The sequence below is a fragment of the Lissotriton helveticus genome, chromosome 4_2 (assembly GCF_964261635.1).
Source record: "Lissotriton helveticus chromosome 4_2, aLisHel1.1, whole genome shotgun sequence".
Taxonomy (NCBI): domain Eukaryota; kingdom Metazoa; phylum Chordata; class Amphibia; order Caudata; family Salamandridae; genus Lissotriton; species Lissotriton helveticus.
The window spans coordinates 26350269-26422357 of record NC_136064.1 but is presented as its reverse complement, the minus strand read 5'-3'; the positions used below and the strand labels follow the sequence as shown (position 1 = coordinate 26422357).

At 47.0% G+C, this 72089-nt stretch overlaps 1 protein-coding gene across 1 annotated transcript; it reads right to left on the bottom strand.

Annotated features, from left to right (window-relative positions):
• Positions 1-14797: 14797 nt before the first annotated feature.
• On the bottom strand, positions 14798-47840 carry LOC144752164 (uncharacterized). Its single transcript, XM_078640091.1, has 3 exons — positions 47709-47840; positions 16102-16450; positions 14798-15826 (listed from the first exon to the last, which is right to left on the bottom strand). The coding sequence occupies exons 1-3, from the start codon at positions 47838-47840 to the stop codon at positions 14841-14843; spliced, it is 1467 nt and encodes a 488-aa protein (XP_078496217.1). The 3' UTR covers positions 14798-14840.
• Positions 47841-72089: the final 24249 nt, after the last annotated feature.

The following is a 72089-nucleotide window of genomic DNA, read 5'->3' as shown; positions in this document are numbered from 1 at the left end:
AGGCCTCGGACTTCTACGCATGCGCCTTGGAACAGGTGGACCTCTGGAGACCTCGGACCTTGCTCTCTCACGGGCTGGGCTCTGGGTTGAGACGATCCGCGTTCCTCACCGCCTCACATGGATGCCTGGTCGCAGTCCGTCCTCCTCCTGGGCCTGAGGGAGTAGCGGGTAATCCCAATGGCGTGTACACTTTAAAGTCCGTCACGGCTGTGGAAGGGAGCAAAGACTAGACCTACAAACTCCGGCGAGTGGGGAAAGGGACATGTCCCTGTTCAAGGGCGCCAATTAATGTGGTAAATAAAATATTACCCTGGCAGAATTTCTAGGCATTAACAAAGTATCATGCATCAAATGAGAGACAGGATCCGTGGTGTCCAAGTTAAAATGGGCTTTATTCCAATAACTCGAGTCAAAGGGAGAATATGTTCCATCACCACTGAGGTTCAGGAAGAGTAATCTAACATTTAATAACAATGAACAGAATATATACATTTTACTCCTTGTACATAGGGAGGAGCGCTCCAGGCAGAGCAAGAAAGAAAGAGATAAGAGCATGTGGGCGTACACTTGATGAGTCATAGGTAGATGATAGGTAGATGTCATAGGTGGGTGGGTACGTAGGGGAGGAGTTTGCATGACCAGATGGAACTCTGCCCTAATTGTGCAACTTGAGCATGGCGTGCAATTGACGTGTAACTGGGAGGAGAGCTGACTTTCGGCCTAGCAGAGACATCTCTTGTGTCAGGGCGAAAAGCACATCTTGTACAATCTGATATGATAGGGGATGTATTGTCTGAAGCAAAAGGTTGTTCACCACTAAGAATCAGAAAAGCATATATTTCTCCGTTCATTGCATGGGGGCTGAGACAGAGAGCTAGGCCTTATCTGTCGTGGACGGGTTCTGTTTACATTTCCTCACCGGGCAGGGATGCCACTCTGTACAGCAAAACAGATAACTGTTATTCATAACACTGTCTTGGCAGGCTTCTTGCTGACGTGACTGCAGTTTTCAATGACAATGTTTCAGTAAGTGGTTTCAGGCTCCAACCACAAAAAAAGGGCTCAGTACGATTTTTATTTAAAAGTGCACAATGCAAAATGCAAAATACATTGGCCTTTATTTTAGCTTAACGTTTGGGAGACTTTGATGACTTGACTTGCAGGACATGTTTGCAGAGGCCTAGTGATTCAGGCCACTACGAGAAATATGCATGGGTGACATGCACATGAATGTAACATAGGGTGTATGTAGTCGACATTTTTTGGTCAGGCAAAATATCATTTTCCTCAAGGTCTTGGGTCTGTTGTAGGCTCAGTGGGAGGGTGCTCCATGTCTTGGCTGCGAGGTGGGAGAAGGATCTCCCACTGGTGGTTGTTCTTCGGATGCGCGGGACGGTGGCGAGTGAGATGACGGCAGAGCGTAACTGGCGGTTGGGGATGTAGAAGGAGAGCCGTCTGTTGAGGTAGGCTGGGCCAGTCTTGTGGAGTGACTTGTGTGCATGTGTGAGGAGCCTGAAGGATATCCTCTTGTTGACGGGGAGCCAGTGCAGGTTTCTCAGGTGGGGGAGATGTGGCCGTGGCATGGTACGTCGAGGATCAGTCGAGCTGAGGCGTTTTGGATGCGTTGTAGTCGTTTGATGAGCTTGGTCGGGGCTCTTGCGTAGAGGGTGTTTCCATAGTCGAGTCTGCTGCTGACGAGTGCCTGGGTGACTGTCTTTCTTGTATCTGTCGGGATCCATCTTTAGATCTTGCGGAGCATGCGGAGGGTGTTGAAGCAGTAGGAGGATACGGCGTTAACTTGCTTGGTCATTGAGAGCGTTTAGTTGAGGATGACTCCCAGGTTCCGTGCTTGGTCGGTGGGTGTAGGGGCTGCCTCCAGTGCCGTCGGCCACCAGGAGTCGTCCAAAGCTGAAGGGTTAGAGCCGAGGATGAGGACCTCCGTCTTGTCCGAGTTCAGCTTCAGACGGCTGGTCTTCATTCAGTCGACGATGGCCTTCATTTCTTCGTGGAGGTTGGCTTTGGCGGTGATGAGGTCCTTGGTGAGGGAGAGGATCAGCTGAGTGTTGTTGGCGTAGGAGATTATGTTGAGGTTGTGCTGTCGGGCTCGTGTGTCGGGCTGAGGGAGGAGCCCTGGGGTACGCCACAGATGATCTCGGAGGCTTTGGAACACAATGGGGGAAGGCGGACACTCTGGGTTCTGCCGGAGAGGGAGGAGGTAGTCCAATCCAGAGCCTTGTCTCGGATCCCTGCAGCGTGGAGGCATGCGCGTAGTGTGTGGTGGCAGACGGTGTTGAAGGTGGCAGAGAGGTCTAGGAGGATGAGTGCTGCGGTCTCGCCGTTGTCCAGTAGGGTCCTCATGTCGTCGGTGGCGGCAATGAGGACAGTCTCGGTGCTGTGGAACCCTGATTGGGAAGGGTCTAGGATTCTGTTTTCTTCGAGGTATCGGGTAAGCTGTCTGTTGACGGTTTTCTCGATGACCTTGGCCGGGAAGGGGAGCAGAGAGATGGTACGGACGTTCTTGAGGTCTCTTGGGTCTGCCTTAGGTTTTTTGAGTAGGGCGTTGATCTCGGCGAGTTTCCAGATCTCTTGGAAGGTCAAGGCCTCGAGGGAGAGATTGATGACGTTGCGCAGGTGGGGTGTGATGGAGCTGTTTGCTCTGTTGAAGACGTGGTGCGGGAATGGGTCTGACGGAGAGCCGGAGTGGATTGTGCACATGGTCTTCGAGTTTTAACTGATGGTAATCTTTATTTAAATCAAGGTGCTAAAATTCCTTTGCATCATTTAGTTGCTTTATTATGTCAGCAATATGTGAACCCTGATTTCGTTCTCATTCAATTGCGTTTGTTTGCTTGGCGCATATCAACGCATATGCATATAGCTCCTTCAGTGTCCTTTTTGGGCACTAGCTCTATGGGAGAAACCCATGGCATCAGACCAGTTTAACCCTCATTAATGTTGTGCTTAAGTAATGATCAAAGTTCTTTTTCAACAGCTTCTTGTAAATAAAAAGCAACTCATCTATGTCTCTGAGACAGGACAGACATTCTCATGAATATCTAATATTACTTTCATAGTCTTTAGCTTTCACAAACCATGAAATAATAAAGGAAATTGACTTATCATTCTGTGGTGAGTATTCAGGTTGTAATTCGCAGAAATCAGTCCCATATCAGCTGCGGTACTGAAACTGAGCAGACAGGCACTTGCTGCTGTACCTAGAAGACCATAGATGGATGCTTGCACCTTCGTTTTCCTATGTTTCAATGTCACTATAAATGAACCTTGACTTTTTATGGGCATCGAAGCAGCCCAAGTATACACTTTGGTTTTCGGTGGCGTTATGTCGAGACCGTGGAGATAATTCATGGCATTTCTCTTCAGGCATTATTTTTATCGATGGGCCACTGTCAATGATGAAAGGTATCGAGCAGTCATTTATTTTTAACTTAATTTTCAGACAATGTTTGTATGACTTTGGTGCTTTGGGATATTGACTTTTCTTTGACATTTTTGCTTTCATCGAGCCAGTCTGACATGCGCGCGTTTCTCCTAGGTAAACATTGGCATGGTGCAATCTCCTTCCTCACTTTCAGTGGATACTGAGGTGGACAACCTATTTGATAATTTAGATGACAATTGACTTAGTGCAGTGTCAATTTGACTCAAGTTGATGTTGCTTGGCCTTGTAAGGGTGCATCGGATGCTGCCTCTAGAACGTTGTGGCGGCTATTTTGTCTTCACGCCATGACACACCTACTTTTTCTTCGCTTTACAAACCTTGCGAAAATGGTTCTCTTTCCCATAGTCTTTGCATATCTGTCCAATGGTGGGACATTACCTGCATGTGGAAACGAAAATCCACATCCAAAGCATACCTTGTTGTTTACTTGTAAACAGCACCTTTGTGTCCTCCAGTCATTTGCTTTGCCTTACTTTTTGTAATCATGACTGATTTACTTTGGGGGCCTCCAGCCTCCATGTCAGCGGTTTGTCTTTTAGTACACTTCTCAGCTCTTGCAAACATCAACACTCTTTCCAGACTTAGGGTTCCTCTCAGCATTCGTTGTCTGAATGAATCTAACAAGCATTCATTAATAACTTTAAGTTGTGTAGCTTCCTCATCATTAATTTCTTTGAACTTAGGGTTTGATGAGCGTAGCAAGTATCTCCACGAATTCATCAATGGTTTCACAAACTATTTGGTGTTTTTGATTGAAAATGTATCTTTCGTAATTAATGTTTGGTACCAAATTGAACTTTAGATTTAGCTTTCCTTTAATTTGACAATATGTAATTTCTACATCAGTTATTGGAATTTTCTTTATGACTTCATTCACACCATCACCAGCAAGATGTTTGCGATACTTAAAAATCTTTCTATCATCTGTCACTTCAGGGGCACCAATGAAATCATCAAATGTCTCTATCAACGCAGACCATCTGTTGCCAATATTTAGTGTTTTGGCGGAATCGAAAGGTGGTGGTGGTTTCAGGAACAAAGCAGCTTGCAGACCGGTGTGGAACTTACTGACATAGCTGGTGGTTCCTTGTAAATTGCTGTTTGCAATTCGTCTGTGAGACCTTGCGACGTGCTGCACTCCAACTCATCTTTAATGAGAGCTGTAAACATGGCTTTCTTTGCAGCCATCTGAAGAATTTCACTATTCCAAATGTTATTGTTGTTCTGAGCCCCACTCAGCAAATTTATGAATGACCCATTTCAGGTATGGACTGCTCCGCACACCCAATCCTGAGCACTTTTCCTTGAGCTACCTTTACAAGTGCTGTGATACGATGACTCTCTATTGTACTCATTAAGGGCCCGATGTAGGTCGGTCGGTAACGGCCGAAAATCGGTATTTTCGGCCGTTACCGACCGGTATAACAGAAATGGGATGTAGGGGCATGTGTAACTGATTCGGTAAAATTACCGATCGGTAAATTTACAGATCGGTATTTCTACCGAATCGGTAATTATGAGATGTAGGTGGGACTCTTCTGAGTCCCACAAGCCTTACAGAATCGGTATTTTAACATCAAATTCAATTTGATGTTAAAATACCGATTCCGGTGTGCATGCACATGTGTGCATGCACACCTATGCCATATGACAGGCAGACCTGCCCTTAGGGCAGGTATGCCTGCCACATGGCACCCGAGCCTCTTTTGGGGGTGCCAGAGGGTGTCAAAGTGACACCCCCTGCACCCTTGTGTAATTCGGTATTTACCGATTCGGTAAATACCGAATCGGTAATGCCCATTCATTCCTATGGGCTTCAAAGCCCATAGGAATGAATGGGCATTACCGGTCGGTATTTACCGAATCAGTAAATACAGATTTTTACCGATTCGGTAAAAGAAACATCTGGATGCTCCTACATTTCCCCCCTTCTTATTTACCGATTCTTAATTACCGAATCGGTAAAATTCGGTAATTAAGAATCGGTAAATAAGTCCTACCTACATCGGGCCCTTAGTCATTTATTTCTTTTCTAATAGTTCATTTTGCATTTTCCAACACCTGGTTGATCTCCGCCTTGCAGCACTTCTGTTCGTCGCATTACTGTTATAATATAGAACTTTATCTTGCATGGCCTTTGGACTGAGCAGCAGGTTCTCGACCATTAGCATGTACATTCTTTGCAACGCTTCAGTTGTGATCATTTGCTTTGCAGCGGCTGGAGTTGCACTTTGACTCCATGTGCATGAAGCATGCATTCAGTTCTTTGCCTCTAACAATTGTTGCACACCCCAGCAGTTTGCTTTGACCATGTCAATCTCTCTGAAAGAGCACGGTGCTCCTCGGGTTACTTATTCCCTACCCCTAACGTCACCATTTGTAGTGTCAGCCCAGCTTGGGTATTCGCCAAAGACCATGTTGCACACTGAGGTTAGTATTACACATCTTTTTTCTGCTGCTTTTAACTGTAAGCTCAACATTCTACAACAAGCTTTCATGGCGTTGTGCACTTATACCTACATTACAGCTCTACGTAGTTCGTTAGGTAACAAAAAGATTTCTTCATAAAATATCACATGACCCTACAAAGCATACCATGTTGATATGACTCTCTCAAGAGGTCTGAAGCTGTGCCATGCTGGTTATTCTCATGCGAGTACACATGTTGCTTTGCTTAACCTAGTGAGTCAACTCGAACAAATAAAACGCAAGAAAGAAATGCTTAATGAGGGTGAAATACTGCTCGAAGGTCATTATTAAAGAAACTACATAACTTTACACACCCATCTGCCATGAACTAGGTCTATGTTAAGCGGGCGCGGGCAGCGGGCGCGCCGGCGGCGCGCCAAAGGCAAGCCCATCTGCGCCCGTCCGCGCCAGTCCTGCGCCTCTCGCCAGAGATGCTGGTGGAAATCTGCAAGGTAGGCGAGTCTATTCTAGTAATGAGCTGCTTAGCTTGCGCCCTCCTAAATGTCAGAGCAGCCTGGCCCCCTTTGATCCCATGAGTGGCCCGGTTACGTGCTTTTGTGATCATTTTAGTCTTCCGGTTCCTACTGCTATAGGAGCTTTTATTACTTCTTCTGTGCAGCACCAATTAAAAGTGCTCCAGTTAAATGTAAGATCTTTACCGAAGCGCCATGCGGAAATATTGGATCACATAGTGGATGAATCCCCAGATATCCTTTTCATTACTGAAACTTGGATGAGTGATGATCTAATGACTATTCCTAATCTAGCACTTCCGCCAGGATATTCGATCACTCTGATAAACAGGGCGTCTAGAGGGGGTGGCATTGCTGTGATTACTAGAACAATCTACTCCTGCTCTTTTGAGAAGATTAACTTAAAAGGGGGTGAATGTGGACATTTTAACATCTCTGTTAACACTCATTTTACCTTTTCGGGGTTATTAATATACAGACCCCCTGGACCTATGTGCGGGTTTAATACATCTCTTCTGGAGATTGTGGAAGCCTTTGCCATGGGATCAGCTAACTTCAGTATCTTGGGCGACCTTAATCTCCATTTTGAGCTGGAGCATGAACCGATGATCTGCACTCTGATTGCTGATCTAGCAGCCTTCCAGATCTTCCAATTGGTTAAAGGTCCCACACATAATGGAGGTCATACGCTGGATCCAATCTTTACTAATATTGAATCACCCAGCTCCCCTGCTCCTATACCCATTGCCTGGTCGGACCATTCTATGGTTGAACTGACATTTTGTATCTCTACCCATGACATATGTAGAACTCAAAGAGCCGTACGCAAAAGGCCCTGGCGTAAACTCCGCTTAGCGGACTTTCACGCTCTCTTGGAAACTGATTCTTTGGACCCCTTTTCTGACGTTGAATCTGGTTACGACTCATTCTGCACCTGGTTAACCCGGGCACTGGATAGACTCATCCCGGTAACCTGGGGTACAGGACGCACGCAGCACGCCAATCCCTGGTATGACGATACTTTGGCGGACCTTAAAAAGATTTGTAAGAGATATGAGCGCGACTGGAGAAAAGACTATTCCACCGAGAAAAAGGTCTGCTATCTAAAACAACTTAAAATATATCACAAAGCCATCTGTATGACTAGGGCAGCACATTATGCCACTGAAATAAAAATCAGCCCCAATCCGGCTAAGGTGATCTTTAAAATTCTTAAGGAATTTAACACAAAGAAACCTGCAGCCAATATTGTTACCTCGGCGGCTCAGTGTGAAGAGATAGCCTCCTTCTTTGTGGAGAAGATCCGCGGCATCTATCTAGCCTTTACTCCTGAGACTCAGCCCTGCTGTGGCTTAGACATGAGACTTAGTTCCGTCTCTAGGTTATCAGCTATCCCCGAAATCTCGGAGGAAAGGTTCGATCAGCTAACTAAGCTTATTAAATCGGGTTCCCCAGTGGACCCCCTTAAGCCTGCCCAATTCAGAGACTCTTCTCGGTACTGTTTGGCCCCATTGCATAGCCTTATCAATGCCTCCTTTCCAGCCGCAACTGTGCCAGCTAAGTGGAAACAGGCTTGGGTCTCTCCTATATTAAAAAAGCCCACCTTAGACCCTCGGAACCCCGAAAATTTTAGACCTATATCATTGCTTCCCTGGGCCACCAAGATTGCTGAGGCCCATGTAAATTCCATCCTTACTAAGGTTTTAAATTCCAATAACACTCTGGATGAAACTCAGCACGGGTTTCGTGCCGGTCATAGCACGGAGACGGCACTCCTGGCTATGACGGAGCATATTCGGGCCTCTCTTGACCAGGGCCAAATGGCGGCACTGATCCTACTGGATCTCAGTGCCGCGTTTGACACTGTCTCCCACCAGATCCTGCTTGAAGAGGCAGGGATCACAGATATGGCTCTTGCGTGGTTTAGGTCTTTCCTGACCAACAGATCATTTCGTGTTTCCACTCCTCCCTTCCTCTCTAGGGCATACTCCATTGAGCAGGGGGTTCCTCAGGGCTCGGCATTAAGCCCCACCCTGTTCAATTTGTACGTTCAGCCGTTGGCTGCGGTTGCTAAAGCGTGGGACCTTAACATCGTGTCGTACGCTGACGACACGCAGCTAGTGGTCGCCCTATCGGAAGGTACTGCTACGGATCATCTTAAATTTAAAGCAGGCCTGGCTGCTGTAGCAGAGTGGATGACAGCCAACTGTCTCCAACTTAATGCCGCTAAGACGGAGGTGGTAGTGGTGGGTAGAAACCCAGAACTATGGGGAGACCACTGGTGGCCTTCTACTCTGGGGAAAGCTCCCACACCTAAACCGGAGGTAAAGAATTTGGGAGTATGGTTAGAGTCAGCATTAAGTTTTAGCACCCATACAAAAAAAGTTGCCGCTACTTGCTTCGGCATTCTACGTAGCTTGAAAGCAGTTTTGAAATTTTTTGATCCTGCTACCAGACAACTAATTGTTCAATCCACGGTGCTATCCAGATTGGACTATGCCTCCTCTCTGCTTCTTGGTGCCAATAAAGTGGAAATTGCCCGCCTGCAACGCAATCAAAATGCGGCTGCTAGAGCCTTAACCACTTGGATGCTAAGGGGTGTGCTAGGAGGTCCATGTAATTTCCATTGAAATCAATGGAAACTCCATGACGAGTTGAGCTCGTCATGAGCGTCGAAGGGGTTAATAGGCCTGCCTCGTTTCAGTTCTACCTCCAAAACCATTCGGAAACTTCACTGGCTTCCAGTAGCCCAGCGGATACAGTTTAAGGTCTTGTGTACCTCATTTAAAATCCTAAAACAATCAACCCCTAAAATGCTAATGCCTTTGTTGAAGATGTATGTGCCTACGCGGGCCCTACGTTCAGCTGGCCAGAATCTGGTTGAGATCCCCCGGTTCAGGCGAAGTAGTGCCGGTGGACATTCCTTCTGCTTTTTAGCAGCAAAGTTATGGAACACTCTACCAGTCCATATTCGAGAAATAAATGAGCTGTATCAATTTAGGAAAGCCATTAAGACCCATCTATTCCCTTAAAATAACTGTGTCCTTTCTGTTCTCAGTTGTGTTCTGTTCAGGATTAGCGCCGGGACGCCCCTTTGCTGGGGCAGCTGTGCGCTTTACAAATTTTATAACAGAACATAAGCTGTTAAGGTCAGCTCGGCCATATAAAGTCCAGGGGCCTAAAAAGCCTTTAAGTTTGTTTTAGTCTGAAGGGTTTTACCTGGAAAGAGAAGTGATGGATGATCCGATATACTTAGATAGGCATGAGATTAGGAGGTAAGAGAGGTGAACTTCACTGAGTAACTTCTTCCTTCTTCAATATTTCTCTGAAACATTTTACAAAAGGTTTCAACATTTGCGTATTGCATTTGGATCTTTTAATAAAGGTTAAAATAATGTCCTCCCTTCCTTAGGCTAGAGGGAAGTGCAGTGAGTCAGATATGTAATGCATTAATGTATCCTTGACCCAAGACACTGGCAGGGTGCGGTTGTGCAGGACACATCGATGTCACAATGCTAAAAAAGGCTTTCCATTGGTAGTCAACATGCACATAGATGAAAAAGTCCCTTATGATAGCAGAATGAAGCAGATACATGGAAGATGCTTGTCTGAAGCATTTGTGTTACACAGACGAAACAGACCCCACTTGTAGAGTAAATGTAAGTGATTTGATTTTGACGCAATTCGCTATGTGCTTTTTAAAATATTCTAAACAATGCCCATTTTACAACCTCTAATTGATAAAAAATAGAGCCAGACCAGCAATACTTAAATATGAGTCACAATTAAACCTTATTTCCTGAGCTACCTTACCGGGAAGAGGGTTTGTTTCAACTTCCTTTTGCAGTGTATTAAGGAATATTAATTTTTTGGTCGCATGTGCTGCTGAATTCCCTTTATGGGTTTACAGCCTGCCTGCAGCTTCTGATTGCCTTTTGTTATTGTCACTGTGCCAGAAAATACTCCGCCGACAGGTTTGAACTCATTTTATGATAAGGGCAGTCAGCCCCCACTGTTCTGCGCTCCCTATGACTGTGTGCCTGGAATTGTCATGTTAAGGACTGATGTCACGTCCAAATGTAGCTGACGCACTGCAGGGTATGCCCAGATGTGGGTTCCTTGCTCACTTTGCCACTGGATTCAAGCTAGCTGGCTGATGACGGCTGATTAGCCAGAAACTGGTCCCAGGATGCTTGTTTACAGTCCAGGGAAGACATGGCTTGGCAGTTCGGGCTGGACTGTTCCCATGAGGCACAGGGTCAAACTGATTTGCATACGGCCATGTCTGAACTCGGGTTGCGGAATGAGATAAAGAATGATGATGGATTAAACCCAGATCAGTTGACTGGGGGTGAGTGCTTACAATGTTTAACATTCCGCCCATCATCCCCTTTGGTTTTGCTGTATTTTGGACTGGTGTCGCGTCCAAATGTAGCTGATGCACTGCAGTCCTTGTATTGTCACCCCCCTTCCCTGCTGTGCTTGCCTGTGTGTGCTTTTCTTGTTTCTGTTGCTTGGCTCTTCTAAAAAGGTAAAAAAAGTAAAAAATAAAAAATAATAAGTGCCGCAATTGGATTGGGAGGGGTGTGAAAGTGGTAGGAAATTTAAAGGGAGAACAACAATGTAGGGGTAAGTGGTAAATAAATAGTGAATGCCGCTGAGCACTGGCCGCCAATGGAAGGGCATCAGGGGCAAGGGGAGAAGTGCAGTTCCTCGCCTGAGGGCGGATCCTGCTTCTAAGTTACTTTTGATTTACTGTCACACAAAGGTTGTTCCGCTGTTCATGTGAGCCGCCCTGTAACAGCATCGCCCACGGCACCCATAGATATGCCTCAGTGCCTTGCATTGTCAATAGGATGGCATAAGTGCCATACTGACGGTCACATTATATCATATGTCCTCTTCTGTTTCTCCTACAGGTTATTTCATTCCTTCTCCGTCCATTGTCCTTTCTTCTCTCCTTCTGACCCCTCTTTACCCTTTTCCTTCCTCCATTCCTGGAGAGCACTTTAAGGCGTTAAGCACTTTTCCAACATATGATATCACATCATGTAACAGTTCGTGCAGTACAAATGAAGAGCATCTGGCTGCAAACTACAGTGCCAGGCACCCCCTGCTGTACCCTGGCATCTCACAGCACGGGCGCGTCTGAAAGATTGGCTGAAGACTGGAATGCTTTAGTTTGAGTCTGGCTGCTCAGAAAGACCACACACGTCTTACCATCCTGTCTGCTCTACTTAAATACAAGAAATGCCATCTTGAACCTATTGGTGTGATTGTAGAGTCAGGTGACATGGTATCTCATGTGAAGATGCCTCAATTATGTGATTAGCCTTCAATGTCACTAACTAAGGTACCTTTACAGAGACACTTAGAGCAAAAACATATACTCTCAAGCTCTTTGGCGTGGCGGTAGACTCTTTCTACGCATACAGATATCTTTGCTGCTTCTATTGACTGTATGGTGGGGGGTTTACGAGAATGTAGTTATATTTGGTGGAAACGAGTTTATATTGTTATTGACTGCAATCGAAATGTACGTATGTTTTATCTGTACATGTTTTGACTTTATCGTCCTATTTAAAATATGAATCCTTCATATCTGCAGCTGAATCGGGTGGGAGGAATATTTGGGATTTGAGCCTCTAATGAACACATCGGGGCAGATTTACAATAACTGGCGCATCCCTGCATATCAGCAGGGATGCGCCAGTTATTGTGCGCCAAGCCTCCGCCACCATGGATGCGCCGCATTTACAATGCGGCGCACCATGGAGCAAAAACGGCACAGATGCGTCACGCATTTGTGCCGTAAAAGCGGCGCAATGCTGGAGTTGCGTCGCAATCGTGGCGCAGCTCCAGCACTTCTCTGGGGGGCCCTATTGTTAGAATGCTGCGTCAAAGCCTTACGCCTGCTTCAAGCAGGTGCCGGGTTTTGATGCAGAATTTGCTCAAAAGTGACTGAGTGAAATCTTGTAGATTTCACTCAGCCACTTTTAGGAGGCGTTCCTGTGCCAGAACGCCCCCCCCACCCCCCTGCGAGGGAACGCCTCCTTCTGTCGCAGGGCTTTACAACGTGACGCATCTCCCAGATGCGTCACGTTGTAAGTACTCCGCACCATGGCGCATATTTTGCGCCACCGCTGCGTCACAAAAGTGATGCAACTGCGGCATAAAAGTTGCCAAGGGGCTTGTAAATCTGCCCTATCGTTGCCAGTGTTTTTCTGACTTTAACAAAAACACCTCAGGGCTGTCTCTATGTCCTGTCACTGTTTCTGAACTCCGTTTCTACTCATTTACTTTTCCTTCCAGTCCAATGGCCTAGTAGAGCAAGAAAACACATCACAGCAATGTTCAGCATCACATATTTCATTTTTGTAAAAATAAATGGCTAACACGCTACTCTTTCTCTTTTAAAATATTCTTTCCAATTTCCTTTTATAATATGCTTTACAAATTAGCACTTTCAAAGAGTCAAGTAGGGAGAGGCAGGAGGTTGTTTTTCAAGTCATTAGGTTCCCATCTCAGGCAAACACTTGGGGCCCGATGTAGGTAGGCCGTTACCGATCGGTAACGGCCGAAAATACCGAATCTGGGCCCTTACCGATCGGTATACTGGCATCGAGATGTAGGGCACAAAAAAAAGTACAAATGGGAGCGAAAACCGAATCGGAATGATTACCGAATGTAAAAGAATGCGATACGTACATACCGAAAATCGGATACAGTACGAATCGGTAACACACCGAATCGGATGCAAACACCGAATCGGTGCATGTACCGATTCGGTAGTGACACCGAATCGGACATAAGCCGAATCGGTGCATGTACCGATTCGGTAGTGACACCGATTCGGACATAAGCCGAATCGGTGTATGTACCGATTCGGTAGTGACACCGAATCGGACATAAGCCGAATCGGAGAACCTACCAATTCGGTAGATTCACCGATCGGGAAAATCCCCGCTTCGGACAGATGGGGAGATGTAGGGAGACACAGAAACACCGATTTTGGCTCAAAATCGGTAGAATCCACTCGGAAATTACCATGGATTACGATCAGGTGGTAACCAACTCCAACCCATAAAAACAGCCCCAAAATGCATTGCAACTTGCAGGATGGCAGCTTTTTATGTCATAGCGAGGCGGCTACGGCTACAGCAGCAAGGAGAGAGGGAATGGCAAAGAGAGGAGCAGGTATACAGACAACGTATCACCCTGGTCATGCTGACAGATGCAGAGATCCTACAGCGGTACAGGCTGGACTCAGAGACCATCACAGACCTCATTAGGGACCTCCAACCCCTGTTGCAGCACCCCACCCCAAGGGCACACGCAATCCCTGTGCAGGTGCAGGTGCTATGCTGCCTACACCTGCTGGCGTCTGGCAGCTACCAAAGTGTAGTCGCTGTGGCAGGAGGGGTGACCCAGAGCAGCCTGTCAAGGTTCTTCCACAAGTTCCTTGATGCCATGATCCAGAGGATGGCCCACTACATTTCCTTCCCTGCAACCCAGGCAGAACTTGTACAGACCAAAGCAGACTTTTACCAGATGGCAAGATTCCCCCACATCATTGGCTGCATAGACGGCACACACATTCCGATTTGCCCACCATCTGACACAGAATACATCTACCGCAATCGGAAGTCCACTCACACCATCAACGTACAGGTGATCTGCAATGCGAAATGCATCATCACAGACCTGGTAGCAAAATTTCCGGGTAGTACCCACGACTCCTACATTTTCCAACAGAGCGGCATCTATGCACGGCTGATGGCTGGGGAATTTGGAGAAGGATACCTCCTAGGTGAGACACATCATCAGCCCCCCATAACCAAAAACAGCAAAGTGAAATACATGTATGCATGTAAGTAATTTTACCCCTTTTCCTTCTAGGCGACAGTGCATATGCCCTCCGTTCATTCATTCTCACCCCCTACCTCAACCCCTCTACACCCAGCCAAAGGAGGTATAACCGTGCCCACAAAAGCACCAGGAATGTTGTGGAAAGGACATTCGGCATCTGGAAAAGCAGGTTTAGATGCCTGCACAAGAGTGGAGGTGCAAGGCAGTACACCCCCATCACCTGTTGCAAAATCATAGCTGTCTGTGCAATGTTACACAACCTTGCGGTGAAGAAGGGCACTGAGGTGGAGTTGAGTGACTACGAGGACCATGATGACGACGAAGCTGTGCCACTAACACAGCCAGCTGGGGTGTGTACGCCAAGTGATGGGAGACATAGACGTGAGGAGATAACAGCAAACTATTTCTGAGTGAGTAAAAATGCACAGACAGGTGAATGGTTGTGTTGAATAAGCAATTTTTAATACTGTTGCTACACAGTTACTGCACTGATGTGCAACAAAACAAAGGTGTAATGTCAATGAAAACAAAAGTCTAGGGTCCAGGTTGCCTCACCCGCCCTTGCTAGGCTATTTCTTTGAGCGCTTTGCAGCCCCACTGTGGTGTCCCTCACCCCCTTCAGAATGACCAGCGGCATCTGCGGAGCGCCTGGTGCTCCTGCGTGGCTCTGACGCAGCGCTGGCCGGGCTGCTGCGGCTGCTGCTGTCCCCAGCATCCCCCAGGTCCAGGGCAGGATTTGCGGCAGTGTTAGAGATGATCAAGGCCTCCATTGCTGTCGTGATGCGGGCCATTCCCCTTGTCAACTCTGCGGTATTTTGAGCGAGACTAGACTCCATGTTGGCACCACGCTGACAGAGTTGTGCCGTTGCTGCAGCAAGGCGGCTCAAGGAGCGGTTCTGCACCCGGGCATCCCGCCTGCGCACCACCTCTTGCTCCTCCATTCTGCCACATAACTGTGTGATGGCAGTGGTTAGCCTGCCTAAACCTGCTACTGCCTCCTTGTTGGAAGCCACAAAGGCCTGAAATCCTTTCACCATTTCCCCCATCTGCAGGTTGTGCTGCAGGAGCTGGCGTTGGCATGCCATGATGGATTTCGCCTGCTGCCTTTGGATCTTCACCATATTGCCTTCGAGGCCCCGGAACACACTGGCCTCCCGTGCTGGGTCTGCAGTGGTGGGAATGGCACGGCGCCGGGTACTGCTGCTGCCCGCCTGCTGCGTGGGCTGGGGTGCCACTGGTGGGGGTGTGGTGCTGGCCGGGGCCTGAGCCCCTGCTCCCAGGACAGGGTGTACTGGAGCCACAGTGGCAGGAGCTGGTGTAGGTGGAAAGAGCTCCCTTGTCGGGGAGTTCTCTGGGGAGAATTGCAAGGAGGGTGTGCTTTGCATTTGTGGGGAGTGAAGTGCATCAAAGTCAATTTCCAGGTCTCCCTCAATATCCAGGCCTATGGTGTTTTCCTCCTCCTCCTCGGCAGCCTGACTCGTGCTCGGCCCTGCGAGTGCAGTGGTAGATGGTGCTGCTGCCTCCTTTGGCAGTGTTTGTCCGCCTGATGGTGCCCCTAGGTACAAAGAAGCATTTGTAAATAGAGTACCGATGTATTACAGTCAGTACAATTAAAGCATTCCACATGTCCTAGCATCTCCGTAGAATGTGTTCCACTGTTTCATGTCTTGTGATTCTGCACTGCCATATTTTGATACCTACTGCTGACTGGATGTACCATGATGCTTGTCTCTTGTATGTTGGTTGCAGTACTGTGCTGGGGTTTGGCTATGCATTGTGTCTAATGGGGAGGTGTCTGGTAGGGTGTGTCCTGATGCGCATGCCTCTTACCTGTAGCTGTAGCTCTGGCTGAGCTGTCCAGGGTCCCAATTCCGGTCACGCTCTCCCTCTCAATGGTGCTGGAGACCAGTTCCTCCAGCTCGGTGAGGGGTGGCGCCGGGTTCCTGCCACCACCAGTGACTCCAGCCTGCTTCTGGATCTCTGCCATCTTCCGTTTGGTCAGGCTGCGGATGTCGTAGAAGCGCTTCTTCAGCTCATCCAGGGACCTGGGGGTGACACCCACAGCGTTGACCTTCTGACCGATATCGCTCCAGAGCCTCCTCTTGGTGCATTCTGGCACATTGAGGGACAGCCTTCCGAATAGCTGCCGGTGCACCCTCACCACCTCCTCAACCAACACCTGCAGCTCGGTGCTGCTGAACTTAGGCTTCCTCTTCTGGCTGGACTTCTGGCTCTCACTCTGGTTTGCCATCTTGGTCTGAACAGTTCACTACCTCCTACTCCCACTGCTGCTAACTGTGACTGCTCAGCTCAGGCTGGCTCTCCAGAAAGTTCTTAATTGGCTGCACCTGCCAGGGTTGCCACTCCCTGTTTGGGAGGGGGAGGGGGAGCCACCTCATTGGCTGAAGCGGCTTTAACCGATTCGGCTATCTCCGAATCGGATATTACCGATTCGGTAAAATCCGAATCGGTATCATCCGATTCGGAGATAGCCGAATCGGTTTCTTCAATGCATTCCTATGGGCTTTTTGGCCATGGGTGTGTTTTCATACCTCCGATTCGGTAATAGCCGATTCTGATTTTTCCGACTCGGCTAATTCCGATTCGGTGGTAGCCGATTCGGCTAGTTCCGATTCGGTGGTAGCCGATTCGGCTAATTCCGATTCGGTGGTAGGCGATTCGGTACTTTCCGATTCGGTCCGTGCTGATTCGGTACGTACCGATTCACATTACCGATGCCGACCGATTCCTTATTATTTCGCTGTTTGTTTCCTACATCTCGTTTTCCGATTTCAGAATACCGAATCGGCCCGCCTCGGTATTTTGGAATCGGAAATTCCCTTTTACCTACATCGGGCCCTTGGTCTCCTGTGAAGCAAATGGCCAGTAAAAGGCCTTTATTGCTCAGCGAGAGCCCACTGCGGTATTTCCTTCTAATTCACAGCGAACCACCTGCACCTCAGAGCCCCTCGCACACAAGGCCTAAAAAACAGTGGGGGGGTTTATTAATATAGGTAATATGTAATGACATCAAGTCAGTGACTTCCCAGTAACTTATGCCATAGTCTTATCGGTTCCCACCTATAAAGCTTAGAAGTGATTCAAGGGTATAATCTATTTTACTATTAAAGTTGACATATAACATTTGCTTTCCATTATATATGAATGCAAATATATGTTTCCAGTGAGCAGCTGACTGAGAAGGAAAAACAGCTCTTGCAAAATTGTTCCAACCCGTCCTGCTCCCCTCTTACGTTTCCCTCTTTGCATTCACCCATCCTCTGTTTCCTCTCTCTTGTCTCCATGTTCTCTGATCTTTCTGCATCCTCCCTCTCTTTTTAGGTCGAAGCACGTCTGCGCTGTCTGGTTTGCTAACAACATCTTGGGGAGATTCAGAAAGCTTCCCTGGGAATGCATTTTGCCCCATTGGTTCCTTCAAGAACTCTCCCCAATACCCCCCCCCCCCCTCCACTCCTATCGTAATACGATACAAAATGACATTAAAGCTTTGGAATAAGGGTGAAATTGACAACACAAATAGACATCGGGGAGACCTGTTTGGCCACAAGATGACATTCTTAAAACAGTCTGTAAAGGCTCATGGCGGTGCCAGATGACATTCATCTTGTCTCACTAGGAGAGCCTAGGACTGCCAGCCAAGTGCCTGGAGGCGAAACAGTCCTCACTGCAAGATTTAAAGTAGGGTTGGGTTTCTGCAAAATTCTGTTCTCACCATACGTTCACTCACAACCTCGGGCCACACTACTACCGATCTCTCTCTTGTTGTCGTGGATGTAGGAACCGTTTATTGCAAAACCTCTGCTGATTTAAAATTCTTATGTTCATTACAACGAGCTTTCAGTTGCATTTTAAATGAAAGGTGTTAAGATAAGTCCAACTGGGTTGTACTAGCTTTATAGGCCTCGGAAGACAGAAAGGTGATATTGCACTTAAGTTTTAGGGTGACTGCTGTAGGCGCATGAACCCACCAAGATAACCGTCTATCTAACACAGATAGATGCAAGTAAGGATTTCCTTATCATTGATCCATCCTCCGTTCCCATCCAACTCCGACAGACTCCGAGTCCTGACTGAGCAGGACACACACACACACACACACACACACACACACACACACACACACACACACACACACACACACACACACACACACACACACACACACACACCCCCACACACACACACACACACACACACACACACACACACACACACACACACACACACACACACACACACACACACACACACACCCCCCCCCCTCTCCCCCCCCCTTAGGCCTGGATGACGGCCTGCAGCTAAGGCGAGCGGGGTGGGCACACTGACTGGGCAAGGGGCTTGAAGTTTCCACCTGAGACCAGGGGGCTGCCTAGTACTAGTACGTACTACTCTTTAGTACCACGGCGGCCACACCCGTTCTGGTCCGGTTCTTCTTGCTTCTTTGTTCTTCTAAAGCCACGCGCTGCACGCACTACAATGCTGCTGCGCATGAGAAAATTGGCACCCTGGTCACGAAGCGAGCACCCCCAACCCAAAAGACCGCGACACCGCGGCACGCAGACACACCCTGATAGGCAGATACTCAACTGCGCGCCGCCACGGGCCACGGCCACACCCACGAGCACGGACCATTCATTTTTTTAATTTTTACATTATATTGTTGTGAAGACAAAGAGCCGTCCTGCCCAGCGCAGTGCGCCTGCGCCAACTATTTAATTATTTAAAGGCTCAGGCAGGCCGGCAGGGAGTGCGCACGTACGGCACGCACCGCCACCATAGAGTTTAAAAAAAAATAGAGGCATGCACTGTGTCACCGTCGGTGCGTGCACTGTTTGGCCTGGCTTAGCTAACGGAGTTCCTTACTGACAGTGCTGAGAGTGAGGGTGCCCCTGGCTGGAGCGTGGGGGCATCCTTCGCGGGGACTGCCTGTGATACGCCTCTAATGTTTAAATACAGGCAGTCCGGGCTGGCACCGTCCCTCGTGGTGTGCTGGATGGCTGCCGAGAGGAGAGACGTGAGGGCGGGGCCCCTTGGAGCATGTGAGGGGGCCCTTGGAGCGTGCGTGGGGGCCCTGGGCCTGCAGGGGGGGTGGGACTGTGTTAATACAGTCAGAGTGTTTCATTTAACCCGCTACTGTCTGCTAGCACCTAAGCCCAATGCTGCATTGCTTGCAGCCGTCTTCTTCCCTGCTGAGACTAGTGTGGCCAGGGGGGCCCCCTGACCACCCCTGACCCGCGGGGCCCCCCTGCACCGCGGGGCCTGCGGGGGCCTGTGTTACGCCCCTGCCCATTGCTTACCATTGGCTTTGTGGTTTGTAACTAACATTTACTTGCTTTCTATTTTCTGGCTGTTTGTTTTAGGCTTCCCAGCTTGAGTTCTTCTCTTCTCTTGTCCAAACACAGTTTACTGTATTTTTCCACCAGTACTGATATTTCTGTAATCAGGCCTTTAAATCTTGTTCCTATCCTGTCAGATATGCTGTGCATCCAAAGACAGGTCAAATGCCACACATTGTCTTCCAGGGATCTTGATGTTTACTTTTCACTTCGGATTTCTAAGTGAAAGGATTTTTGTGACAACCATGCTGGCTTGTTGTGGTGTGCAGGTCTGTTGGAATATTGTTTCTAGCACAAAACAAAATTTAAATATCTGTAAATAAACTGTACATATATCTCAGAGTATGGGAAGCACAAATGAAGCACATTTGTAGTAATTCTGAAGTGTTCTGGAAACAAATATTTGAAAACGATCAAAACAAATCAAAACACTAGGTGATGACACAGTATTGTTTGTGCGTTGTGTACTTTTATCAGTAAAACTGTATGTTTGTGCAAATGTACTGGTCATTTCATTTAAGAAGTGTTGTCTGTAATGGCACAGTGCTACTCACCTTGCATACTTTACTTTCCCCCATTCCCTTTTACTCTACTCTACTCTGCACCACTCCACTCTACACCACTTCACTGGACCCCTTTCTATTATACGCCACTGTACTCTTTGCCAATGCACTCTACCCAACACTACTATAATATGCACCACCACAGGCTTCACCACTGCATTTTACACCAATCCATTCTAAGTCACTCTAATTTACTCTGCACCAGTGCTTTACTACACTGCGCTCTATGGCACTCTATTCTGTGCCACTGCACTCTATGCCACTTCACTCTACTCTGAAACAATCTATTCTACACCCCTAAACTCTACGCCACTCTGTTCCACTCTTCGCCACTAAACTGTATGCCACTGCAATTTACCCTGCACAACTCCACTCCGCTCAGTTGCACTCTATGCTGCTGCACTCTACCCCACTGCTCTCTACACCACTGCACTCAACACCACTTTACTCAAAACCAATAAACTCCATGCCAATTTCCTCTGCAGCTCTGCACTATACTCAACTTTATTCTACTCTGCAACACTATACCCAATTGCGCTCTACATCACTTTACTCTGCACCACTCTATGCCAATGCACTCTACACTAATGCACTCTATGCCACTCTACTCTACAGCACTGCAATTTACAACACTCTACTCTGCAACACTGCACTCTCTGCCACTGAACTCTATGCTACTCTACTCTTCGCCACTGCACTCTACTCTGCATCACTCTACTCTATGCCATTCTACAGCACATTATGCCAATGCACTCTGTCATCACTACACTCTAGGCCAATCCACTTTACTCCACTCTAATCTGCTATACACCACTGTTCTCTTCGCCACTGCACCACTGTACTCTGTACCACTCTACGCCAATATACTGTAGGCCACTGCTCTCTATGCTACTGCACTCTAGTACACTGCACCCTACTAAACCACTCTCTGAAACTCTACTCTGCAAGACTGCACTCTCCACCACTAAACTCGGCGCAATTCTACTCGTTACCACTGCGCTCTATGCCACTCTACTTTGCATCAATCCAATCTATGCCAATCTAATCTATTCTACACTCTATGCCACTGCACTCAACTCTGCATCACTCAACTCTACACCAATACACTCTACCCCACTCCACTCTATGCCAATCTAATCTATTCTGCACTGCTGTACTCCTCACCACTGCATCTACACAACTCTACGCCACTCTTCCCTACTCTACACCTCTGTACTCTACCCTCTACCCTACATCATTCCACTCTACTCATCTGTACTCTACTCTGAAGCAATCTACTTTATACCCCTGCACTCTACGCCACTCTACTCCACTTTTTAACACTCCACTCAATGCCATTGCTCTCAAGCCACTGCAGTCTAGTCTGCACAATTCTGCTCTAAGTCACTGCACTCTACCAAAAACACTGCACTCAGCGCCAAGCTACTTTGCACCAGTGTACTTTATGCTTCTTCACTCTACTCCACTCAATGACGCTCCACAATACTTCACTTTATGATGCTCTACTCTACTCCACTCTATGAAACTACTCCACTCTACAGCGCTCTACTCATCTCCCTCTATGTCACTCCCTGCCACTTTAGTCCACTCTGTTCTATGACACACTACTCCACTCAACTCTACTCCAGTGCAACACTTGAGCATCACCTCTGCACCAGCACACCACCACCTTAGCTCAAAGTTCAAAATCAGCTTTATGCGATTTTTGTTTTAAAATCATAAAAGCACATATAAAAAACATTCGGATAAAATGTTAAAACCAATTAAAAATTCCCATCACATTCATATTACATAACGTATATTCAGGGAGCATATTATATACCACAACAACAGAATCTCTCCCCCGTTTCGAATATGTTGAGGGATTGATTTGGTACACAGGGTCAAACGAAAAAGTCAGAACATGTTTTAACCATATTCATAAAAGTAACAGATCACAGAGATTTCCTCAAAGCAATGACAATCCTTAAATAATAGGTGAATGATTTCATCACTAAGAGTGATTCTAATGTTTTCAATCTAGAGAAAGCAGCCATGCACCCTCTAATACCCCAGGTCTTTAATATTGGTAACCAAAAGTTTTTCCTGGGGATAACATACAGTTTACAGAAGAAGATACAGTGGATGTTAGTCTGGGATGAAAGTTCATCACAGGGGCATTTCACTAGATGAGGAGACCAGTCATTACATTTGGGAAATGTCACTAAACAAAAGAAAGTGTCCACACACAGCCTTGTCAACAGCATCCTCGAATATGGGCTAGGCTCCAGCAATAAATATGGCTGTATCCCAACATGGGTGGTCAACTGCTGATAGGCCATAACTGATTGCTTATGTTTTTCTTTATGCCACCTTTTCTTAGCCAAGTGATCCATAATAGATCTTTTAAGGGTCTTTTTCGAAATTTTTTCTAGACAGGATGGATTGTCAAAATATTCTTTGTGACCCAACTCAGCTGACATATCCTTAATATAGTTGAGCCATTTAATGTTTGCTACCCCGTCCAGAAATAAACAGTCTCGCACAACATCTCTGTTTAGCGATGTTTCCGTGGTGACCCAAATTTTTTGCCACAGAAAAAGTGGGGATGATTTAATGATGTCTTCTATATAATTTAAGCCCACTTCCCTATGGCAAAAATAGGTGGACATTGAACTTGCGCCACCAATAAATAGCGAACAAATTTGTTTTCAGCATATTGAATCTGATCTGTTTTGGCCAATCTCCATAGACCAGCCCCATATGTACCCTTGGGAACACACTTAGCTTTATAAATCTGTATAAGCTCCCGCACTGGTCTCCCGCCTATTTTTCTAGAAAAATTAATCAAGGCGCCGTTTGCTCTACTAAGGGCCAATCTTCTAGTGCAGACAGCCTCTTTCCAAGAGCCTCTACTATCAAATGTAACTCCTAAATAGGAGAAACAGTAAGTATTGTCAATACTTTTGGTTCCCAGATAGATGGCTCTAGTTGTTTTCTTCCGAGTACTACAGGTCATGGAGTAAATTTTTGCAACGTTTACTATTAGACCGCGGGCACCCATGTATTCGGAAAATTCAGTCACTGCCCTCTGTAAGCCGATGACGGTGCGAGATATTAAAGCAGCGTCATCGGCGTAGAGGAGGATAGGAATGGCTTTCCCCCCCACAGCCGGGTAGTCAAACTGGAACTTCCTAAGGTGAAGGCCCACCGAGTTGATATATGGTGTAAATAAAAAGGGTGCAAGGATGCACCCTTGCCTCACACCTCTTTTGATGTTAAATTTGTCTGAACAGAAACTCCCCGCCCCATAGCGTACTCTGGCACCTGCATCTCTGTACAACTCCCTTATAAATGACAAAATACGCTGATCCACACCCATGCCAAATAGAATGCTCCACATCTCCACATGATCAACACAATCGAACGCAGAACTCAGGTCCACGAATGTTATGTACAGGCTTTCCTTCTTAGCCTCAGTATATTTTGCAGTTAAGAGAGCTAAACTCAAGCCTTGTTCGATTGTGCCCATCCCAGAACGGAAGCCATATTGCAAATCCGTGATAATATCCCCTTCTTCAGCCCATTCATGAAGTCTGTTAAGGATTATCCTTCCCGCTACCTTCATGAGGGCATCCAAAAGGGAGATAGGACAATAACAAGCGGGATTATTTCTATCTCCCTTTTTGAAGATGGGTATTACCACTGCCTCTGACCAAGTTGGAATAAAGCCAACAACATTTGCATGGTTTAAGACATTAGTGATCAGCGGGGACCAGAGAGGTAGCACATATTTATACAAATCAATTGGAACCCCGTCCAGTCTCGGAGCTTTCCCTGCATGGCTTTTCTCAATTGCCTTAAGAACTTCTGTATGTTCAAAAGTAATCTTCAAGGGGAAAATTTCTACTCGATCTGACTCTCTCTGTGACATCGAGGGGTAAGTACTAGAAGTAGTTAAGCCGAGGTTGGTTATTATATAGATTAGAAAAGTGCTCAACCCACACGTCACCAGAAACAGCCATATCAATAGAATCCCTTTCTTTATCCTTTAAAAACGGAGCATTCACCGCTCTCCAGAACGCAATGTTGTCTCTTGCTAAACATGCGTCATGGAGATTTTGCCAAAGTGTCACTTTTAACTCTTTTCTTCTTCTATCGATGGCTACCCGGTAGGCTCTCCTGTGGAATCTTACTCGTTCGTTTGATCTGGGATTTTCCTGTAGGGCGGATTTCAAATTTCGATGTGCCCTACTACAATTTTTATCAAACCATCCCTTATGTTTCTTAGTCTGGCTTTTGTATTGTCTGGACAAATCTTTTTTTATCTCGTTAGTAATCTTACTAAATGCGTCAAGTACTTGCCCGCTCCCCACAGTTGTTGAAAGGCAGATAAGTAGTTGTTCGTACCGTTTTATTATTATTATTATTATTATTATGCGTTCTTATATAGCGCTCGATTACCCGTAGGCATCTCGGCGCTTGCCTTGGGAACCCGTCCTGGCTTCCCCAAGGTGAAAGCCAGGCATCCCGCCGCGGGGGGGGGCCGTAGTGGAGATTAAGCAGGCTAATGCCCAGAGGTGCAGAGTGTGAACCTGTGATTCGAGTAGGCACCGAAACGAGAATTATCGAGTCCATGGATATTTGGCCTCAAGACCCTGCCGCGTCGGGAATTGAACCCTGGTCCTGGGTCTGACCTCTGCTTCAGGGTCTGCCTCCTCTAACCAGTGAGCCACACTTCTCCACTACAACTAGTTTTTGAATAAACAATTTAGGGTCTACCATGGCCCATCTTAGGGTATAACTATTTGTGCTACCTAGTCTAATGGGAGTAGAATATGAGTTTTTTTAGCTGCTTCCCGGCCAACTATATTCAATCGAAAAGAAATAGGATAGTGGTTACTCCTGGCAACATTGAGTGTCTCCCAGGATACCACGAGTGATTGATATCTATACGATAGAAAAGTAAAATCGATTAGCTTATTGGCCCCTCTCCCAAAAAAAGTCGTCTTAAAGCTTTCTTCTGGTGTGCAGCATTCATTTATAAAACGCAGGTCGAACTCATATATTATTGTGTTGAGCAAAACCCCTAACTTAGAGTGGACAAAGTGTGTTAAAGGTTCCTCTCTCTTACCCATCAGAGGGCACATACCTGTAGTGTGTGAAGTACAAAGGGAACAATTAAAGTCACCCATCCATAATAGTACTAAGTCCCCCTCTCTTGAATTTTCTAACTCTCTGAGTGAGTTTCTAAAGTTTGTAATGAGTTCCCCCCAAGTAGAGGGGTGAGCATTGTTATAAAAATTTATTATTGCCCCTTTATACTGGCCTGGCCAACTTACTTCCAGAATCTGGTAGCAATCTGCTGATACAAAGCTATGAACTATTATGTCAGAGGTAGTTGCAATGTAGGTGCATAGGCCCCCTTTATTTCTTCCACGGTAGGTAGCAATGGCCGGAGTATTAAATGTTTGATAGCCCAGTAAGTTAAGCTCTATCACCGACCAAGTTTCTTGAAAACACAAAATTTTATAATTTTTAACCAGGTCTAACCAATCCGGGAGGTCTATTTTGTCCTTTAGCCCTGCTAGGTTCAAGGACAAAAACCGGTATCCTACTTCGGGTTGGTTATTAAAGGTAGAGATCTTCCCTTGCTCACCAGGGCCTCACATACTTCAGCTTCCTCATTTACGGGTAAAGAGATCCCAGATACGGTTTGGGAATGGACCATCTCCACTTCTTTTGTCTCAGTTGGATGTCAATCTACTCCCTCCAGTCCTTCAAGTTGGGCAAACCTGTTAAGAGTGGTGACATTGCAGATGGAACCTTGCATACTCCTGTTAGACTGATAGAGGAGGCCAAAGTTCGTCCCTATCAAGGCACGTGGGTAGAAGTAACTCAAGTCCTTGGTGGATATATCACCCCCGTATCCCTCCGGAAACCAGTCTCTGATGTAGTTTATAGCCTTACGGTCTCTAAAATTAATAATAATACAGTCCCCCTGTATGTCCTTTGGCCTCCTTCCTACCCATCCTAATCTTCTGACAAACAGTATTGTGCCATCGATTTCGGGAGGTAGGGGCCTGTTTTTGCTTAGCCAATGTATTACCTTGTTTTTCAGATCCTGATATACCTCATATATCCCTGATGTCAGTTCCGGAACACCGGTAAGTACAATTACATAAGGTTCTGTCTGCGGTGGTAGGTCAATATGCTGATCAAATCGTAGTGGCCTATGCCCTGTATGAGGTGGATTTGGATTTGGGTTTTTAGTCTGTTCGCAACCTTGGTTACCTTTTAACCCTCTATCGGCCGTTACTGCCTTTTTCGCTGAAGCCCGAGCAGTATTCCCTGGCTGAATAGATGTGATTATATTTCCATTAATTATCAAGCGTTCAGGGTTTTGCTGGGAATACTGTTTGACCATAAGTGGCGTTGGGTCAGCCGGTAAATGTTTCTGATTATGTGCTAGTGTATTAAGCAGCTCTGTATTCACTAAATTTACCTCATGAAGAGACCCCACTTGCTCCGCCAGCCTTTTAACCCTCTCAATAAGAGATATGACCAGGGATTTGATCAGTTTCTCTACGTCACTCATTAGGTCTTGTGTACAGAATGATTTAGTACATGGTTTAGACTGCTTACTTTTACTTTCAGCTGGGGTTTTAATGTAAGTCGGATTCATTACTAATTTATCGGATTTAGCTGGCTTCGTACGTCTGCCCTTTCATCTGGTTCCCCCCGCATTCCTTTCGGTAGGTAGACCTATTACAGAAGTGGTAGTTAGTATATGTGCTTCCCCTGTGTTGTTTGGGTCGATGGCTAGTGTACTTGGCTCTTCAACTGAGGAGATCTCAGATTGTGAACAAGAGCTAAGGTCCACCTGACTGAATGACCTGCTTCGTGTTGATGTTTCTGGCAGATCTTGGAGCTGTAGTGGTATGCCAATATCAGAGGAGCGATATGAAGCCAACACCCCCTCGGGAGGAGTATTTACTAACCGAATATGGCCCAGGGAAGAGCGTTTCTTTTGCAATTCGGAAGGTAGGCGCCGCTCGGTCAGAGCAATTTCGCGCTCTAATACCGACGCCGCCCTTGTGATAAATTGATCTAATGTTCCCTGTACGGACCCACCCACAAGCGATTTCCTGGCCATAATTGGGATAGTGTCCATGATTGATATTATAAAATTAAAACCCAAAAAACAGTATAACAAACTTAATAATTAAAAAAACATGAAATAGGGAACGAGATAATATGATCTTACTAGTATGTCCAGTATGTCCACGGTTTTTTAAAGTGTCAACCAATAGGGATGGCCCAGACCAGCCTCGGCCAGTCCCGGATGGCCACAGACGGCCCGCCCTTTGCCCGGGCTAAGCCTGGCGCGGCCCGCGTGCGTCCCGCGACGCGGAGGCAGCACAGGATTCTTAAGCGCCTCCGGGCGCAGAAATGCGGCGGGTGGGCTTGGCAGTCCCGCTGAGTGTTCTGGGGAATGTAGTCCCCCCGCACTGCGGCCGCTGTGCTGGTGGTTAGCGGCGGCGGGGGGTCAAACAGCCAATAAAGCGCACGTAGCGCGGGACAAATCAGCAGCCCAAGGGTCCTCACAGGCGACAACAGTAATAAAAACTGGTGAGCGTCCCTCTGGTTTGCAAAGGTCTCCCGCTCCCCAGAGGCAGCACAGGATTCTTAAGTGCCTCCGGGCGCGGAAATGCGGCGGGTGGGCGTGGCAGTCCCACTGAGTGTTCTGGGGAATGTATTCCCCCCGCACTGCGGCTGCTGTGCTGGTGGTTAGCGGCGGTGGGGGGGACAAACAGCCAATAATGCGCACGTAGCGCTGGACAAATCAGCAGCCCAAGGGTCCTCACGGGCGACAACAGTAATAAAAACTGGTGAGCATCTCTCCGGTTTGCAAAGGTCTCCCGCTCCCCAGAGGCAGCACAGGATTCTTAAGCGCCTCCCGGCGCGGAAATGTGGCGGGTGGGCGTGGCAGTCCCGCTGAGTGTTCTGGGGAATGTAGTCCCCCTGCACTGCGGCCGCTGTGCTGGTGGTTAGCGGCGGCGGGGGGGACAAACAGCCAATAATGCGCACGTAGCGTGGGACAAATCAGCAGCCCAAGGGTCCTCACGGGCGACAACAGTAATAAAAACTGGTGAGCGTCCCTCCGGTTTGCAAAGGTCTCCCGCTTCCCAGAGGCAGCACAGGATTCTTAAGCGCCTCCGGGCGCGGAAATGCGGCGGGTGGGCGTGGCAGTCCCGCTGAGTGTTCTGGGGAATGTAGTCCCCTCGCACTGCCGCCGCTGTGCTGGTGGCTAGCGGCGGCGGGGGGGACAAACAGCCAATAATGCACACGTAGCGCGGGACAAATCAGCAGCCCAAGGGTCCTCACGGGCGACAACAGTAATAAAAACTGGTGAGCGTCCCTCCGGTTTGCAAAGGTCTCCCGCTCCCCAGAGGCAGCACAGGATTCTTAAGCGCCTCCGGGCGCGGAAATGCGGCGGGTGGGCGTGGCAGTCCCGCTCAGTGTTCTGGGGAATGTAGTCCCCCCGCACTGCGGCCGCTGTGCTGGTGGTTAGCGGCGGCGGGGGGTCAAACAGCCAATAATGCGCACGTAGCGCGGGACAAATCAGCAGCCCAAGGGTCCTCACAGGCGACAACAGTAATAAAAACTGGTGAGCATCCCTCTGGTTTGCAAAGGTCTCCCGCTCCCCAGAGGCAGCACAGGATTCTTAAGTGCCTCCGGGCGCGGAAATGTGGCGGGTGGACGTGGCAATCCCACTGAGTGTTCTGGGGAATGTATTCCCCCCGCACTGCGGCTGCTGTGCTGGTGGTTAGCGGCGGCGGGGGGGACAAACAGCCAATAATGCGCACGTAGCGCGGGACAAATCAGCAGCCCAAGGGTCCTCACGGGCGACAACAGTAATAAAAACTGGTGAGCATCCCTCCGGTTTGCAAAGGTCTCCCGCTTCCCAGAGGCAGCACAGGATTCTTAAGCGCCTCCCGGCGCGGAAATGTGGCGGGTGGGCGTGGCAGTCCCGCTGAGTGTTCTGGGGAATGTAGTCCCCCTGCACTGCGGCCGCTGTGCTGGTGGTTAGCGGCGGCGGGGGGGACAAATAGCCAATAATGCGCACGTAGCGTGGGACAAATCAGCAGCCCAAGGGTCCTCACGGGCGACAACAGTAATAAAAACTGGTGAGCGTCCCTCCGGTTTGCAAAGGTCTCCCGCTCCCCAGAGGCAGCACAGAATTCTTAAGCGCCTCCGGGTGCAGAAATGCGGCGGGTGGGCGTGGCAGTCCCGCTGAGTGTTCTGGGGAATGTAGTCCCCTCGCACTGCGGCCGCTGTGCTGGTGGTTAGCGGCGGCGGGGGGGACAAACAGCCAATAATGCGCACGTAGCGCGGGACAAATCAGCAGCCCAAGGGTCCTCACGGCCGACAACAGTAATAAAAACTGGTGAGCGTCCCTCCGGTTTGAAAAGGTCTCCCGCTCCCCAGAGGCAGCTCAGGATTCTTAAGCGCCTCCGGGCGCGGAAATGCGGCGGGTGGGCGTGGCTGTCCCGCTGAGTGTTCTGGGGAATGTAGTCCCCCTGCACTGCAGCCGCTGATCTGGTGGTTAGCGGCGGCGGGGGGGACAAACAGCCAATAATGCGCACGTAGGGCGGGACAAATCAGCAGCCCAAGGGTCCTCACGGGCGACAACAGTAATAAAAACTGGTGAGCGTCCCTCCGGTTTGCAAAGGTCTCCCGCTCCCCAGAGGCAGCACAGGATTCTTAAGCGCCTCCGGGCGGGGAAATGCGGCGGGTGGGCGTGGCAGTCCCGCTGAGTGTTCTGGGGAATGTAGTCCCCCCGCACTGCGGCCGCTGTCCTGGTGGTTAGCGGGGGCGGGGGGGACAAACAGCCAATAATGCGCACGTAGCGCGGGACAAATCAGCAGCTCAAGGGTCCTCACAGGCGACAACAGTAATAAAAACTGGTGAGCGTCCCTCTGGTTTGCAAAGGTCTCCCGCTCCCCAGAGGCAGCACAGGATTCTTAAGTGCCTCCGGGCGCAGAAATCTGGCGGGTGGGCGTGGCAGTCCCACTGAGTGTTCTGGGGAATGTATTCCCCCCGCACTGCGGCTGCTGTGCTGGTGGTTAGCGGCGGCGGGGGGGACAAACAGCCAATAATGTGCACGTAGCGCGGGAGAAATCAGCAGCCCAAGGATCCTCAAGGGCGACAACAGTAATAAAAACTGGTGAGCATCCCTCCGGTTTGCAAAGGTCTCCCGCTCCCCAGAGGCAGCACAGGATTCTTAAGCGCCTCCCGGCGCGGAAATGTGGCGGGTGGGCGTGGCAGTCCCGCTGAGTGTTCGGGGGAATGTAGTCCCCCTGCACTGCGGCCGCTGTGCTGGTGGTTAGCGGCGGTGGGGGGGACAAACAGCCAATAATGCGCACGTAGCGTGGGACAAATCAGCACCCCAAGGGTCCTCACGGGCGACAACAGTAATAAAAACTGGTGAGCGTCCCTCCGGTTTGCAAAGGTCTCCCGCTCCCCAGAGGCAGCACAGGATTCTTAAGCGCCTGCGGGAGCGGAAATGCGTCGGGTGGGCGTGGCAGTCCCGCTGAGTGTTCTGGGGAATGTAGTCCCCTCGCACTGCGGCCGCTGTGCTGGTGGTTAGCGGCGGCGGGGGGGACAAAGAGCCAATAATGCGCACGTAGCGCGGGACAAATCAGCAGCCCAAGGGTCCTCACGGGCGACAACAGTAATAAAAACTGATGAGCGTCCCTCCGGTTTGAAAAGGTCTCCCGCTCCCCAGAGGCAGCTCAGGATTCTTAAGCGCCTCCGGGCGCGGAAATGCGGCGGGTGGGCGTGGCAGTCCCGCTGAGTGTTCTGGGGAATGTAGTCCCCCTGCACTGCAGCCGCTGATCTGGTGGTTAGCGGCGGCGGGGGGGACAAACAGCCAATAATGCGCACGTAGAGCGGGACAAATCAGCAGCCCAAGGGTCCTCACAGGCGACAATAGTAATAAAAACTGGTGAGCGTCCCTCCGGTTTGCAAAGGTCTCCCGCTCCCCAGAGGCAGCACAGGATTCTTAAGTGCCTCCGGGCGCAGAAATGTGGCGGGTGGGCGTGGCAGTCCCACTGAGTGTTCTGGGGAATGTATTCCCCCCGCACTGCGGCTGCTGTGCTGGTGGTTATCGGCGGCGGGGGGGACAAACAGCCAATAATGCGCACGTAGCTCGGGAGAAATCAGCAGCCCAAGGATCCTCAAGGGCGACAACAGTAATAAAAACTGGTGAGCATCCCTCCGGTTTGCAAAGGTCTCCCGCTCCCCAGAGGCAGCACAGGATTCTTAAGCGCCTCCCGGCGCGGAAATGTGGCGGGTGGGCGTGGCAGTCCCGCTGAGTGTTCTGGGGAATGTAGTCCCCCTGCACTGCGGCCGCTGTGCTGGTGGTTAGCGGCGGCGGGGGGGACAAACAGCCAATAATGCGCATGTAGCGTGGGACAAATCAGCACCCCAAGGGTCCTCACGGGCGACAACAATAATAAAAACTGGTGAGCGTCCCTCCGGTTTGCAAAGGTCTCCCGCTCCCCAGAGGCAGCTCAGGATTCTTAAGCGGCTCCGGGCGCCGAAATGCGGCGGGTGGGCGTGGCAGTCCCGCTGAGTGTTCTGGGGAATGTAGTCCCCCTGCACTGCAGCTGCTGATCTGGTGGTTAGCGGCGGCGGGGGGGACAAACAGCCAATAATGCGCACGTAGGGCGGGACAAATCAGCAGCCCAAGGGTCCTCACGGGCGACAACAGTAATAAAAACTGGTGAGCGTCCCTCCGGTTTGCAAAGGTCTCCCTCTCCCCAGATGCAGCACAGGATTCTTAAGCGCCTCCGGGTGCAGAAATGCGGCGGGTGGGCGTGGCAGTCCCGCTGAGTGTTCTGGGGAATGTAGTCCCCCCGCACTGCAGCCGCTGTGCTGGTGGTTAGCGGTAGCGGGGGGGGACAAACAGCCAATAATGCGCACGTAGCGTGGGACAAATCAGCAGCCCAAGGGTCCTCACGGGCGACAACAGTAATAAAAACTGGTGAGCGTCCCTCCGGTTTGCAAAGGTCTCCCCACCACCTTAGCATCACTCAGCACCACCTCAGACTGCCCTCGGAATCTGGCATCTGTTGATTGTTTCCTAGTGTTCGTTCGCTGTTCATGTTGTAATTCAGGTAGTATTTCCCAACCTCCACCCCCTCCCCATATAACAAAATAAAATAATTGTGGCAAATGAGCATTAGAACAGGCAAGAAGAAGTTGCCAACATTGCTAGGATAAAAAACTAGAAGACATGTTATATTATTTTTTGTTTTAATAGGATCGTTCAGTTGTACATAATGTCTTATTGGTTATATTTCAGGTAACAAAAATGCTAATAACACTTTTTTCTAACTTTTCAATATGGTGCACAGCAGCCGCACTACTCTACAACGTAGCTTAAAAACATAAGAAAATCCAATTGCTTTGGTTAACCCCTTGCATGCTGCCGCGATTCTGTGCCTGTGCGGCAGAATCGCGAGTGGGCGGGTTCATGACGGCCCCCAGCCGTCATCAGCACACGACGGATGGGGCCGTCATAAGCATGCAAGGGGTTAAACACATATAAGGTGCCAAAGACAAGACCTATTGGCTATATCAATGCTTGTTATATGTCGCCTTTATTAGATCTATTGATTGATTGATTGATTGTGGGTTTCTAAAGCGCTAGAATCGACTCCCGAAGGAGTATCTCTGCGCTGTAGACCGCTGGGGAACCCTTCCTGGCTTTCCCTGTGAGATGGTCCCTACTGGGTATCTCCAAGGTGAAACCAGGCATCCCCGGCGTATGTGGGGGGCCGTTGTGGAGATAAGGCAAGCTAATGCCCAGAGTTGCCGAGTGTGATCCCTAGTTAGAGTAGGCCATCAAGGCGAGAATTATCGAGACCGTTGACCCTGGTCCAAGACCCTGCCGCGTCAGGAATTGAACCCTGGTCCGGGGCTGTCCTCTGCTCCCGGGTCTTCCGCCTCTAGCCAGTGAGCCACACCACTCCACAGCTTAAAGTGGACTTCAAGCTCACTTCAGGGGCCTGTGTTAAACCCCTGATGTTGCTTTCCAACCCAGTCCTCCATAATTTCAACCCTCCTGTGTTTTTCCCCCCACTCACTTGCTCTACTGTTTTCTCTTTCTGTTTACCTATCGAACTCCGATCAGTAAACAAAAAGAAAAAAAAGTATTTGCATTGTTTTGTAGGTGCGTGCACCAACCATGACACCATCCCCCCCCATTTGTTGTCATTCTGGGGGGTGTCAGTGATGCTGTGCAACATGGCAAAGGCTATTGTCAAAGCTGATCTGTCCAAAAGGCGAGACCTATTGGCTTGGCCAATGCTTGCTTAAGAGTGCTGTGAATCAGTCACTACTACCATTCCAACACACACTGCAAACTGAAGGAGAGTTGCTTTGCAAGAGGTCTAGGACTTCTCAGTGAGGATGTGTTAGTGTATACTATAAATCAGAGAAGAGATGATTTTGGGTCACTAACAATGTTTAATATAGTAAGGCATGATGCAAGCCATGATCGTGATGTGTTGTTAGAGCATGAGTTGTGCAAGGCCAGACTTTCTTCGTGAGAGCAAGTGGTGAAATCTACCTGAAGTTATTCATTTACTCTAGTTTCAGGGTGGTACAATGACGTTGGCTTGGATGCAGCCAGCCCCACAAAGGAAATACTTCCAAAGATACCCGAGGCACCCTAAATCAGAAGCTTTTGATGCTTTGTTTCTTCTTCCATCCTCTTCGGAGCTGAGTTGTGTGCCTCCCAGCTGCCAGGCTCAGGCAGGAAATGGCTCTGGGGAAGAGGTGGCATTCGACTAATTCTTTTGAATGTTTCCATGGCTGCAGCAATAACATGCTGCTTCCTGATTGTGTTTCCACCATGTTTCGTAGATCATAATCACATTTCGGCCTTCCTCTTTATTGTCTTACTCTGAGGTCTTCTTCAGAAATGTGGCCCTTTTGTTGCCTGTGGCTTCTTGACATGTGTCTGCCTTTGGTTGCTTGAATAGAAAGTAGGGCCAGATTCTGGGTTTCTTGACCAAGTAACTCTATAGGTATTAAGTAATTGCAGTAAATGAACTTGACTCTGGGTCTGTTTTCCATGCAAACCAGAATGTCCTGAAACTTATGAATAATGTAGTAAGCTTAAATTACGTTTTGACAAGCAGCAGAATTTTGTTCTGAGGAGTAGTGGATGCAAGCTTTTGCTAATGATTCTGTTCTTCAAGAAGTTTGCAATTTTATTAGGTCTGGGTGGCCAAGAGAGAAAGTTCTTTCACTTTCTCTTCAACCTTTTTCTAAGGTCGAGGACGAGTTGTCTGTGGAAGATGATATTCTTTTATGCAATGACAAATTAATTCCTCCACAAGTGTTTAGAAAAGGTATTATAATCAGGGCTCATGAGGGACATTTAGGGTGTTCATTTACTAAACGTCGCATTTGTGATACTTTTTGGTGGCCAGGTATGGATGCTGAAGTCGATGAGTTTGTTTTGAATTGCAGTATCTGCAAATCCTCAGACAAATCTCTCAAAACTTGTGTTCCTCCACTAATTCCGGTGGAATGTCCAGATCATCCTTGGCAAAAAGTTGGACTTGATGTGATGGGACCCTATATGTGGTGGTGCTAGGTTTATTTTAGTGATGATTGATTATGCGTCTAAATGGCCAGAATTCAAGTTAGTCAAGGATGTTGACTCGAAAGTTGTCATTGATTTCTTGAGTGATGTTTGGAGCAGAGAAGGTTTTCCAGAAATTCTTGTATCTGATAATGGAAAACAGTTTGTTTCTAAAGAATTGGTAGATTTTTTGTCTACTTCTGGTGTCAAACACAGTAAGAGTTCCCTATATTATCCTCAAGGAAATGGTCTTGTGGATCGAATGAATAGGGTGGTTGGTGATTGCGTGAGATGGGCAAAAGATAGGAATTGAGATGTTGTCAAATCTCTTAGGAGCATGTTTTGGTTTTATAGAACCACTCTTCATTCCTCAACAAAGGTTTCCCCTTTTGAATTAATGAGGGGAAGGAAACTGAACACTTCTTTTCGTCCAGGTTGGATTTCAAAGTGAGTTAAAAATGAATCTGATGTGGAAAAGTTGATGTCTTTTGCAAAAGGAAGTGCAACTATTACTCAAGAAAAACAAAAATCAACCTTTGACGTTAAGAAAGGGGCAAAATTGTGCACCTTGAATGTTGGAGATTGTGTCAGAATTAGGAAATCTACTCATGTTAATAAAGGGGAGTGTAAATTTGGTCCTCCCGTCAAGGTTCTTAAGATAAGTGGGAATGCTGTTAAAGTTGAAGGAGGGTTTTGGTGGAACTTGAGTAAAGTTGCTAAAGTTAATTGTTCTAGCCAGGAGCAACCTGGTAAGAGTAATTATCAGTCTGCTTCTAATATTGTTCTTAGGAAGAGTTCTCGTTCTATTGTTAGACCTTTTAGATATAGAGAATAATGATGTATAGTGTGGATGTTTGGGGTGTGGAAAAGTAAATTTTGCCATGTTCTGTGTCCCTACGTGTTCCCCATCTTATGCTATATTTGCATGATCAATATGCATATGTATTCCCTTTTGATCGATTAAAGACGCAATTATAGTTGTGTCCAACTTTAGTATGCCAGTTCCCAGTCCTCGTGAAAACAACGAATATTAGGCCTATGTAAAGCTACGTTGCCACGTTTTACAGTGTGCACGTTAATTCATTGAATTGTCCCCGTTTCTAGGCCTCAAAAGGGCCCGGACTCAGATTCAGCTCCTGTTTCCTGAACCCTCTCTGAGGAGCGATACAGCCCCCACCTGTATCCCTGACCCTTAGCTTACTTTCATGCCTCGCAGTGCCCGGCTCGGCCTGGCTCTGCCTCTCAGTCTGCCAAGAGTATGTTATGATTCTAGTTATCAGTCCAGCCCTCCTTCTCTGCATTCCTAAGCTACTGAATCGCATCAATAGTTTCCGTCATGGTCTAGCCTTTACGTCTCCATGTAAGAGAAATACTGTATTAATGGTCATTTAATATTCCTCAGCACGCACTACATGTAGAATAATGCATGCCCCAGTCTTAGAGTCTGTTAGCCTTTACCCTGATAACATTTGGATTCTATCAACATGTTCTCTAAACATCAGATACTAGATAGTGTTTAGGTACATGTCGCTCTGACTCTCCAGACTTTAGTCTCTTCTTCTAGCGCAGAAGTCATAGCCCCCCAGTTCTTCCTAGTAACACGTCATTGCCAGCTTGCGCGCACCACTAGGTCAGAGGTCCCGGCTCCTTAGGTAGCCCCCTCCATGTTTCCGCCCCATTTATGACATATTCTGTTACGTTTACATCACATGTCTATGTACACGCCTCTTGTTACACCCACTTCAGCCTTATCTTTCGCGACTGCTACGAACTCCACCCACTGCTACGCCTACTGTATTAACTGTAATGCAATTGTTTAACTATAAATATTGTGCACTGTTATTAAAGTTTGCTAGCCATTCCCAGATCCTGCCCCGGCAGCTGCCGGGCCCTGCCATCCTATTCCCATGCAGGCTGTCCTGTTCCTGTCCCTTATGTTTTATTAAACCTGCAAAACTCAAGATACCTCGAATCTTGACTCTTATTTATTGAGCTATCTGTTATTGTATATCTAGTCAAAAATAGAACAGGTATTTAATTATTTATTTACCACATAATGGCACCCGAACAGGGACTTGCCCTTTCCCCACGCGCCGGAGAAGCCACGCAGGCCCCCTGATCCTCTGCAGCCGTGACGGAACCATCCTGCGCAGCGGCAGATATTTCTGCTTCAAGTATCCCTCAGGTCCACGGAGGAGACGGAGGTTGCGGTCCAGCATCCAGACGAGGCGGTGGAGGAACGCGGCGAGTCCCGACCAGAGCCCAAGCCGAGAGTCCAAGGTCCGAGGTATCCGGAGGCCCACCCGTAACTGAAGTCCGAAGTTCGTAGTCCGTCATCGTAGCAGTCCAGTCCAGTCCGAGGCCTTCCGTTCTTGCTGCCCGGTGAGTACCGTTGCTGGGGTAGTATCTAGACAGGGTCAATTAAATTGTCTCTGGTCCGTGGGTTTGGGTACGCAAATCCAACACGAAGTGTCCACCTAGGTGGATGCGGGTCCTGACGTGTCTCTTAAATGAGACCGGTATGTTTTGTACTGTTTCAGCAGTGCATCTAGTAATTCTAGTAAGTTCTGTTCTCGAGAAATTCATGTGTTTTTATTCTCAAGTATTCCAGGTAATGTTTCTGTCCGAACTGTTATTTTAAAATGTCATTTCAATGTGTTTTCAATGTCGTGGTATGAATGAGTTGTTTCCTCAGTCATTATTGTGTTTCATCGTGTATTGTATTTGTGTCCAGATTCCAGTCTTAGCTATGCCTCTGTTCTCCAAGTTACGTCAGTTAAGAACTAGAAAAGGTCTGCTCGAAGAAGCAGTTCCTGTCCCGCCTAGGGACAGTCCAGGTCATTTTATGTATCATAAGCATGGCATAAGTGCCATATTATATCTAGACTTATGGGTCGAGTATACTAAAGATCTAGAAGAGAAATATAGATGGCCTGTATCAGGTACATGGGATGCCGAGTGCATCATGCGAGTAGAAGAAGTATTATGGAAAAAGAAATCTAGACAGTCCCAGAAAGATGCCATCGAGTTATGGCGCAAAGAATCTCATAAAAGAACAGAGAAAGAAATCAGAAAGTCAGAATTAAGTAGAGAATCCTCTGAAAGAGCCCAAGAAAGGGAATTAATCGAAATAGGTGAACGAGTTAAAGCCGAACAGTCAGACAGACAGAGAAATGCCCTCATTAAGGGTATGTATCCTCTTCTTGCCGAGGGCTTGCCAAAAGCAACCCCGGAAGCACCATGTAATTTTCCGCCGCCATTAGTTCCGATTAAGCTACGTCACAAACCGACCGCAGCTGATATTTTTCTCTCGTCCTATTTGGACGACACAGTCCCAGAATATGCAAATCCTGTTCCGCCAGCTCCTGTAAATAATGTAATTCCTGCTCTTCCAGCCACCGGGGCACCTGTTACAGCACCTGTTACGGTACCCCCGGTCCAGCCTACAGTAAAAGTACCCGCTACATCGGTCACTCTGCCAGCACGAAGAGTATCCGTCGACGATTCCAGTTTAGGGGCCGCGGGGGGAGGTCCTCCTGGTACCCCGCCGCCACACAAACGTGTAACATTAGTCGAGTTACATGAACGTGCGTTACAGCGTACGCCCAAATATCAGTCCGTTGCAGATATCAAGCGAGCTCTTACCGAATGCCGTTATGATCCAGTCCCAGGCGATGATAATATGGTTATATATTCATTGCGTGTAAGACGGGTGACCGAGTATTTGGACACCCTACCGAATATGAAAGAAGATCTAGACAGAATATATCGTTTCATCCGTACAGGAGACGATCCAGAAAGTATTGGCGAAATCATGTCTCTAAGGAAAGCTGAGACCCAGCTCATGCTATTAAAATTTCTAATCAATTGTTTAATAAGGGAACAAGATTGTCCGACTAAAGATCCGACCGAAATGAAAGTTCTGACAAGGTGGAGTGATAATATAGCCGAGGGAAGACACAAGACACTCAGTAGTATAGAGAGTATGTACAAGAAAATTCGTAAGGAAATAATAAGGTTTCACGAGAAACGCAAAGCAGCCCAAGTAAGTGAGAAAGAAGACAACTCTTCTACTGAAGAGGTAGACGACGAGAATCTTTCCAGAATAGCGTATGTAGGTATAACTAGACTTTCCGACCGACATTCACGTCTAGACTACAACAAAACTGTTCCTCTTCCAGCACCAGAACAAGGTTCTCTAGAGCAAGTATTTCAAGCTACCGATCACATTCTGAAATCACGAATCGGTTATAGTGAACTTAGTACCATGCATGAACAAGAACTAGCCCGATCAGCAGTCCGATGGATTACTGATTCTACCACTTTTCCAGACGAAATAGTGGCACAAATGTTTCTGAAACTGCCCCCAGCCGAGCAGCGACTGGTGGGTATGTATATGATCCAGCACCTCATTACACTGTATGAGGGACAACATTCTGATCCAGGTCCGTTACATGATGTTCTGAATGAGTTACTCCAGTATAGATGAAAGGTTTAGGTACCGATTTAATTAGTGTCATTCTAGAACAGCGCCACAAATATAGAACGTTTCTGAACCCACATTTTGTTCACGTCTCACCCCCAGAAAGTAAACCGTTTTACATAGACAGACAGCATCCATTACGAGAAGTACACCCAGTTAGGACACAGGGTGGTGAAATGCAACGAGTATTTGTTTACACCCCGATTACGAAGATGGAACTCTTGGAGATGAAAAAGTTAATTCCCTGTCATGACAAAGATCCAGCAGGGTTCCACCGTGAATTAAAAGACATGCTCCGTATGGGAGAATACACGTATCCAGATATCATTAAAATGTTAAAGGTCCTGTTGCTTGCAGGCATATATGAAAAACTCAAGGAAAAAGAATGGGAGGTGGGAGAGAAAAAGATAGATTGGGCAATTCTAGAAGCTGAAGAAAATACACGTGTACCAGGTACCGGTCTAGGAGACAAATGTAAAGAATTACCTGAACTGTTAATACAAGTTTTGCCAAGATTACTAGCCACGAAAAAGGAAGACTGGGATGCAATCTCAGCCTGTAAACAGAAACCAGACGAAGATACTAGTGATTTTTATTCTAGATTCGAGAAATGTTTTAGTATTAACAGTGGTTTGAAGACGAGTAGCGAGTCATACCCTCATCTTTTTGTTACCAAACTAGTCGAGAATTCAAGTCCACAAGTTAAAAATCGAGTTTTGAAAGTCGAAAGTACCTGGCAAGCTAATACCCCGTCACAAATGCTTCAGATGCTCCAGTATCACCAGAATAGAATCAGGGAAGAGCAAGAACACGAAAGGAAACGTATGAAAGACACGAAAATGAAAGTATTAGTTGCACAATCTGTTCCACAAGACAGTCAGAAGAGGGGTCCGAGTCAAGCCAGTCATCCTGCAGTTCCCGTTAAAGGGACCTGCAATTATTGTAAACAGCCAGGTCATTTTATAAATGAGTGTGCAGTTCTGAAACACAACATAGCTACTGGTAAGACTAAAGAAAGACCACGTCCGCCTAGACAAGAACAAGTTTCACAGACTTCCCAGTCACCACAGAATGCACCACAGACAGCTCCAGCACTGCAGCCTATAGCTGCAACACAGCATGTTACACAGCAGATGTACCAATATGCCCAGACCGAGTATCCAGAGTATCAAGCATATTCATGAAACAGCCTAGAGAGGGAGGTAGGCTTGCCTCTCATCGAGATACCTGTAGATCAAGAGGGTCCCTATGTACACAGTCAAGTATTGGGGAAAGACAGAATGTTTCTGATTGATACAGGGGCAAGTAGGACTACCATCAGTCATGACGAGGTTCCAGGGGCTCCGCTCTCAGGCTCTAGAAATGTTTCCCTTGGATTTTCAGGAAAGCCTATTGTAAACGAGATATCAAAGCCAGTTACTCTAGAAGTTGGTCCATTGTCCCGAACTACTGATTTGTTACTTACGAAGTCATGTCCAGAAAATTTGTTAGGTATTAAAACATTGAAAGAATTAGGTGCAGTTATTTGCTGCTCCCCAGAAGGAATACGTTTGTTTTTACGTGACTTTAAGGGTCACTATGTATTGCGTGATTTTGATCCAAGATTACTGGATGTCCCGCAGCATCTATGGGCACAAGGTCCAACTGATGTTGGTTTTATGCAAATCACACCCCATCGTGTGACTCTCAAACCAGGTGTAGTGTTACCACGAATCAGACAGTACAGACTGCCACCTGAGGCTGTAGCAGCCTTATCCAAAATTATTGACGAGCTCATTGCTCAAGGAGTAGTTGTAGAAACTGACTCTAATGTATGTAATTCTCCTATTATTCCAGTCATGAAACGTACTGATCCAAATGCACCTCCAGTATATCGATTAGTGATTGACCTTCGAGAACTTAATAAATGTATCATACCCCAGTATCCAGTAGTCCCAGATATTTCATCCCTATTGACAGCTATTGATTCTGAAGCTGTATTTTTTACTGTGATCGACCTCAAGAATGCATTTTTCAGTGTCCCCATTCATCCAGACAGCCAGTTCCTTTTCGGATTCTGTTTAAATGGAAGAAGCTATAAATTCACACGAGCTCCTCAAGGTTTCACAGAAAGTCCTAGTATTTACAGTCAAGCACTTAAAAGACAACTAGACAATATTCACATGCCAACAGACACTGCCCTGCTCCAGTATGTCGATGATCTACTGATCACAGCCCGTTCTGAGCGTGACTGCGAGCGAGCATCACTTACAGTTCTGTATTTCCTAGCCGAGATGGGGCACAAGGTGTCCCCTTCGAAGCTTCAATTCTGTGTCCAGCAAGTGATCTACTTGGGCCACTTACTGTCCAAGTGGGGTAGGCAGTTGACACCAGACCGTATCCAGTTAATAGCGAGTCTTCCTCAGCCCAAGACCCAGAAGGAGGTACGAGCTTTTATCGGCCTCACTTCTTATTGCAGACAATGGATTCCTCAGTATGCATTCCTAGCCAAGCCACTGATACAGTTAACGACACAGGAGGCAGCCGTGTCGACTGTCCTCCCTTGGACATCTGAACATACACTTAGTTTTAATGAATTAAAGAAAGCCTTATGCCAAGCACCTGTTCTAGCTACACCGAACTACAGTAAGCCTTTTACACTTTTTGTCACAGAACGTAATGGTACTGCATTATCTGTTCTCACACAAGATCAAGCAGGACAGTACAAGCCCTGTGCCTATTTCTCGAGCACACTAGATCCTGTAGCCCAGGCTCTGCCTGCGTGCCTCAAGTCAGTTGCAGCCACAGCACTAGCTATCAGACAAAGTGATTCCATAGTGTTAGGACACTCCCTGACAGTACAAGTTCCACACTCCGTGGAGGTTCTTTTAAACCGAACACAGACTCAGCACTTGACCATTGCACGTTTAACAGGTTATGAATTGACACTGTTCCAGCCACACATAGAAATCAGACGCTGCAACGTTCTAAATCCTGCTACACTGTTACCGTCAGTTTCTTCAAATCCTGCCACACATGACTGTGTGGAAGTAGTTAACACTATGACAAAGCCAAGACAAGACCTGACAGATATTCCACTACCAGATCCCGACCTGACACTTTATGTGGATGGTTCATGTATGAGAACAAGTACAGGAGAGCTAGTAGCCGCGTATGCAGTGACTACTGACACTGAAGTTATTGAAACACACCGTATTGACACTCTGTCCGCTCAAGCAGCAGAGCTAGTCGCTCTGACTCAAGCCTGCATACGTGCCAAGAACCTGAAAGTAAACATATATACAGATTCACGTTACGCATTCGGAGTTGTACACGACTTCGGAGTACTCTGGCAGGAGAGAGGTTTCATGACTTCTCATGGAACCAAGATTCAGCATGGTCTCCTCATTCAAGCTCTGTTAGATGCAATACATTTACCGACAGCTATCGCTATCATGAAGTGCAAAGCACATACGAAAGTTACTGACATTATTTCCCAAGGTAATGATCTAGCAGATCGAACAGCCAAGCTTACAGCTCAGACACCAGACATACCAGTTAACAAGACACCGACATTCACTCCAGAGCAGACTACTTGCATGACAGTTAAGGACCCCACTCAAGATGTCATAGACATACAGTTACATGCTACTCCTGAAGAAATCAAGAAATGGTCCGAACAAGGAGGGGTCCAGACAGATCAGGGATGGTTGACGAAGGGAAAAGCCACATGGTTTCTCCCCGACTCAATGGTTCAAGTCATTATTAATACCGCACATAGTCCTGCACATTTAGGAGAAAAAGCCATGTTAGACAGTATCCAGAACATTTGGTCCAACAAGCACTTACGAGCTGCAGCCAAGCAGAAAGTCCGTACCTGTATGATATGTTGCCAGTTCAATCCAGGTAAAAGTGTCCCGGTGGAACAAGGGGGATTCCAGCCTCCTGACCACCCTTTTGAAGTCCTCCAGATGGATTATATTCAGATGGAGCGATGTCGAGGTTTCAAGTATGTCCTTGTAGTTGTATGCGCTTTGTCCAGGTGGACAGAGGCATATCCAGTTCCAGATTACACAGCCGCGACCACTGCCAAGCAGCTGGTTCGTGAATTTTTCCCTCGTTATGGACTCCCTAGGGTCGTGTATTCTGATAACGGCCAGCCATTCTCATCTGAGTTAATGAAGCATGTTTCCCTTCTGTTAGGATACCAGTGGAAGTTCCATTGTGTACGCCATCCAGAAGCAGCCGGTCTCGTAGAGAGACATAATCAGACCCTAAAAATCCGCATCGCCAAAGTCTGTAAAGAGAAAGGTGTGGACTGGCTAGTAGCTCTGCCAGTCGCCCTATTTTATATGCGCATGGTCGCACATTCCAGATCAGGTCTGTCCCCTTATGAGGTCGTATTCGGCCGCCCCCCAAACATGTGGGGTACACCTAGACCCCGAAGTATTACAGATGTTTCCAGTAATATGCTGACAGATTACCTAGCTTCCTTGATGTCTGCCCTCCACTCTTGTCGTTCACAGGTTGCCGCCGCATTTCCAGACAATACCGAGGTGAAACCGCATGAAATCGTTCCAGGATGTCTCGTCCTTGTAAGGAACTTTGATCGTTCAAGCCCGCTGGAGCCCCGCTGGAAGCAACCTCAACTTGTCCTTCTGACCACCCGTACGGCCGTGAAGTTGGAAGGCCGTAAGGGCTGGGTACATATGTCCCATATCAAGAAATTCCATGGATTGCGTATAAAAACATTTGCCAAGAACATTTCAAAGGACTACCTTTTTCCGAAAGACTGCCTAAAAATTGACTTTGATTCCAAGCCTCCCCTGTTAGAGGAAACTCCGCAGCAGGAGTATAAAAGTAAACTCCGGTCCAGTAAAATAAGTCAGCCAGTTTAATTGTCTAAGTCCCCCTCGGGTGAAACGGTTAGACAGGTTTCTGACATGTATGAGATAGACCCCCATAGTGAGAGAGTTAGTCAAAACTCTATCAGATGTATCGTTATTCTATGTTTTCTTCTATTTTTGAGTTTGATGGTTACCTGTACAAGTTATGCATTGCATTTATGTTTTCCAATTTCTCATGTAAATAAGTTTTCTAATGCTACAGTAGAGCACACATTTAGTGATCTGCCTCCTCACGAGCTATCCTATCGTCTTGCTATGCGCAATAATACATTTATCAGAATGTTACACTATTCACACCAGACCAGCAATGCCACTAATTGTTGGGTGTGTGGTCGACTCCCCCCTTTCCAGACACCGAAGGGAGTTCTGCCACTCTTTCCTTATCCGTTTTCACATAATGGTTCGTGTGGAGCATGGTCCATGTTAACGTCATCCTCAAATGATATGTCCCTTCTGAATTGAACATGTTTTCCAGACAAGCAAGGTCTCCCCCATAGAACAGGGTTAGATCTAGAAAATGAAGTTTATAATTTAGGTAATTATTCTTCGAATTTTATGGTCCTGAACGTTCAGTCTGATACTACTCCAGACTTACCTGCTATTTCAGTACTACCAGTCAAAGGCGAATTATGTGTCAGAAAGAATGGTTCCGCACATGTAGGACATAGTGATTGTACTACTACTGTCGAGTATAGTGACAGTGGGAAATCTATTTTCAAAGCCTCACGTCATTCTTATTTTGTTTGTGGTCAGACCGCATATGTTCGTCTGCCCCTCGATTGGGATGGAACATGTTACATTGCCTTCCTACTGCCACCAGTTTTCCTAGCCCCATCCGATTATCATAGAAACACACATCTAGTACACGTCAGGTATAGAAGGGAGATTGAGTCCCCAATTGTCGATCAAACTGAAACTACTCTCGAACAATATCAAGACTTTAATAAAGGTTTCTTCTTTTTTATAGGCCCTGTCCAGAATAGTAAGTTAATACGTAGACTAACCAGAACCCTTGAAGCAGTAGTGAATGAGACTACTTCTGCTCTAGGTAACTTAACCGAAGAGCAATCTGCTATGAGATTTGTCGTGCTCCAAAATCGTCTTGTTCTTGACGTCATACTGGCCGATAGAGGAGGAGCATGTAGAGTCATCGGATCTAGTTGCTGCATTTTCATTCCTAATAACGCGCCGTCTGTTTATTCAGCTATAACCAGACTTCATAAAATTGCCCATCAGTTACACCAGAATCCAGGCACCTGGACATGGTCCGGTTGGCTCTGGAGTATCATTTCTGCCTGGGGATGGAAAGTATTGTCATTCCTAGGTATTGCAGTAATGATCATATTCAGTTGCTGCCTCTGTATACAATGTGGCCCTGCGATTTGCGGCATTTGTGCTACCTCTTGTATTCCTAGTCCTAAGTCCTGTTCTTCCTAGTAACACGTCATTGCCAGCTTGCGCGCACCACTAGGTCAGAGGTCCCGGCTCCTTAGGTAGCCCCCTCCATGTTTCCGCCCCATTTATGACATATTCTGTTACGTTTACATCACATGTCTATATACACGCCTCTTGTTACACCCACTTCAGCCTTATCTTTCGCGACTGCTACGAACTCCACCCACTGCTACGCCTACTGTATTAACTGTAATGCAATTGTTTAACTATAAATATTGTGCACTGTTATTAAAGTTTGCTAGCCATTCCCAGATCCTGCCCCGGCAGCTGCCGGGCCCTGCCATCCTATTCCCATGCAGGCTGTCCTGTTCCTGTCCCTTATGTTTTATTAAACCTGCAAAACTCAAGATACCTCGAATCTTGACTCTTATTTATTGAGCTATCTGTTATTGTATATCTAGTCAAAAATAGAACAGGTATTTAATTATTTATTTACCACAGGGGTTCGGTACCCTTATTTGTTTTGTGTTATGAACTCAGTAGATTTTTTGTGTTGTTTTTTTTCACGAGTTTATTTTTCTTTTAGATTATTGAGAAGAGAAGGTAATGTAGTAAGCTGTCACTTTAGTTTATGTAATGTTGTTATTGGAATGTATCTTCTGGTGCTTGGTTACCTTAGAATGTCCTGTGGGCATTCTTGAGTTAATGTCTGTTAGAGCCAGTTGATTTCTACTCTGGCTCTCTTTCCATGTAACTAATTAAATCTACTCAAGACAACAATATTTGTTTGGATCAAATTACTACAGATTGCCATGCCAGGGTCGCAATCGATTAGATCTCCTCCCTTGTTTTTTTTTTTTTTTTGTGTAAGACCTTTATTGACACAAAGCAGAGTACACAGCATGAGCCTACAACCCTGGGGCCGGCTCGCTATTTCAATGCAATCAGTTAGTAGTTATCAAGCGTGTTACGAAGCAGAGCGTGTAAACTGTAGGTACTACTACCCTCAACATCTTATAGAGGACTCGTTGCTGACAAGTGACGTGAGTCTTACATTGTAACCTTTTATATAGAAATACAACATACCCCAACTTAAGACCTAACATCATCATTCCATACGACCTAGATATTCATACAATCATAGCTCCAGGGCCCACCCTGTGTGTGCCTTCATCCGATCTGTACCTGTGCACCAAACATCCCACCCATGAGATTGAAACAGAAGATGATCTAATCCTCCTCACTGTCCTGCAGTGAGGTAAGGTATTCTGTCAAAAAACACCATATATCCTTTGGTCTGGACCTCGCTGGCAATTGCTCCTCATATGTTTGTAGTCTGTCCCGGCAGATGGACATATCATGAAGCCATGTTTTCTTCGTCGGTACCTTTCGGCTGTGCCAACATTGCGCCACCTGTCTTTTTGCCAGCAATAAAGCAAGTGCACAAAACCTGCGTTTCAACGCTCGGAATTGAGGAACTATTCCCAGTAAACAGATCTTGGGTGTGCACTGTACCTCTTCCTCTAACATGACAGCTAGTGCGATAGTGACCTCCCCCCAGTACCCTGCCACCTTTTCGCAGTCCCAGGCCAGATGTGCAAAATCCGCCCCCTCCCTATTGCACCTCTTGCATCTGTCTTCCTCCTGTAGGCCAAACCTACGCAGTTTGGTCGGTGTGTAGTAGATCTGGTGAATAAATTTAAAATGTATGATTCTTAAGTTGCCGTTAGGCGTCAAAATCTGTGTTAACGCGCAAGTGCTATTCCATTCCTCATCTGTTAACGGATCTTCTAGTAGCGCATCCCACCGCCCCCTAGCCTTCTGAGTGTGTCCCGCCAGTTCCGATTGTGCAGCTGAGTATAATCTGGACACTAGATGGGAAAGATCAGTAGTAGTAATCAGTAGTTGTAGTGGTGTAAGGCAGTCTGGTTCTGTTGGGAATGTTGGGTAATGTTCCCTCAACGCTCTAGTCAACCTATAGTACGTGAAGCGGAACATGGGAGTCTGGTTTTGGATATAATTCAATTGGTCTAGGCCTACGAATGTTCCGGCTTGAAACACATCTCCTAGCTTGTCAATACCAGCTCTACTCAGCAAGGACATTCCAACCGTTTCACCAGTGACTGACAGCGCCTGGTGATGTTGCAAAGGCATGTCCGGTGCATATAGCGGGGTCTTGTGGGCCAGCTGTCCAAGCCTGTGCCACGCTCTGACCGTGGTGTCCACTGTGTTGATGTCCATTGCATGCAGTGGCGGCCTAGAGTGTGATACGATCGCAGCGAGGGGGATGGGATGAGCATCACCCTCTTCAACTGCCGTATGTGCAAGATATGGGACCTTGTGGTACCAATACGCCGCATACTGTGCCTGCGCGCAGAGGTAATAGAGAAGAAAATCAGGCACACTGAAGCCGCCCCTCGCGAATGGAAGCGTTAGAGTCTGCAAATCAACACAAGCCTGTTTGCCTGCCCATATCAAAGTCCGCACCATGGATTTTATGCGGCGGAAGATCTCACGTGTCGGCGTGATTGGAACGTTGTTAAACAGGTATAATAGTTTGGGTAATACGTTCATCTTGACGATTGCGATTCTGTCGGCTAGCGAGAGTGGCAATCGAATCCAACGTTGGATCTTATCTTCAAGCTTAGAGAGTACCACCCCATAGTTCGCTCGCAGGACCTCTTCCGGATCTCTGTGGAACATGACCCCTAAGTAGCGAATCGGTTCCTGTTGCCAGTCCAACGGGAAATCCACGTCGAAGGGCAAAGTGGTGTCAGTCAGAGGTATTATGGAGGATTTGGACCAATTAATCGCCAACCCCGAATGTCCGCCGAAGCGGATGTATTCTCTGAGCAGCGGGTTTAAATGGATTTCAGGGTCACAGACGTATAATAACATGTCGTCCGCGTAGAGTGATATGTGAAGTGGCCTGGCTGCAAATTGCAGTGCCGACTCTTTGTAGTTCTGGCGCACTATGCACGCAAGGGGCTCCAGCGCCAGCGCAAATAACAGAGGGGATAATGGGCAGCCCTGTCTAGTGCCACGCTCAATATCGAACGGGCCTGAGATATAGCCGTTGATCCTAACCCTAGCGCGTGGTTCTGTGTAGAGCAAGGTGACCCACTGTACAAACCGTTTAGGGAACCCCATTCGGTTCAGAACGATGAGCATATACCGCCATTCAATGGAATCAAACGCTTTTGCGGCGTCAAGCATGACAGCCGCAGCCTTAACCGAAGGTTGAAGGTAATGTGAAAGAGCAAACAAAGATCTAGTGTTATGTGATGTGGATCTAGTGGGTACAAATCCCAATTGATCCGGAAGGACCAGACGGGTCACCAAGGGGGACAGTCGACCCGCTATCAGTTTTGCGAGGATTTTTGAGTCCACGTTAATCAGGGATAGAGGTCTATAGGAATCACATTCCTCCGGATCTTTGGATGGCTTTAGAAGAGCAATGATCATGGCTTCTCACAGAGTGGGGGGGAGTAACGATTTCTTGAAGGCAGCGCCATACATGTCCACTAAATAGGGAGCGATAATATCCGCAAACTGTATGTAAAATTCAGAGGTGTACCCGTCAGGGCCCGGCGCCTTCCGAAGTGATCACTTCTGTCACCTCCTCCACTGTGATGGGCCTAGCCAGGTATTCCCTATGCGCATCCGATAGCCAGCCAATCGCCACATCGTGTAAATAGTCATACGTGTCCTCCGCCGGGGCTGTGGGTTGCGACTGATATAGCGTGCCAAAGGTGTCAACAAAGCATTTCAAGATATCTTCAGAGTGCGTTTGTGGTACACCTTCCTTAGAGTTTATTCTGAGTATCGCTGTGTGTCCCCATCCCTCACAAATTTTACGCGCCAGTACACCCCCTGGCCTACCTCCCTCCCCGAAGGCTCTAGCCACTTGTGGGCGATCTAAGTACTTTATCTCGGACTCCAAAAAGTCCGCATGCTCCGTATTCAATGCACGCAAGCCTGGTAAATGGGAAATATCCTGTGTCGTCTCATACAACAATTCCAAGTCCCTCATTTGCTTCTCACAGCGACGAATTTGGCCCCTGATATCCCTGAGTATCCCTATGGTGGTGCTTAAGCAGACTCCCCTGATCGTAGCTTTGAATGCCTCCCAGAGAAGGCACGGGTCTTCCGTTGTTTGCGCATTATTAGCAAAGTAGTCTTTGATAGCCTTTTGTATCGTGTCAACATAGACTGTGTCTGATAGGGCACGGGCATTGAAACGCCACTGGAAGGGGGGGGGTGTAACGTGGCAGCTCCACCTGTAGCATGACAGGGTTGTGGTCTGATAGTGTGCGGGGCAGCACCTGTAACTTACGAACCCACAGAGCCATGTCCCTAGAACCTAGCCAGTAATCTAGCCTGGACCAACTATTGTGAGACGCTGTGATGTGTGTAGCGCCTGGCAAATCAGTGTGTTGCAACCTCCAGAGATCCGCTAAGGCCAGATCCTCCATCATGTGACCCACCATTTGTCGCGATTGCTTGTGCTGTTCTAGCGAGTGAGAGGAGCGGTCTAGCCCATCCTGCAATGTGACGTTCCAGTCCCCCCCGCAGAGTATGTGTGCGCTAGCATGTGTTTGTAAGTGTCCCCATATTTCCCGGAAGAATTCGGGAGCATCCGTGTTTGGTCCATAGACGTTCAAGAGTGTCACTCGTTGGCCCCTCAGTGTACCTGTCACCAACACGTATCTGCCAGCGGGATCATGCATAACGTGCCGCTCCTCAAAGTTGACCCCTTTCCTGATCAAGATAATCACCCCGCGGGAGTAGGAAGAATAAGAGGCCCTATATACTGACTCAGCCCACCTCTCACCCAAATGTGCGTGAGTGTGTGGTGCGAGGTGCGATTCCTGTATGAACGCTACATCTATGTTCCATCTGTTAAGACTAGCAAAAACCTGCCTGACCTTCTGAGGTCTAGAGAACCCCCTTATGTTCCAAGTAAGAACGTTCAAGCATAATCTGCCCTCCTCCCTAGAACCCATTGACATCTGCGAATGCAATATACTCCATCCCTGTATATACCAATCCTGCATGTGGTGCCCCTCCGCTCTCAGTGTAAAGAACAATCACAACAATGACAGCACAGTCCGGTGTAGAACCTAAGAAGCAATATATTTGCAATGTTGTCGGTCTTTGTAAACTTGCAATCATCCCCCCTCCCCTAATCTCACCCACTCCAGCAACCCCAACCTGCCGAAGCCATATCCCCTCAGAGCACAATTCCCCCAAACATTTAACCATCAACACAGTGCCCATACTGAGAACACTTAGTGGGTAATACCCTTACGGAGGTCCGCTAGGAGCACAACTCTACACCCGGTGGTCGGGTTCCGGCGATACAGTAACAACTGTATATATGCATAATACATGTGACCAATTACACGCCCCCCCTCCACTTCTCCAGTACCTCGGCAATGTTATACAAGTAATAGCAGTGCCATAGGGGCATCACAGCAACAACCCGACACCATCCGATGTCAGTGGCCGGCAACAACCTCATCACGCCCCTCGTACCTGTCGCCACCTGTATTAAGTGCGACGCAGCCAGTGTGTAGTTCCGTCTACACACATGCAAATGGGCTGACGACAGCTGGAGTCTGTACCACAAGTCAGTGTACCTCATTATGTGAGAGTCACCGCGCTCTGGTGGCTCACGAGTGGAAGAAGTCCTTGCTACTGCAAGGGGTGGGAGCCTGTCAGCCGCCTCAGGCATCAGTTACTGCAGCAGCCAGTCTCGGCTTCGTGAACAAATGTACTGTGGGGCGGATAATTTAGCATGGGCCAGCTACAGGGAAATGCAAAAATCAAGAGAAAAACAGAATTGTATTGTAGCCCCCACCGTTTCAATGGACGGCAGCCTCAACGACATACTGCGAGTGTCTTAAAGCGACATTAACCACCCCCAGGATTACGGCCCCGGACGGAGCCGTCCATTACAGCCAACAGTGGCCACGAGGCCATCCATGGCGCGAAACAGTACAACAAAACTCACCGCTGTATGACGAGAGACAACGTCAATGGTTTTAGTCCGAGTCTCTGTGCTGGTCATTTTGCGAGTCCTCTCTCGACTCACGCTGTGCCCTTTTCACAAAGTCCTGGGCTGCCTTGGGCGTTGCCAGCACGATTGCTTTCCCCTTCCACACCACTCGAAGCCGCGCTGGATATAACATGGAGTAGACAATGTTCAAATCACGCAACTTGGCCTTCACGGAGGAGTATTCCTTACTTGCCTGTTGAACTGCAACCGTGTGATCTGGGTAGAACTCCAGGGAGTTGCCTTGATGGTTGATTTTGCCCTTTTCCCGCGCAAGCCGGAGGATCGTGTCTCTGTCCCGGTAGTTGAGAATTCTCGCCACAATAGGCCGAGGTGTGGCGCCAGGCGGCGGCTTGGGGGCTAGCGATCTATGGGCACGCTCCACTATGAAGACCGATGATAGGGCCTCCGCGCCAAAGAGATCTTTACACAGATTTTCGACAAATTGCTCCATCCGCCCAGCGTTGGTCGTCTCCGGCAGGCCCGCTATTCTAACGTTATTGCGCCTCGAGCGCGCTTCCAAATCCTCCTCCTTCGCTTTGATCACCTCCAAGAGACGTTCCATTCCTGTGCATTTCGTGGTGGAGGTCCGCGCTTCATCTTCAACTGCGGAGATCCTGGTCTCCGCCTCATCCAGACGTTCGCCATGCTTCTCCTGACGGGCGGCCATACCATCCATCCTGCATGTGAGGTTGTCAAGCTTACCATTGATGTCTTGCAGATTTGATTGGATCGCCAACAGTATCTACTCCATGTTGGTACTGGGTAGTGGTTCGGCCGCGCCGCCATCCTCCACCGTCCCATCCACCAGCCTCGCCGTCTTTTTGGTGTCGAAGGAGATCTTTGGCTGTTGTTTATCAGGTTTCCCCATGTTGGTGGAGGGGGAAGACGCCTTCCTGAGTACGGGCCCAGATGCCCTCGTGGCTCTTACCGCTGCCGCCGTGATGCCCCGGTACAGATAGTAAGCAGTCTTGCGTGATACTGTCCTTTCGTCTAGGCGCTCCTCATCAGACAGCGCGATTCTCAAGGGGGGGACATAGTCGGTGCCATCCCACCCCAGTCCGCTGTGACGCTGTCAACGATCGCCTGCACCTCTGTCTGGGGCCCCGCAGTATGCAGCAGGATGCGGGATCGCCTCTCACTGTGTGTGACCCTCCGACGTTGGAGCGCGCAGTCTGTCCGGCCGGACTCGCGCCAAAGCGGCAGTGCAGGCGGCGACCGTAACTCTGGCCAGGGCAGTCAGCACTTGTGTGTGTACCGCGGTCCGCAGTTAGACGGTGATCCCCCTTGAGCCCCCAGTCCAGTTCAGCAGTGTCTGCGTGTTTTGGCGCGAAGGCGGCTATCTCGGCACTCCGGAGTCTCTCGCCGCCATATTGTCAGGCACTCGGGTCCAGGCGCCTGCACAGCCCTTTGGTCGTAGACGGGGGTGAAGGGCAAAGCCATACATACACACGGTCCCTGGGCGCCGATCCTCACCCCCGTGTGCCGAAGTTAGTTCAAGAGGCCGATTTTAAGCCGAGGCACCTCGCATGTCAGGGGTCCGCAGCTTGATGGCGGCCATATTGTCAGGCAAGCGATCGCCCTCCACATCAGACACGGCCAAAAGTTAATGTTACCGGAGTGTTGGTTGAGATACACCTCTACCGCCGACGCACCTCATCTTCCCCCGGTGTTTGATGGTCTCGGAGAGTGGATTAGTGGGGTGAGGGCGGCATCCGATCACTTAGATGGTGATCGCCCGGCGGAGCTGTGGTTCAGGCAGCCATTCTGCTGTGCGCCCCCTAGCGCCTCCAGATCTCCTCCCTTGTTCTCTCCCTTGTACACAAATGAAGGGTGCTCAGGATCGGACAGACGTTTCAGAGAATCTTTTGCTCTTACCAGTTCCCTGCATTGAGCCCTCAGAACCAACACAAAATAGATGGCTGAGCTGGAGGCTCTTCATCATGCTCCAATAACATAATCTGTACATCACCTTTAAATCATTTCTGTCAGCTATTCAAGCGCATCCAACACCATCAGGTCAATGCCTACTTCATCTACATGCAGTCTGCAGCCAAGCCAGAATAAACCGTTTTTCATTCCATTAAAAAGCAGGAATTCTAAATCTCCTAAAGATACAGCAATTCCCCTCTCTTGGATTCCATCAATCCCCAATGGCTCAGGAGTGGACCCTCACCTTGACAGAGCAGGGTGAGATGTGTCCTGCAGTTGTAACTATAACTGTAACCCAGGATCAGCAGAAAGCCTGCACCAGCAGTCCTCAGGCTCGTCCCTTACACCGTCTCCACAGTGACCTACACTCACAAGGGTTCCTGGTGATTCAATACAACCTTACATCAGGCCACAGGTTCCTCAGCCAGCTATTCTTTGGACATTTACCAAGGAAGAGGTGGTTGGCAACTGGCCGTTGGTGACAAGTTTTGGGCTATCTCCATCATGACATGCATGCTCAGTAGTTCGTTGGGGACCTGGCTGCGACTCCACATCAGGAAGCAAGTTTCCTGCTAGTGATTAAATGATTCAGTAGCCTTTTTTCCAGACTGGTGGATCATCTGGGCCATCTTACTGCACTGGTCGGGTGGTTCAATCCTGGCACCATGTATTGGATCAGCACTATAATCCAAGGACCTTATTATCAAGGCAAACCCAAAAATGTGATTTATCAAGGCACGCAAGGCTACTTTGCATGGCCCTGCATGGCTTGATAAATCAGGGGTAATACAATGTAGCACATATTGCTGCATTGGTGGTAGAAACTAATGCTTTGCTTTCTCAACAAGGAGAAAGCGACTCTGAGCACAACGTAGAGGACCAATTGGTCTAATTCCATCAATCAAAATGTAAATCGCCAGGTAGAAAATACCAAAAAAGTTCATCCAAAGTTCAGGTTTTTATTCAACCAAAGGTTTAAAGGTGTTGAATCATCGATCAAAGTAAAACATTATCAATAACGTGTATCCTTCATTGGAAACAGTTTTTAACGATGATCACACATCCCGATGCAGCCCTTCCTCAGGGGATTACTCTACAAAACAATCCAAATAAAAACTATTCAAATACATGTCTGTATAATATCACGCAAATACATAGTAGAGGGTGCTCAAAGAATAATGCCAGAAAGAAAGATGCTGAGGTGAAAAAATGACCAACAACCAAAACTTCAACCGAAGTAACAACACCCAAAGCAGTGTGCATATGGTAATCGTGCAACATATGAAAAGCGGAAAGCATAATCACCGATATAAACGTGCGGTACTCAGAAGAAATGGGAAGAGTAACTATGTGCCGGGAAAGTGCAAAAATACGTGTAGCGTTGGATACGTGCACTTGTTACAGTGAAGGTTAAGAGAAATCAATAACACCGGTTCACAAAAGCTGCATGCTATATTAAAAGTCTGGTGTAGTCCCAAATCAGGTACTTACAAACGAGCACAGTGGTTCGAATTCCGTGGGGAACCGCAGAGGAAAAGGTCAGTCGGAAGAGCCGCTGATCCACAGATTAATAGCGTGAGGGTGAAGGCGAAATGAAAAGAGGACTAGCAATAAGGATAGAAACAGACGGTCAAGAGGAGGCAGAAAAACATGCCGCCATGATGAAACAGGATAGAAACCACATGGAAAGAAGGAAATATAGATTCAGATAGAAAGAAAAATAAGAAAAACATAAATAAAATAAACGAAAATAAAGAATGAAGGCCACCAGTGACTGCACAGAGAATATCTATTACAGATAGCATAGATATTCCATCCGGTCATTGAGCCCATGGGGCACCATGGTGGACATGAATCGGATCTAATAGTTCTCTCTTTTTAAGAGGGTGTTCTTATTGTTCAGGGTAACCTTTACTTGTTCCAATATTTGAAATTTCAATTGCGCCACACTGTGTCTGTTGTCGTTGAAATGGGTAGCCACACTGGATTTCTGGTTGTGAGTACGAATATTACTTTTATGTTCAAGAATTCTAACACAAATCTTTCTCTCAGTGTGTCCAATGTAACATTTGCCACACAGGCATTTCAACATGTATATAACATTACTGCTGTTGCAGGTGGCGTTAACATGCAGTTTAATCGTGTGTCCTTTCATGGGATGGTTAGTCGTGTTGCCCAGGATGCAATTGTTGCAATTACTGCAGTTGTAGCAGGGTTTGAGTCCCGTGTAGGATAGGGGGGTGGTAGTTGTGCTAGGTTGACTTAGGATTTCTTTCACATTTCTGCCTCGAGTGAATGCAAACATGGGAGGTTGATTGAACAAACCTTGAAAATCAGGTTCCATGGAGAGAATGGGCCAATGCTTACGAATGATGTGTTGAAAGTTGTTGGATATCTTCGAGTATTTGGAGACCACAACCATGCGGTCAGTATGTTTCTTCAGTTTAGGTTTAAGGAGTTCAATCCTATCAATCTTTTCAGTTCTTTCAACTGCCAAATCCAGGATAGGGGTAGGATACCCCCGAGCCTTAAGTCTCTCCAAGGTGATTTTCATTTGCTTCTTGCTTTCCTGTTCATTAGAAACAATGCGTTTCACACGTAGAAGTTGAGCGTAAGGTAGGTTGTTCTTCAGACCTATACGTTGAAAACTTTGGTAATGTAGTGTGGAATTCCTGTCAGTGGGTTTCCGGAAGATTGTAGTGAACCACTCATCTGGTTCTCTGTGAATCTCCACGTCCAGGTAATGGACACATCTGTCACTATGTTCCCAGGTAAATTGGATTCTCTCGTTAAAGGTGTTCCATGATTCTAGAAAGTTAACAAGGGTGTCAACTGAACCACTCCACAACAAAAACACATCGTCTATGTATCGGAGATACAGTTTACCATGTTGTAGCCAGATATTTTGACACAGAATGTAGGACTCCTCGAATAGTTTCATATAAATGTTAGCGTAGCAAGGAGCTGCCGAATTTCCCATGGCAGTGCCATTCAATTGTAGTATCCATTTGTCCAATACAGTGAAGTAACTATGGTACAGTGTGAACATGGTGAGTTGCATTAGAAAAACTTTAAGATCCGGGTCTAAGTCAGATGCAGCCAACACTTGTTCAATCGCTTCAATTCCTCCGTCGTGGGGAATGGAGGTATAAAGTGAACATACGTCCACTGTACACATGATGAGTTCAGTATGCTTAAGTTCATTCAAAATCACGCAACTCACCATGTTCACACTGTACCATAGTTACTTCACTGTATTGGACAAATGGATACTACAATTGAATGGCACTGCCATGGGAAATTCGGCAGCTCCTTGCAACGCTAACATTTATATGAAACTATTCGAGGAGTCCTACATTCTGTGTCAAAATAGCTGGCAGGACTCCCAGACTGTCCCCCAGCCGCTTAGGAGACACCGGGTCCAAAGGGGAGCCAGATTTTACTGAAAGACATATCCTGACTAGCTCCTCAGGAGGAGGAGTGGTGAAATTTGTGAGGAGCCCCAAGATCTCCATGCCATCTGATGTTACTTCAAGCTCAGTCCCCATGGAGAGAGGGTTGGGGAAGGTCGAGCAGATTTTCTCGACTTTGGTGGAGAAGTAGTTGGCGATGCGATCACATGTTTCGGTCGAACAACTCTTCGGGTCTACAGACGAGTCAATAGTAGTCAATGACTTATAGATACAGAAGAGCTCCTTAGCAGAGTTTTTAGCCCCTAGAATTTGCCCTGCATCAAAGTACATATATGTGGTGTTAGGTATAGTAAACAAATATGCACCTACCTTTTCGATATTTTTGTTACAATATTTGTGTAGAGTGACATCTAAAACTTCATATTCTGGTACCAACGCGGACATAAAGCCTGCATGAGTTTTTGAATGAGGTAAGTCTCCCTGCTAGGGGTGGCCATCTTCTCACCCACAAAACAGTAGAAGCATTGGCCTAGTCAATAGGGCTCCGCTCTAAATGGCTACCTGTAGGCTTTACTATCTATAGGTATAGCCTGCACACCTGTTTTACTTTTTCCTTTTTGAGAAAAAGACGTTTATGAGAGTAATCTATCCTTCAGTGCTATCTTGGGTCCTGACCCAGCTCCTGTCAGGGTTAAAATTATCTACAAATCAATGTGTACAGATCTTGTCACATGTAACACGGTGCACTACTTACACCCATGTGTTGCAATGCTGTTTGAGTCAATTTTACTCACAAATTACATATTTAAAAAAATATTTTTTTAACCAATTTAACAATAGTTCATGAATCCATATATATGCATTGCAACGATGTGTTTCATGCTGTTAACAACCATAGAAACCATGTACATATCAACACTTTTTATATGTCATCTGTATTGTGCAACATTTTATTTTCCTCTAGACATAATGCATTTGACATGAAGTTTTGCTTCCTTCTTTGGCGTGTTCCCAATGCATTTAGGGAAAACCTACGCCAGGGGAACTCTGCAATAAACAATCGATACATAAGTTTTACCATATTATCTACAATAAATCAATAGAAGGGTTTAGGCACTTCTCAGCTATGTACCCCTCACCAAAAAATTGCTGCATGCTTAACATTCATGTTGGTACATCTAGGTCAGTTCCACCACCATGTGTGATGTTTTTGTATCAAAAAAGTTTTTTAAAGTTATCCATTGTAATCTCTGTCCCGACCTCTTAATCATATTTATGTGCATACCATGTCACCAAAAGCGTATGTACCAGAGCGCACTGAAACCAGTTTCACCACCTTGCCCTGTGTGCCATCCGCAGATAGAAAATCACATACCCGGAAAGAAATCAACCTCAATGATCTGTACTGTGGAAATGATCAAATAAGACCGATATGGATGTTAGTCTACAATCTCATCCCTCATTCCGAGAGAAAAACGTCAAGCATAATTTAATCTGCCCAGACACTTACTTCACAAGTACTGCCACAATGTAGATGATGCATTATGCCCGTCTAAACAAAGATTTTAGGATATGCTATTCGTGCTGCCTGAAAGAGTACATGTGCATAATCAGTGATCTCGCCAAGAAAATCGCTCCATCCCTCCAGTGTAAACGAGTGCTAATCTTCAACTTGCTTCACTTAGTCTGGCCGCTTTCCTCTGGGTGCTCGTCTTTGCAAAGCCGCACGCGGTCTCCGCTATGCGGTTTGAATCTCCGATAGGCCTCTCTAAGTCATCACTATTCGAGAAGATGAAACTGATGTTTGTCACACAGTGTTCCGAATTGTAAAAGCACATTCCTAACAGCAAATGCCATTTCGAAAATAAACCTTATCAAGGTAGTACGCTTATTACAGAAGTGTCCTATGTGACTCAATTACCACTGTAAGGCCCCCTGTATTTAAACGTGTGCATTGATAAGCATTTACAAAAAAATACAGAATAAAATGAAAAAAATATTGTGGTGTGACTGTAATACTATGTGCATCTTACTGATACACCAACGACTATATTGTGCATGATCTTACCCTCCGAGCAGTCCCATGTCAACATATTCTCCGTCCTTGTCTGGTGACCACCATGTATGTATGACTATGCACAGAGATGTCAATGGAGCTTAAATGAGTAAGCTACCTTGTGTGTATAACCTGAGATAAGCATGTCAACCTGTACGGTTTGCCATTGCTTTTTGCGTATGGCATGTTAACGCATGTGTTGAAATGCATGCACATTCATGACCAACAATGCTAAAATGGGGTTCTATATGAAAGAAAATCCATTCCAAGATAGAAGCCTATGCGCTTGTGTAGTGACACATGGTTGAACTTTTTAGGTCTCGCCTAGGCAGTGCTTGTGATATCTCTTCGAGACATGCTGTTTTCAGGATAGTGTATAAAGCTCCATCAACTTTCCGCCCATCTTTTTAATTGGCTCCAGTCCCTGTCCTTTGTAAATGGTGGCCTTTCATTGGTCAATAGGCTTAGTAACCCCCCTTAGTACTGCCTTGTCTCTTCTTGTAACCTTACATGAGAACACCCCCTGATACATGTGTTGTTACTCCCTAGTTTTTAATTAGAGCCTCTGAACACACACTATTTTCTTAAAGGGTTTCAGGCAAGACACACTGTTGGTCCTAAGAAAGGCTGGCATTGGTTACTTTACTAAATATCATATCTAACAATTATATGAGACCTTCTATAAATTTCCCTTCATCAGCTCCACACAGAGTACAACCTAATCTTGAATTATTATAATAATTCTTTTGACACAATTTAAAGCTACTAATTGTATATATTTGTTTATTTTATTTATTTGAAAGGTTTTATATAGTGCTGGCTAGATCTGTGGATATCAGAGCGCTCTACAAGGGCAAAGGCAGGATTAAATGAGTTGTTCAAGGGCACAGTATAACAGTGATAAAAAACAACACTCCAGTTCAATGTGCAAAGACAAGAATTACAGAAAAAGTTCTAGGGTACAATATAACTATAAGTAAAATACAAACACTCCAATTGAAGACTAATAAATAGATATACAGCTAAAACAGATACATTTATATATACAGTGGCTGCAGTGGGAACAGGATTCTGGGCAGAGCTGTAAGTGAGGCAGGAATTTGGGACGGATATGCGGGAGGAAACCATGATTGGGGTAGAAAGGGGGATTGGTCAACAGGGTGGGGTGTTGAGAGGAAGGAGGGAAGGGGACGAGGAGTATGAGGGTGGAGGGAGGGGGGTTGAGGGTACAAGGGGGAGGGAGAGGGGTGGAGAAGAGATAGGGGAGAGAGAAGGGGAGGCGGGTGGGGACAGAGAAGGTACGTAGTCTGAATTAGGGGACCCAGTATTTGCAGAGGAGGTGTAGTTTAAGGTCTTTTTTGAAGTCAAGGTAGGAAGGGTTGCAAAGCAGTTCCTTTGGGAGGGCATTCCAGACAATGGGTGCGTTTCCAGAGAAGGCGCGAGATTGAGTGGTTCTCTTTTTGAATAAGGTGGGAGCTAGGAGGAAAGTATTAGTGCTCCTCATCGTTCTGTATTCACCCGCTTTTTTTAGTTTATTTTTGAAGTACATCGGGGCATTGTGGTGCAGGGCTTCATGTTTGATGCTTGCTGTCTTGTAGGAGGATCTACTTTCAACGGGTAGCTAATTAAGAGCCTTCAGGGCTGGGAGATGTGAACAAAATGTTTAAAGTAGGCCTGGGCATTAAATTTCGTTACGCTTGCGGAAATTGCGATAATTTGACATTTTCGCGTTCCGCAGAGATAGCCAAAATGTCAAAACTTTTGCAATCTGCCGTGACACAGAAGTTTTTTTTTGCTCGCGCTTTAAAAATATGTTCTCGCGAGAGCGGTAGCGTCCCTGCGTTTGCTGATGAGTTTTCCTATGTTGGATTGTTGGTAGCCGGTCGCGCGTGAGTTTGCGATAGTGAACACGTCATCCGAGACCCCGGACAGGGAATAAGCATTGCGAGCGAGCGGGACAAGTGAAAACAAGGTGGAGACCGCATGGGGCAAGTTGGCGAGACATTTTTCAACGGCATCACGCAGAAAATATCGCGAACAGGCAGGGAAAAAAAACTTCTGCGTCTTTGCGATATTTCAGCGTGTTTGCGGAGATTTTTGACATTTTCGCAAAAGTGAATTTGGCAAATTCCGCCCACCCCTAGTATAAAGTCAGTTAGGAGCCTGGCTGCAAGGTTGAGCACAGATCTCAGAGGGGCTAGGTGGATTTTGGGGGTTCCTGTGAGGATGGCATTACCATAGTCAATTTTAAAGAGTACCAGCGATTGGAGAACCCATTTGAAGTCTTCGGAATGGATGAAGGGTTTGATTTCCTTCAGGTGACGGAGAGTGAAGAGTGCTTCTTTAGTCGAATTTTTTTATGTGGTTGTTAAGGGTAAGATTTTCTCAACGGTAATACGTAGTGATTTCACTGAATTCGACTAAGAGAGCGAGCAGTTGAGAGCATTAAGGTCAGAGATCCAGGCTTAGCTGGGGAGTCGGTTGTTTTTAGGTGAGAAGAGGATGAGTTCAGTTTTCTTAGGATTAAATTTGAGATGATTGGAGTTGAACCAGTGTTGGATTTTGTTTAAGGTATGGTTAAGAGGAAGCACATCAGAGTGGGACCAAATCGTATAATAAAGTTGGGTGTCGTCAACATTATCGGTGGTAGTTGATTCCAGCTTGTTTCAGAATGTGGTTAAGAGGTTCCATAAAGAGGTTAAAGAGAGAGGGGGGGATAATAGAGCCTTGGAGGACGCCGTGAGTAGGCAGGATTCACCGTTGTCAAGTGGTTGTCATCGATTATGTTTAGCATGGCGGTTTCAGTGCTGCAGCCTTTTCTGAAGCCGAATTGCAAGGGGTCTAGCAGGTTGAAGTTGTTAATGTGTTTATATAATTGAAGCAAGGCACATTTTTCCAGGGCTTGGAGAGGAGTGGTAGGTTAGATATAGGGCGAAGGTTGTTCAGGTCATTCAGGTCTGCAGTGGGATTATTAGGGATAGGTGTGATTTGCCAGAGTTGAAGTGAGTCTGGGACGCAGCCTGTGGAGGAGATTGTGTTGATGATATTGGACCAGTACTTGGCAATAATGTGGTTGAGATTCTAGATAAGGCTATAGGGGAGTGGGTCTTTGGTGTGTGAGGACTGCTGAAGTTTGGTGATGACGTTAAATTCTTTGAGCTCTGTCATGGGGTGGAAGTTAGTCCAAGATGCATTGTTTTTCAGTTGCAGGGGGGAAGGATACATTTAGGAGGGGGAGTGGTGAGATGGAGCTTGGAGGGCTACAGAGTCAGAGTCGGGACGGGAGGATCATTTAGTTTGGAGTAAGTGACAGAAGAGAAATTGGCTAGGATCTCAGTTAGATGGAAGGAGAGATTGATTTTGGTGATTTTATCAGAGAAAAAGTTGGCAATTTCCTCACATTTATTAGTTGAGGCAGTAAGTTTAAGGGGGGCTATGGATGTTTGGTTGCAACAATGTTAAATAGTTCTCTGGGCCTGTTTTTGGCACGTTCGAGTTGTGTTCGGAAAAAGGTGGCCTTTTCCTTGAAGATCTGTTTTTTATAGGTAGATCTAGTGGTCCGGAAGCGGACAAGGTTGTCAAGGGAGGGGTGTTCTCGCCAAGATCTTTCAGACAGACTCAATGATCACCTTTCGTTGTGGAGGTCAGAGTTAAACCAAGTTTTGGATGGAATGCTTCTTTGCTTTTTTAGGTTGGGAGGGGCTCGGCGGTCCATGACCTCCCTGGCGGTCTTGGTGAAAATTTCAGTGAGTTCATTTGCGTCATGGGAGAGCGGGGTGAGGCAAAGTTGGGTTTGGAACTTAGACTCGAGTTCGCCAAGAAGGATTTGATTGAGGTTTCTGGTCCATTTCATGGATATGTGATTTTAATAGGGGGGAGGAGGGGAGTTGATTCGATCTTGAACAGGATGAGGTGATGGTCAGACCAGTCAATGGGAATGATGATGGAGACGGAAGCCAGGTCATTATTGGACATGATGGTATAGAGAGTGGCATCTTTGGAGTGAGTAGGCGAGTGGCAAAGTTGAACAAGGCCATTGATCTCAAGTAGATTGGTGAGATGGGTGACTGTGGGTTCAACAGCATTGCTCCAGTGGATGTTAAAGTCTCCTAGAAAGAGGTTTTTCGAGTTGGAGAGAGAGAATTGAGACAGAAGGTCGGATTTTTCCTCAGCAAAGGGAAGTGGGTCACCCCTAGGGTGGTAGTTGTTATGTAGGCGAATTTGGGGAGAACAATGTAGAGTGAGTTCAGCGGCAAGATATTCAAAGGTTAGGTGATCAGAGTTTTTTTTTAATATATTTTTTTTTATTCCTCATAAACCAATGATGGGTATTCTTAGATAGGGTATCTCCTCCTCTCCATATTGCGATGTACCGGCCTCAAGGATTCCATCCAAAGGATTCAGTCCAAAATAGGTGAGGAAAGAGAAAACCCCTCTAGGTTTAGCTGTTTGCTAGGTCCACTCCATACCCTTTAAGCTGGAAGACCCTTGGTTGGGTTGGAGACCAAGCGCCAACAGTACCCAGGTGAAATCATAGGAATACTCTCATCCGTTCTGCCAGGCCTCTAGGGCCGCCCAGATCTTAACAAGGCTAGAGCTATCACATGCTATATCCGATTCACTAATATATATGATATATTTTAGGCAGTCAGCAAAGATGGGAGCATTCTCTGACTTCCAACCCTTACAGATTTCCCGCCTGGCTAGAATCATTATGCAAAATATACATTTAGTCCTCATATCATTGAGCTGGTACTCTTCCCCTAGTCCAAAGAGAAAAGTTTTGAGGGTGATGGTAAAATGTACGCCCAACACTTCTGTTATAAATTCATCAATTTTAGACCAAAAGAGCGACAATCTTGGACACTCAACAAACATATGTAAGTCGTCTGCCGCGGAAGCCTTGCAGCGTGGGCAACAATATTCAAGGTTCGTGATCTTTACCAATTTTTCGGGGGATATATACACTCTATGTAGGGTGAACAGATGATTTTGTTTTAAGAGGGCAGATTTCACCTCTGTATTTAGCAATTTAAAGGAATCTCCCCATAGAGCAGGTAGATTATCACATTGCAAAACTTCCGCTTCTCCCCACAGTTTATTAAGTTCTAGTTCTGTTACTTCTTCTTTCTCATTTAGTGCCTCATACCAAAAAGATATTTCTTTTTTCCAGCTGCTTTTTTTCTTTACCAGTTCAAACTTCGGGTTAGTTGTTAAATCCCAAGGAATGGTAGTCCACCAGCTAGATAACTGGTAAAATTTGAACCTGGTGAGAGTTCCATTTGTCAGCCTAAAAAGTGGTTCCCACCCCAATAACTTTGAACCATCAAAAAGATCCTGCCACTGCATGATGCCAGCTGTTTTAAGGGGAAGAGATAATTGGTCTCTGAGGCATTCTGGTGTTCCCGGGGAATCCAAGATAGGGGCCAGAGGTGTATAGTAAGGGATGCCTAGTTTTTTTCTGACAAAAACCCAATTTCTCAAGGCTGGGCCCAAAATCTTCAATCTGACCTTCTTGTAAAATTGTCCAAGAGGGATACCATGTAATAATGCCTGAAATAGTCGACCCAAGCAAGATGTATCAGCTTTATCAGCCATTAGTCTCAAGTTTTTAAAATGAAAGAATGGCAGTAGTGGAGAATATCTGGCATAGCAAGTGCACCTGTTTTCATTTTTCTTCTTAATTTTTTCAGGGAGATTCTGGGCGATTTAGAGTTCCATATAAAGGATCCTATTCTTCCCTGTAATTTGGTAATATCCTTGGGATTGAATGACAAGGGTATCGAGTTAAAGAGGTAAGTGATCTTTGGCAAAATAACCATTTTTATTAGGTTTACCCTCCCGAAGATATTCAATGGCAGTCCCGACCAGCGTTGCAAGAGTCCACTGATATCCTTGTAGACTCTATCCAAATTTACTTTGGATGTCTCAGAGATGTTCTGAACCAGATGTATCCCTAAATATCTCATCCGGGGCTTCGTTTCGGGGAGTGGGTCCTCCTTATTCCACTGCATGACCTCTGTTTTTTCTTTGTTGATTCTATATCCAGAGGCCTCACCGAAAACTTCTGCCTGATGGAATAATCAATGGATTGATAGCTCTGGATTGGAAGTACACATTAAAAGATCATCCACATACAGAGCGAATTTTAGATCTAGATCATTCATGTGGAAAGGCTTAATTAAAACATCCGATCTTAACTGGATTACTACGGGCTCTATATATAGGTTAAACAATAGGGGAGAGAGGGGACATCCCTGTCTAGTACCGCGTGTTATTTGGACCCAGTCTGTAAGAGAATTGTTGACAAGGAACCTGGCCTTGGGATGGAGATATAATGCTTTCACAGATGTTATAAAATTATTTGGAATTCCAAACTTTGCTAAAGCTTCCCACAAGTACAGCCAGCTAACCTGGTCGAAGGCCTTAGCGGCGTCTATTGCTACGATAGTTAATGGAATTTTTTCCTCTGTAGCAAAGTCGATAGCCGCAATAGCCTGGAAGGTCAGCTCGTTTAGCTGCCTGCCAGGCATGAAACCCCTCTGATCATCGTGGATCACAGACTTGATTACTTTGGCCAATCTCGCTGCCAAAACACCAGCAAAGATTTTATAGTCTGTGTTTAGCAGCGAGATTGGCCTATAGGACTCAACACTCATGGGGTCCTTATTAGGCTTCAGAACTAATGTGACTGTAGCCTCTAACCATGTCGGAGGGATAGGCTCTCCATCTTGATGTATTTTATTAAATAAAGACATAAGGATGGGGACTAGAATGGGTGATCCTGTTTGGTATGCTTCTACTGGAAGCCCATCTGGGCCGGCTGCTTTTCCCCTGGCCATTCTTTTCAGTTGATCATGTATCTCTCCGTCTTTAATTATAGAACCCAAGAACAGGCTATCTGCCTAAGTTAGATGTGGAAGGCGTAGCCCCTCTAACCAATGCACTGCACCTTCAGTTGATGTTTCATCGTTATTTCCCATGTATAAGTTCTGCATGTAAGTTTTAACTTCACCCAAGATTTCGTCATTGTCAAACGATATATCCCCAGTACTCTGTATCTTTAAGCTACTTCTCTGGTTCCTAACTCGATCGGATCTGGATTTCCAAGCCAAGATACGACCACGTTTTTCCCCATAGGAGAAGTTCTGTAGTCTACTTGCGTCTCATCTTTCTTTTATAATTGTATCCAGGTTAGCCTGGTATTTAGCTTTTAGGCTCTCCAACTCTTTCTGTATGAAATTAAGTTAGTCTGCTGTTCTAGGGAGGCTTTCTGTAGCTTTTGCTCTTTTTGTTTTATTTTAAATAAAGATTCATCCTCTGCCTTCTTCCTATTTTTATTTCTGCGTATCATTATAGTTGTGAATATCCCCCTTAAATAAGACTTGAAAGCATCCCATATTATTTGATCAGATGCTGAGGCTTTATTGAACTGAAAGTACTCTGCCATATGCTTCAATAAGTCATTTTTTAATTCTTCCTGTAATAGCAGGGATCTATCCAAGGTCCACCGTCTGACTTGAGTATCTTGTGGAAATGTAACTATTAATTCTACCATAGAATGGTCAGATAGTATGGCGGGAATATAAGAGGTAGACACAGTCTCAGGAAGTAGGCCTTGGTCAATAAGGAAGAAATCAATACGTGAATGATGTTTGTATCTATGGCTGTAAAATGGATAATCTCTGTTTTTCTGATTCTTAACCCTCCAGACATCTAGTAAATTGAAATCTCTCATCATATTTTTAAGTTCTCTTTCAGATTTAGGTAAAGGGGGTGAGGCAGCCTTAGAAGTGCGGTCCAACCTGGAATCAAATACCAGATTAAAATCCCCACCTAAAATAATGGGAGCATTTAAATAAAGAAAGCTAGTTTTTAGGCTAATCAGAGCCTGTGGAGAGTCCTGATTAGGTCCGTAATATATTGCACATGTTACCTTTCTGTTTTTTATGGCTAGAGATGCAATCAGCCATCTACCTGTATGATCAGTTTCGTGCTTCTCGACTCTAATTCCACTGTTAGTTTTGATAATTATTGCCACTCCTGTGGTATTACCGCTCTGTTCAGAGCAGAAGAGGTCCTGTATCCACTTTTGATTTTTAAAGGCTGCCTTACATTCCTGCTGTTCAAGGTGGGTTTCTTCTAAAAGAAAAATATGACCCCCAGACTTATTAAGAAATTCACAGATTCTGTTAAATTTCCACCTTTCTCTCAATCCGTTGACATTCCAACTTATTATCTTTATTTTATTCTCCATATTTCATCTATGTCATCTTTATCATAAAAGAAAGGGTATCCAGTTATAAATTTAGCTCCAATTTCTACTCTATTTAAGAGTTGAATTGTGCCCATCTCGTCTTTTCTTGATTTATGAGGATTTTTTTTTCTCTTTAACACCCCAGCCCCCCCCACCACCCTCCTCCCCCCTTGAGAAACCCCCCCTTATTACCTTTGGCGATTGCATCGCCATTTGGGGGCTCTATCCTCGACCTGGATTCCGGTTCTGAATATAATTATTGTATGTACCTACACCTATTTTTTTTATATATTTTTTTAAAGTTTTGTGCCCTTTTTTTCGTATATACCTTTTTTTATTTCCGCCTTTATTCACACATATATATATATATTTTAATTTTTTTTTTACATCCGTATATTTCTTGTATTATCTACATATCTATATGAGCTGTGCTCGAATGTTTTAAGCCCCCTATATTCTTGCCGTCAAAGTTTTGTGATATCTATTCCTCTCATAGGATTAATTATCTCTGGGCTTCTTTCACGCTTATAAGAAAGCTGTTGACTTCCTGAGGGGACGTAAAGTTATACGTTTTATTGTTACATACAACTCGCAATGCGGCCGGGAACTTCATCATAACCTGTGCACCTAATCCTCTTAATTCCTGCATCCGTGTCACCAGCTTCCACTGCTTCTGCGCTGTCACTCTGCCAACATCTGAGCGGATTAAATACTTAGAGGAATCAATTTGAAGTGTGGGGTCGATAAGAGCCCTCCCTAGTATCAGTTCCTTTACTGAGTATGAGAGAAAATTTACCAACATTTTTCTGGGGGCATTCCTATCAGGGTGGCGTCTAAAAGGATCTCTATGTGCCCGCTGTATTTCATTCTCGAGACTGATGTCGAGTCTGTCCTTCAGGATTCCTTCACTCAGCAACCTACATATCAGGGACTTTACGTCTCCATTTTCAGATCCTTCGGGAATTTTCAGAAATTTCAGGTTATTACGTCTTGCATGTATCTCCAAACGTTCCATATCCTGCTGCAGAGTCTGATTCTGAGCTTTTAATTCAGATATTGTTTTTGAATGTGCCTGTGAGACTCTCGTAAGAACTGCTACCTCTCCTTCTAAGACTTCTGTTCTTGTGGAGATATCATCCAGTTTACTCTCAAGGTTAGTACACTTCTCAGTGATTTCTTTCTGATTTCCTTCAGAGATTTCAAATTTGGGTAGTAATTTCGCTAGAAGGACTTCGCGTAGGAATCTAAATAAACCTTCCATATCCTCAGCTTTCTGTTGCGGTTGCTGTTCCGTTCTTTGGCTATTCCCCCCAAAAGGATCGGTTACCTCAGATGGGGACCGGCCAGGAATACTGGCTGCTTGTAGTGAAATGCCTGATGAAGGCTCAGCAGATGTCTGTGGGCTAGAGTTCTCCCTGCTACCACCCTGCATATCATTACTGAAGAGACAATCTCCCAGGTCTGTCTCTGGTTCTTCAAGCAGAGGGACGTACTTATTTTGCAACATCAGAGCGGAGCTCGGACTAGGACTGGGCGTAGCGGCAATAGTAGTCGTGGCAGTTGTGGATATCTGAGGTTCAGTCTGTGGCGTCACCTGCTTGACTGCTGTATCTAAACTAGATACCGTTTTCTCCATTATTTTGAAGTACGATTTTAGAGAGGGAGGAGGTTTTAGCACCGTCGAGACTTTTTTCTGTTTTTTCACCTCTTCTATTTTACTCCTCTCCCTCCTTTCTCTTTTTTTTTGCCGCGGAGTCCGAGGGACTGGAGGCAAACCATGAGCTTGATTAGATGCAGACTGTGGATGTTCCCTCTCTGGAAGGGAGCGAAGGAGATATCTACTTCTTATAACTGGACGTGATGTTTCTTTAATCTCTAGATTACTTTTACCCTCCCTTTGACTCCCTTGTTGTGGAAGAAGTTCTTTCAGGGCTTCTAAGGGGGTCTGAATAGTCTTGGTAGTTATACCATTATCAATGTCCATCCCCTTGAGACCTGTGGATATATCGGTGGAAGCCTGTGTCAATATCAATAACTTGTAACAGCCTCCGAGTGTAAGATACTGCCTTTCTTCAAATCCCCTGTATGTAGAAGCAACACTTCAAATGCCCGGCAATTCTCTATCCCGCCTCTCCAACCCAGGGACGATACCTGCTCACTGCCAAGGTCCCGCGTCTTCGAGGGTAGACTCTCGCCGCTGCTCCCTGGATCCTGCGCCAGACACTCGACCGGCTTACTATGCCAAACTCTCCTCGCTCACCTCGATGTCCGGCCTCTCTGCGTCCAACGCTGGGCTCAGGGTCTACGCCCATTGAGCCACGGGGTCCTAGCTCACTTCTCCGCTCAGCAGGTTTACGGCACGGCTCGGCACAGCTCGGCGGGATTTGCGGGAACGAAAAAGTACTAAATATTAGTGAAAAAGTAATTAAAGAAGGAAAAGAAAAGAACCTCCCATGCTCACCGCATAATAGTTATTCGTACAGCTCCTATGAGAGTGCAGGTACTTCGGTAAAAACCACCAGGCATACTCCTGGTCGAGGACAGAGCTCTCATGACCGGCGTCAACCCGCCGCCATCTTACTCCCCTGCTTCAGTGAGAGCTTGACAACAGCTCATCAGCTCAGGTGATCAGAGTTTTTGACACAGGAGAGTTGTAGTTCACTTTTGTAAATAATAGCTAGGCCGCCTCCGATTTTGTCAGGTCTGTCCTTCCTAATGATGGAGCAGTCAGGAGGGGTGAGTAGGTCAAGGATGGCCGATCAGTGGTCATTAAGCCAGGAAGGAAGGCGAAGTCAATGGATTCACTGAGGAGGGTTTCAGATATTTCAGTTGCGTGTCGGGTGGCTGAGCGGCAGTTAACGAGCATGCAGGAGAGGGGTGTCAGGTTGCCTTTGGTGGCCGGGCGTGCATGTATTGTGGTGAGTTGGGCTGGTTGTCTGGGAGAGGAGGGGGTTCTGCTAGTTCCCAAAATCACTGGCATGCTGGAATAAGGGAGGGAATGATCGCGGATCGAGGTTTTGGGGAGGTAAGAGTTGCATAAGTCAGTGATGACAGAGGAGGAGAGGCCATTCCTAGCGCGGAGCGGCCTAAGACATCTGTTGTTGAGGGGAATAGTGTTCCAGAGGTTGGGTCGGGATGGATGAGTGGGGCAAGGGTAGGCGGAGCCATTATGATTGAGGAGTGTCTTGTTGTTAAGGGCCATGAAATCTTCCCAGAGTCTCATGAGATCAGTTTGAACGGTAGAGAGATTAAGTTCAGTGTTGGAAGAGGGGCGGAGCTTGCCGGCGGACGCATAACTCTAGAGCTCCGCGCCATCGCCCGACTTATCCTGTTATAATCCTGCATTTCCACGGACCTCAGGGGTCACAATCACCCCCCCGTTGATCCGAACATCTCTGGCAGACGGACACCACGGAATTCCCCCCGGCTCTCCTTCAGCTACCCTGAAAAACTTTGGCGAAGAGCGGCGTCCACCAGGCCCTGAAGCCGCGGCTCTGGGGTGAACGTAGACCGCCCTGCGTCACGCGACGTGCGGCTCCTTGGAGCGGAGCACGCCTGGCGAAACTCTCGACCTCCAGAGACAACCCCGGAGCCCATTGCAGAACGCACGGAGGGAGACTGGAATTCGCCTCTACAACCCACCGGCTTTTGGGGCGTCTAGCGTGCAGGTGCTCTGGTGCTTGCTACGGGGGTGAGTCCGGCTTCCTGCCCAGCCTTCTCCGGGGACAGCCTACTATCCTGCCACTCCCCACCCCACTGGACGCCTGGCGCTCGTGCTTACCCACCTGCACCTTCCCGCTGATGCACTGACCAGCGAAGACATCCGGTGAGGAGCAGTTATTGCGGGGGGTGAGGCTAGGTGATCGCGCCTCCCTGCTCGTCTTTCCCTGCCAGCCCTGCTCGAACCCTGGGCTTGGCTGCACCGCTTGATGAGCTTCGTACCACGAGGGGCGGCCATTTTGGCGTTCTCCACCGCTGAGGCCTAGGGAGTGACTGCAGCTGAGCTGGCTCAAGATTAGATTTGCCTAGAAGCGCTTCGGGCTGATTCGAGATCTGCGCTTTTTCCCAGGCGTTCCACCTTGAAAGCGGAGGCCTATCGCCACACGACTGCAGGCATCTGTGCCGTCATGGGCAAAGGCGATAAATCGCAGAGCAAGCTCCCCTTTGAGAGCCGCCGCACAAAACCTACAGACAACTCGGACTCCAGAGGTGCAGCCATGCCAGCATCACATCTATTGGCGCTAAGATCGACGCGCTCACATACCGGATGGACCGCATGGCGATACGCGTTGACAAACATGCGGAACGCCTGGACATGGCTGAGAGGCGCTTAACTGAAGTGGAGGAGGCGCAAATGGAGTTGGACAAAGATCGTCAGCAGATCGGGAAGATACTTCAGGTGATACGAGACAAGTCGGAGGATTTGGAGGCCCGCTCGCTCCGATCCAACATAAGGATCACGGGGATCCCGGAGACGACACAGACGGGTAAAATGGACCTCTTTGTCGAGAAACTTCTTTTCCTGCTGTTGGGGGACGACGTTTTTTCACCTATGTTTATTGTGGAGAGGGCGCACCGTACGCTGGCGCCACAGCCCCAACCGGGACTCCCCCCGAGACCCATCATTGCGAAGCTCCTGAATTATAGAGACCGGGACACGGCCCTGAGGATTGCCAGAGAGAAGGGAACCTTACAATACGAGGGCTCAACGGTCTCCATATACCCCGACTTCACAGCTATGGTGCAAGAAGAACGTAAGCGCTTTGCTTCGTAC

What these genes read in the sequence shown, in the direction of transcription:
- LOC144752164 (XM_078640091.1), bottom strand. Translation starts at nt 47,840, where the DNA reads ATGGACATCAACACAGTGGACACCACGGTCAGAGCGTGGCACAGGCTT. An exon ending in TGTCAGTCACTGGTGAAACG is followed by an intron (nt 16,451 to 47,708) that starts GTTGGAATGTCC and finishes ACCGAGCTGCAG; the next exon opens with GTGTTGGTTGAGGAGGTGGT. An exon ending in AGCCAGAGCTACAGCTACAG is followed by an intron (nt 15,827 to 16,101) that starts GTAAGAGGCATG and finishes CTTTGTACCTAG; the next exon opens with GGGCACCATCAGGCGGACAA.